The sequence below is a fragment of the Ischnura elegans genome, chromosome 2, assembly GCF_921293095.1.
Source record: "Ischnura elegans chromosome 2, ioIscEleg1.1, whole genome shotgun sequence".
Lineage (NCBI taxonomy): Eukaryota > Metazoa > Arthropoda > Insecta > Odonata > Coenagrionidae > Ischnura > Ischnura elegans.
In genome coordinates this window covers 12,170,006-12,223,068 of record NC_060247.1, presented here as the reverse complement: position 1 = coordinate 12,223,068, position 53,063 = coordinate 12,170,006, and the positions used below count along the sequence as shown (strand labels likewise).

General features: G+C 39.8%; 1 protein-coding gene across 1 annotated transcript; it reads left to right on the top strand.

Annotated features, from left to right (window-relative positions):
- Positions 1-1,376: 1,376 nt before the first annotated feature.
- On the top strand, positions 1,377-46,555 carry LOC124153382 (galactosylgalactosylxylosylprotein 3-beta-glucuronosyltransferase I). Its single transcript, XM_046526501.1, has 7 exons — positions 1,377-1,741; positions 1,874-1,980; positions 2,368-2,495; positions 10,718-10,877; positions 26,972-27,106; positions 38,859-39,155; positions 44,923-46,555. The coding sequence occupies exons 1-7, from the start codon at positions 1,612-1,614 to the stop codon at positions 45,019-45,021; spliced, it is 1,056 nt and encodes a 351-aa protein (XP_046382457.1). The 5' UTR covers positions 1,377-1,611; the 3' UTR covers positions 45,022-46,555.
- The last annotated feature ends 6,508 nt before the right edge of the window (positions 46,556-53,063 follow it).

Genomic DNA, 53,063 nt, shown 5'->3' with positions numbered 1-53,063 from the left:
TAACCTGGTACCCACGAACGGCCCATGAACGGAACGCCTTGTGCACAGCTACTGCACTGTTGGCCATGAACGCTTCCTGAACAGATTATTAAATTCAAAAGCCCAGCCCATTTCTTCCACTATTACTAAATGTAACATTTAATTAATGCTATTCATGACTCACTATTTTACATAAATGATAAGCATGAATTAAAAGAAACATAAATGAGTATATTATAAGGTAAGTCATTTAAAATTAGGGCTAATACATTCAAAAGTGTTATTAATTTCGTGTGAATGTTTATGCTGAATTATTGGTGTGTGCCTTTAAGAAGTACCTTTTGCCCAGGGCGCAATCCTCCTAAGGAAGGGCGAGAACTCACACTCAGTCCAAGAGTTGCAACCCCGCTAAAAGCCAGCCTTCAATCCGCCTCCGCGATCGTAGCCTGCATAATGCTTCTCGAGGGGACCCAAAGGTAAAGTGCCTTTTCTAATTTGTTCACAAAGCACAGCTTAAACCACTTCACTGTTTCCTGCACCCAAAGGCAAGAACTCACACGGCAAAGCCGAGTTCGACCCCCATCTCACGAGAGAGACCGAGGTGGACGCTACAGGGGGTTTAGTCCCCAAACCCCCCTCGCTGCGCCACTGCCACCGACACATGAGACCATTTTCTCTATAAATCTTTTTTGAAACTGACTCAGGGATTATGAAGGGACATCATGGTAAAATTAGCAGTGGCGGAACGCCTTTACTTCAACTTTTTTAATAAGTGAAATAAAACTCTGACAATGAGTGTTTTCTTATTACAGGTTATTATTTACATTTTATGAATTTTTTTCTTTTCGGTCACGAATTTTTTATTTTAGAAATGTTGAGATAACAGAATTGATAAAAGTTTTCTTATATGATTGATTATAATGTATTTTGGCTGACTATTATGTCTTCTATCAACCAGTGCCGGAAGGCCGTTCCGGCACTATGTGTTATGTTATGTTAAGAGTAATGTACGTTTGTCTGAACGCTAGCTAATGTTGATGTGGGTATAATTAATGATCATCTCCGCAAGCCAGTAACAGATGTGGTATGTATACAAATTTTGGGGAAGGAATTGAAAGCACTGGGAAAGAAAATTTTAACACCTACCTCTAGTACGAATTTATAAAGGTAGTTTAGAATTGTGGAATATTTAGACTTCTATAGAACTTACATCATGTACGTTTCACACGGATTCGGGATGAAATCGAAGATTGTGTCGGGTAGAGTGACCTGACTTAAGAATTCGTTCTCTTTGTGATCGTATCCAACCCTTTGCCCATTCATGTCGTATTCGTTTTCGCGCCCATTTCCAGTGCCATAAAATCCGTGCGCACGCATCGTATTTTCATCGCAATCGCAATGTGCGTTTCGTTCGTTCTTCTATTTGTTATGATATGGAAGTGATGGAAGGTTTTAAGAAGTAGATATCTCGAACTTGAGATGAATCGTGCAATTTGGAGAACCGATGACAGTGATGTTGAGAATTTCATGGCCAGCTTCAGTAAGGTCGTCTGACTTTCTCTGCTTACATCATTTGGAGAGACAACTCATCTTTCGGGACTGAGCCAAGTTCTTGGTTCTCGATGTATAGGGATGGTGGTTTCTGATCAGCATTCATTGTATTTATTTACGAAATTTAGCAATGAAGTAAAGATGAGGAAGAAACCAATAATTTTGATTTCACTTATGTTACTCGTCGTGCTTTGGCTGACAATTTCAATTGGTAATTACTTGCTGTGCCCATAAAAAACGGTGGAATCACAAAATATTGCATGTTTCTTACTGTCTCAACTCATTTCGTGGAGAATTCGAAGATTATCGCTAGTGGATATGAACGCGAAAAATTTATTTTCAGGTGGTGAATCCAGTCAAGTTTCGCGTGTCATGCCATCAAGTTTGCAGTACATATCATCACCCGAGGAGGAATCGTTGCGAAATGAAATTGGAATGCTTAAAGCTGAGGTGAATCCTTCAGTGCCGATTAGTGTATCGTTTTTAAAACACAAATTACATGACATACCTGTTGGAATTACAAGTTTTAATGTGGGTGGCCGGCATTGATTGTTTTTAGTTATTGTTTTATAAGAAAGTTTGATCAGATTTAAGAGAAGTAGCTGTCTTAAATAATTTATGCATTAGTATGAAATGAGATATTTAACAACACCTTTAAGTTTATTCGTAAATAATTCAGAGTTCTCCTACGTTTTTACCTCAATTCAGTAGTGAATGGAAATGATAACTTGATGAGGACAAAGGCCAAATTATAAAAGACGAAAATGATATTTTTTACGGTCAACCATTGTATGATATTTATAAGCATGTTTTTATAGTTTTGTTTTGTGTTTTCAGCTCGGCAATCTAAAAGTTCTCCTGAGAAATTGCGGCTTATTGAAAGAAAGTAATATCCGAGACATACCCACCATATATGCAGTCACTCCAACATATGCTCGGGCTGTGCAGAAAGCAGAACTCACAAGGTACTGGCAGTGAAATAAAATCTGAGCATTCAAAAATTTTAAGTTATGAATCTTATGCATATCCCCAAAATGAGTTAAGCAAAGTTCTATGCGATTTTGTGAAATTCTCCTGGATATTGCTTTTTCATTCAATATTTGTGACTTTTTGGCAATTCAAAGTTTCTCCTAAATTTTTTGGTGTCACTTAGCTTAAAACTAACGACAAATAAGGGGAAAAATTTCTAATCTCTAAGACAGAGTTAGACATTTTAAGTTATTTTTTAAAGGTATTGCTATAAAAGAATGACTATGTTATCTTTCAAATATACATTTTAATGTTTACATTATGTAAGGGGTTATAACTGTGGTCAGGTATTATGAAGTAACTAATCTGCATAGTGCCTGACCTCCTTTAAAATCAGCCACATAATGCCCAGCCAGAGCCAGATATAGTTTAATCAGTAGACCTGAAAGCTGGAACTCGGGTGATTCCTCACAAAAGTGGGGTCGCATGGAGTTCTATTGAGGTCAGGGGGGATGACAGAGTTGGTTCCCTATGGTGTAGGCTCCTTGGCTTATATTATCAATACCTAAACATGGCATCACGCCACAATCCCGCCCTATAGGCCTTGGTGGTAATCTCTCTAGTCCACCAAGCATTCACTATTTTGAGTGCCAAAGAATAAGATTCAGAGAAGAAGCTTTTGGGCACAGTGCAACTCAAGAATGGCCCCAGCCAAGTAATTGTCGTCATAAGGGTGGATGGGATACACTGACAACCATCCTCAGAGTGCCATGCCGCAAGGGAGGGGAATCAACTGAGACTGCATCACAACTTACAATCCCATGCATCGTAGGAGTATCGAAAAGAATAGCAAGGATGCTGAGGAAGCTTGATGAAGTCACAAGGTTTAATTGGGTGACCAAGATCCAAGATATTGTATGTATGTACAGTGGTGGAAAAAATTAACGCAAAGCTCGTTGGCATCTGAGAGCGGCCAGTTTAGGAGCTACTTGTCTTCCCAAATTTTGCCATCGTAATGCTCTCATACAACCGGGAGTTTTAAAAGCAATGTATCCTTTGTACCGGGGAAATAATCATACCCGTCACATTATGACAAGGCGCAAAAGATCCAGCTACGAATTCTTCGCTACATTCTCCGAAGTATGCTTCGCCCTCAACTCATCTACAATGGAATCTACTCTCGTCGGGACATCATTGGACACAGCCGACATATTGGGCATTGAGACTGCCTTAGAACCCAATAGTTCCAGTGGTGTAGTGGGTAAAGTATCATGCTTTGAACCAGAGGCTCCACGGATTAAGTCCCACTGACGGATGACTTGATGCTGCACACACACACTGTAAACATTTTTCTGATCTTAAAACTTTGCAATAGCTATCAATAGGTCCATAGGATGTTGCATGGCTATTGAATTCTTACGTGCTTATTTATTTGTTGAAATGCAACCACCATATTGCATAGCCATTTGTGCAGTTGGCTGTGGAGTGAATTTTGACTACCATTTCCGCTTCGTCCAACCCAGCTTCAAGGCCCCTAACATTAGCTCTATGTGCAATGTGTCATGGCCTACTACTCCTCCCTCATTTCGAGGGAAAATTCCTCAGAAGTTCTGCAGAGCTGAGCGAAGGCAGAACATCAAGCCGCCCAAACTCAGTAGTTCTCAATCGGGTAATTTTGGGTGTCTGCATATGTATTTATTATTATCAGAAACATTGAGCAAATGGTTAAGTTAACAGAGGTTAGACCTACCCTTAAATTTTCCAACAAAATGAGCATTACGCATGCATTTTAAAAATATTTCATCATTCACTCATTTTAAAAACATTTCAGCACTCCAGGTAAAATCTTTGCTAAATCTAAAATCCTCACCCTCCCTTCTTTGTATATCCTTACATGTGCCTGTTTTGTTAAAGCAAACCCTTCCCATTTTCTTCAAAACTCTACCTACCATGATCACCTCACCCGTTCTAGAAATAACATCCATTCAAACCAGTATTCCAGCTCTGCCTAAAAGGTCCCTACCACTCTGCCTCGATCCTTTACAATAAAGTTCCCAAAGAAATAAAAAATAGCAAATCACCTACCGAATTTAAAAAGAGACTAAAAATCCTCCTAGCTGAAAAATGCTATTACAGTATTAATGAATATCTGGAGGATGCATTATAAAGGAAATTTTCTAGATGGCAACTTGAATGCCTATATTTTTCCATACTTTCTGTTTGTATTTTTATAACCCTCTCGGCTCTATTTCTAATGTTTGTACATATGTATAGTGAAATAATTATCCTGAGAATTCCCAAGAACCTGGAAAATTTTAAATCGTGTATGTATGTTTGTATGTAATTATTCGTAAATCTCATATTGACTTTAGCCTTTGAGATGTTTAATTTGCCAATGGTGAAATAAATTTATTATTATTATTATGGAACTAGTGTTGTTTCGAAGTCATAGAAATATTGGACTGTTCGTGTTTTCCGCTATTTATTTAATCCCTACTTCGAACTTTTGATTACTTTTAGCACTCAATATAGGTTAAGGAATAGAATAAACCTCACAATCAATTACTCGAGGTAATTTCGAAATCAGAAATGTGGTTGTAAGACATTTATGTTAATTTACAAACTAACTTTTAAAAAAATGAAAATGATTTCTCATTACCTTTGCCTATCAATGAAGAAATTTTTTTCTTGTAATTACATGAATTACCATTCATTGCGACATCTTCATTTTATGGCCGAATTTCCAGTATTCTCTATTCATTGAAGAGGAGCGATAGAGTTTTTTTTACCATCCCGTGAATTATAGTGAGTGGTCGAATTTTCCCATTGTCTTAGCAAAAAATATATTTCCAGTAAGCCACGTAATGCTTACAAAAAATTTACCCCATATGCAGCAGACATCTTTTCACTTTCTTACGAAGGATTCACTCCCATGATTGTTGCATAATTGAAATGTGCATCAAAGATGGACTTCTGAAGCAGTCTACGTAGCAAAAGATAAGTACATAAATGAGTTTAATTGTGGACATTAAATATTTTACGGAAAACGATTCTGACACAAAAACGGAGTAGACAGGTAAATGACTGCATGGTACAGCATGTATGTTACAGAGAAGAGGAGAATTATGCAGGAATTGATAAAGAAAGCTAGCATCAAAGATCGGATTTGAACAAAAGAAATATTCACTAGAATTAGAAGAAATAAATTCGAGAATCGATTGATTATGCCTGAATGAGAAATTCACAAGGAAAAATATATCAGTCCGTAAGATGTATCAACTTGTAGCATGGAAATATTAATAATAGTTCGATTACCACGGAAACAAATTCTAGGTAAAAATTATTTCCTTCTATTTACTCAAAAATAGAGTCAAATTCCATTAATTCCTTTCCACCCACTCAAATTTCCGTAATCTTTCCAGTTTCCTAAATAACTTTTCAATAAGTGAAAATTATAATACTTTTCTGATTCTCATTTTAGGTCAGTTTATAAAATTGAAAAACATTTAACGCTTAGTTCAGATACATCTATTTTAATAAAGATCTAATTTTTAATTGATGTTGTTAATCAAATATGCGTTCATATGGATCATCTTTGTGATTAAAAATCAAGTTTTAAAGACATTTTGAAGTTCAAAAAACTCTATTTACTCCTCTCATTTCACTATGAAAGAAATCATTTACTGACCAAATTAATCAATTTCTTCGGATAACTACATGGAAGAAATTATTGAACCTTAAAATGGCCATGACATATTCTGTTACCTAAATCAATTTAGCTTCGCATTTCTTTTCAATTGCAGTATGTTACAAGTTGTTCCAATATAATCCTCAGGAAACTATTATTGGGGCTTAGAATATTGAGCAAAGCATTGCAATACTGAACTGAAAACAAACAACTGATTTCTCGGAGGTGGCTCAAAAAAGTGCTTTCATTCTGCTGCGAGGAACTCTATAGGAGTTCTCCCTTGAAGGGGAGAAGAAGCGTAGGCCGTGACACATCGCACATGCAGCTAATGGTTAGGGGCCTTGAAGCGGTGCTGGACGACGCGGAAATGGTAATCAAAATTCACTCCACAGTCAACTGCCCAAATGGCAATATGCAATATGATTTAAGGATTAATCACTGTCAACCCAAATAGAAATGTGTTTCTCTTAGAAATTGCAGGTGAGGAATGTGAGATTGAACATAGTGTGAAGTAGATGAGCTTATATTGGAGGAGGTAGTGCAGTTTTACTGTTTGAGCATCACATTTGAGGAAAACAGACACAGCATCAGAGATATTGGGAAGAGATTTTATCTCTGTTGGAGGCATTCATTATTAGAAAGAGCTATTTTGGGGATCATCACATAAAACTGTTTAGGAAAGGTTAGTTATGGAGTCTTAGAGAATGGAGAAAGAGTCAACCCTAAGGTATACCCGACGGCAGCACCACGTATGGCTACTAGCAGGCGAAGAAAATTCTTCACTTGTTTCTCTGAATTCAGACGGGTGTGCAGTGCCACGGTTTACTTTATTAGCAGCAAGAGTATCTGACTGAAATAAATACCACGTTTTTCTTGTTCATGCCGAGATTAATAGGTAGTTAAAGTTAATAGTAGCGTTAGTAGGTACAAACTAATGGAAAATTCCTCTCCCATGTTTACTTTTCTATTTTTAAAATCTAGTAGTCTACCAGAAAGGTTGACTCTTTCTGTCAATTTGTTTTGAACCATATATGGAGGAATTGATAAAATCTAGTAGTCTACCAAAAAGGTTGACTCTTTCTGTCATTTTGTTTTGATTACATACTGAGGAATAGGGTGGTTTCCTATTATTATTTGATTGCCTAAATCGAAAGATTATTACTCCTGGAGTACGCATTTCTCGCTCTTAGATTTTCGAATGACAATATCTATTTTTCGCGATTAAACGAAAAGTGAAAATTTTCAGGCGTGCGAAAACGCGACGGCTAAGTAGGAATGATGGGAAAAGTCAGTGTGAGGTATTTCTGGTTCCCGCTGCCGCCCTGTGAGGTGACCTTGAGGCGAGCCTTGAGTGCTGTCACGACGCACGCTACTAGCAGGTAGGAGAGTACCCTGCTAGCAGGTAGTGCTTGGCTTAAATATGGATTATTACTACCTTATCAAATGAAGGAAACTTTCCGACCTTAGACAATTTGAATAAGTGATTATTAAGACATGTTTCCCTGAGCTCTGTGACTCATGCATGCATTGGTAATCTCAGACGATGTAAAACTCCTATCCTCTCGTGTAGAAACTAGGTCCCTGTGACGTCATGTGGAGTGGAATTGCATGGGTGCCAATCTGGCCTTTTTCAAATGCGGTTAAAATTGACCATTGCCATTCGTCTAAACCGGGATTTCTAAAACCAAATAATTTGTATATTATGAAAACCCTTATGGTGGGTAATGAATCGCAATCAATGCATCACGTTTTCTTTGATGAAAGAAACTACCCTATTGATAAAATCTATTAGTCTACCAAAAAGGTTGACTCTTTCTGTCAATTTGTTTTGAACCATATATGGAGGAATTGACAAAATCTAGTAGTCTACCAAAAAGGTTTAAACTTTCTGTCGGTTTATCTTGTTTGCATTAATGTGGAATTACCTCTTTGTTTATAGTTGAGTGATTCTAAAAAGTTAAGTCTTTCACTCGGATTGATATAGAAATGTACTTTATGTCCCTACATACAATATCTTAATTAACATGTTTCTTTCAATGAAATGGTTTCTTATTCCTCTATAATCTTTCGTCCATTGCCCGCCATAGTTATATTATTGTTTGTGTGGTGTCCCTGAGTATTTGCAAGTAGTTCTTTAATTATCCGTTTTGGTGCTGCTGTCGGGTATACTGGATGGTTGACTCTTTCTCCATTCGGAACTACTTTTAGTTATGAGTCTGATTGGCAGTGTAGCTCATCATGGTGCAGAAACTGATGATGAGGAAAGAGGACAGCGGAAAACTAGAGGCGTTGAGTTTTGGGTGTGAAGTGGATGGAGAGGAAGAGGAATGGCCAAATGTTAGATGTGAGTGTGGAGAGGAAGCCTCTAGATGGAATGCAGTGTGTCTGGGTGGAGAAAAGTCCATAGGATGGGAATTTTAAAAAGCTTGTTTGAGGGAAGAGAGTTTGATAAGCATGGAAGGGAATAGGATACGTTTCTAGATGGAATGAAAAGATTCCTTGGAATTGAAGAGAGAAATTAAATTTGGGGATTAGGAAAGTTGTGGAGGTTGGCAAAATGCTCTATGTAGAATAGGTGTGTGTATCAATTCTACATCTCCCTATTCCCACTCTCCTTGCTTCCCGATCTGTCCACAGTTCATCATCCAATCCTCTTCCACCCATTTCTTTCTGTGCCCCACGAATCCAGCTTTCCCTGGGCCTGCCTCCCCTTCGTCTGCCCTCTATGTTCCACTGCAACGTTTGTTTGTTTTGGGAGTATTGTATTTCCCATTGTTTGAGCGTGCTCCTGCCACTTCCACTGCTCTGTTTTTATTTCATTTACCCTTGTGATACTTATATTAATTATTTCCCTTATCCTTAAATTCCTTATTTTCTTTTTTTTTTTGATTTGCCAGCTGCTCTTATCCATTCCTGTTTCAAAGTCCATTTCTGTGGTCGATAGTAGGTTTTCTGATTTTTCTGTTACTGGCCATACGTCACTGCTGTAAGTTACAGTTCTTTTCTCTGTTTGTCCGATTCCCATTTCTCTTTACTGATAGATGTTACGATTTTTTTTCTTTTTATCCTCTTTCAGTGATCTTAAACCCTTAAAGCTTTTTGCACTTCTTTATCCTTCAATATGTATATAAGTAATTGCATTTCTTTTCCCGTTTAGCATTATTTTTCTTTTTACTAATGTGCGTGCCTCTTTGTGTCCCACCTTGTCATTATCTGATTTCGTGGTGAGATATCTGTTGTATTTTTTCCCTTTTCCTTCTACGTACCTTTATGATAGAACCCTGGATCCAGTCATTTTGATTGGTTTTGAAAATAGTTTCACTGAAATTATCATAACTTCCAATCTGGTAAACTGAAATTTTGTGATGTTTAGTTTTTCAATCAGATTTCTTATTGCTCTAAATATTTGGTATTGATATTTTATTATTTATGAGTTATACTCATTGCCGCCTTCCACCCCAGAACCAGTCATTTCAACTAGGCAATATTCCTATCCAATTACTCAAAATGTGGGCTTTGAATTTTGGAATCTAATCTTCCAGGCAAAACTTATTAGTTTATTCAAAACCCATTTTTGTCTTTTCAATTTTTGCATGCTTTGCTCCTCAACTGGTAGGAATTTTTGTGCTTTTGTGGGTTCTCGTCATTGTAATATGTAAAAGCTTTTGTGCTATGGCCTATGGTGGTTCCTGGGGTTCTGGTGTTCAACAGTTTTTATCAAATTTGAGGAAACCTCAGGGGCAGTAGTGTAGTTGAAATTGATCAAAATAATGTAATTTGAAATCACATAATACTTTTTGAATGATATTTAGTCACGAAATACATCATACAATACACTTAGAAATTGTATTTCCAATATAAATGATAATTGTGGAAGTGTTTATTTTAATTGGAAATAAAAGAATAAAACTTTGTAAGGTTCACTTGTATATTTAAATGGGTTTCTCAGCATGGTTACATCCTCAGGTCTCTGCAACTACATTACGAAACCCGGGTCGTGCCCATTCAAATATACAAGTGAACCTTACAAAGTTTTGTTCTTTTATTTCCAACACGGAGAGGCTTCACGGAGTCAAGCCTGAAGTTATCAGTTATATGTGTATTTTAAACTTATTGTTTTCAAATACATGTATCATTTTTGGAATTACCGTATTTCTCCGAATATAGTCCCCCCCCCCTAATTCTGAGGCTTCAGCTTCGGGAAAATTTTAAGAAATGCGTTTGAGTATAGTCCCCCCTTCACTTTTACCACAGGCAGTTTTGGAAAAAAAAGGGGGACTATATTGAGACAAATACGGTACTTGAAATAGATTCTCATAGACTTGATGCTTTGTCCATTACTCAGTCAAAGTGGGTGCAACCTCTTGGCTGGGGCATTGGGAAATGTATTGGACTTGGGGTATTGTTGGTACATGGACTGTGGTTATTGCTTTTGAAAACTGTACTCATTCCAAAGATAACTCATTCCTTAAGTTTTTATATTGCACCACTATTGGTGTTATTGACTTGTGCTGTTGCTTAAATTTTTAGGCTCTCTCATACATTTCTTCTGGTTCCAAATTTCCACTGGATTATTGTGGAAGATGCAGATGAACAAACAGACTTGGTTAGTCGGTTGTTGTCAAGATCTGGCTTGAAATACACTCATCTTGTGGAACCAACACCAAAGGACTGGAAGATAAAGGAAAAGGTAGCTACCAAGTTTGAACTTGTAATAATGGGAACTTATGATGCAAAACAATGGAGTACATAATTTGCTTCTTAATTTAATATCTCAGGCAACTTTGGAGTGCAACATAGGGATAAATAGGCTGAAAAATGCTGCTGGGAAGGTGTATTCATTAGCTAAACACTCACTTTGGCATTCTTTATTTTATTGTAATTCAAGATCAACGGCCAACTGCTCTTTTTAGTACATTGTATACAAAAATAGTGGTATAATAAGTACATAGTATCATTGAAATTTAAACTAAGTTAATAATTAGCATTAAGAATAAGATTTCATATTCATTAAGGTGTGTCAGCAGTAAATACATAAATATCTGTGGATATAAAGCTCTCTTAAATGCTGATAAAGTATTTTCAGCACACTTATTTGCTGGTTATAAATTCCAATTTCGTCTTGGCGTATTTGCAGGAGAATGAAATATATAATTTTGCTGAGAAGTCTAATTTCTTAATTGCCAGGAGAAAAAGATAATTTTTTGCCTAGTTTATAATTTCCTCGATTATATGCTGTAGTTCTATTAGACTCTTTGTCTTCGTATTAGTGGCTTAAGTGTTGCTGTGAGATGTGACTCTAGTCAGTTTTATGTTGGCCTCATGTTCTCGGCTGTGGTGTCGTCTTAAGTGTCATCTTGTGAACATCAGTCTCAATTCTCAAAGGAGACTCACATCTCATTTCCCCAAAAGTAAATCTAGTTCTTTAGTAACTGATACCTTTTTACTATATACTTGCTGAATTGATAGATTCAAAAATTTTATGGCAATATTTAAAATTTTCAATTTATGTTAAATGGAACATCAAACTGCATGTAAAATCAAAATTCATTGATAATCAGTGCATACTAGGGCTATGACTTATTTGTAACCCCATGTTCCGGTGCTATAAATTGATGAACTTTTGTTCAGAACTAAAGAAAAAGACATTATTTCTATTTTGTTTTAAAAAAGGTCACCCCAACCCAAAAAAACTACTATTACCATAATAATATTACCATAAGGTGAAAAAATCATTTAGTAGCAGTTTTTTATTTAGATTAAAAATTAAATTATAATGATGCAATTTTATAACACTTATGTTTTAACACACATCTGTGCAGTGGCGTAGCGAGGGGGGAGGCCCGGGGGGTCTGGACCAATACAACCACCGAAATATAAAACACAATTGTACATCTTCATAAAAGATTGAAATTGAGGCAGTTGGCAAACAAAATATTGAAAAATCATGAATTTACAAAAGATTTATTTGACAAATGAAGTTATTTCGATTACAAAAAGTGTTAAAGGTAGTTAAAAAGCCTCTGCTTAGTACAACGTTTTTCAAAAATCCCCCCCCCCCCCCCCGAACATAATTCATGGCTACCCCACTGGATCTGCCCAACTGTTGGAGATTAATTTACAAGTTTTGAGTGGTGAGTCTTTTTTCTGGTAAAAGAATAAATGACAAAAGAGCAATTATTCCTCGGGAATTCCACCGGACATTCTTAAAGTAGGTATTTTCTGAAACTTTACTTTAAGAAATTTTCCAGTTTCTTCAAAAAAACTGAGAACTCGAGTTAAATGAGATAAAAATATTATATCATCATATCATCCTGCCGATTCAGTAATTGTTGAAATTCATTTTTAGCTGTTCATAATTATTTACCATTTCCGGGATAAATGGATCTTCAATTTTGGAAGATGTTTCTTATTCTCCAATTTCATTATCCATTACTAAGCGAAGAACTCGATCAAGAACATGATGCTGGCAGGCAATGAATTGTGGCTTTTCTTGTTTCTTTTCAGCAAACTCTGAATAACTAATGACAACTCCATTCTTTCTTCCTGTATTCACATTTGCTGTATTAGCAAACAATCATCTTTACACTTTTCCATGAATTTTTCCATTACTTTTGATTCTAATTTCCATTATTTTTTTAATTAAAATTTTTTCTAATTGTAACGTTTTCTTCATTTCTTCTTTTATTGTAATGGCTTCTTTAATAGTGGATCTGTAAATACCCGCATAATGAAGGCATATCCACATTAATCCCATCTTGAAATAGCTCTTTACAAACTCCTAATGCTTTGCTGGTTTTAAATTTAACGATGTTACTAATTTTGTTGCAGTTTTGATTTTGCTGCACTTATTCTTCTGGTGCTTGTGGATTCTTCTTGTTCGGACTCTTGATATTCACTATCAGTCTCTGATACTCAAGCTGACATTATTATTGCAGTTGCTGTTGAGGAAGTAGATACCAAAGGCATTTTTATTTCTTTGGATGGATGGATAGATTCATTACCTGCTGCCTTTTCAGTAGAATACCCTACTTTTCCTTTACTCTCAATCTGTGGATGACATTAATTTCTAACCTAACTGCACAGCCATTCACCATTATCTTTTGTTATGTCAAATACTTCACTCAAAGAATAGTATTTTCCTCGATTTACACATTCATCATAGGTTTTTGCACATGTTCTAGTTTTGATTGTACTTTTTTATTTGATAAAGTTTGGAAGTTTAATTTCTTTCGCCACAAAGTTGTAACTTCTTTCATTATCTCTTTCGCTTGCTCCTTCCTTCTTTTGATAGATGTTCCAAGGTTTACATAGCGGCCAAAAACTTGGATTTTCAGTGGTACCCTGCTGTTCTTTTCCAGTGACTGTTCTTCTAGGGGAACAGTTCTTCTTTTTCAATGTGAATCTTGAAATTGAGAAAGATTCTTTGCCCAGATCTTCTTGTTTCTTTCAATAGTAGTTCCACGGATCTTATGAGACATTGTAAGCGCGTGGTTTCTATTGGGTTGGCACTCCAGAGGAATTATTGAAATCAACTCATTTAGTGAAGGTATTTATTATCAATCACACACCGTGCGTCGCACACATGGCCTGCGGCCTTTACACATGAGTACTTTCCGCCGACTGCCCGCTGCCTTTTCCACACGTGGCCTGCGGCTTCCCGGAAGGTGCTGATGGCAGCATCACTCCCACGCACTCTCTATGCATGGGGATCAGAATAGCATTACCATCCGGTTTCACGTCTCTGCGAACTCAAGATGTTCCGCTTACAACTATACCCCCTCCAAAGTGAATTGTTGAATATCCCAAAACATAACAATTCAATACTAGAATACATGGAAACCATTAACATCACAATAAAACAAAGAAAGATGAAAAGTTACCCAATGATAGAAGACAGAAAGAAAAGAAAAAAAAATCTTAAAGCACTTAACAGAAAACCGTACAAGTTGAAATATATGAATCAATTCAAGTGGATCAATAGGTCCAGAGTTCAATCTTCGGCCGTGGCCTACACTTTCCTAGAATCACAAATTCCCACCTTCCCAAGCACTCGTCATCTTTGCACAGGAATCCCTTGGATTTTAAAAACCCTCTTGGCAATTCACCGTCCACGACCCCGCCCCACACTACTGATGCACTTCACACATTACACATTATCACTGTTAAGCTATACCCTTCATTTTTACAACCTTAAATCTAACATTGCATACCCATTATCTAGGGGTCCCCGCCCCCCATCACGTATCCTCCCCATAGCTCTGTCAAACAATTGACCTATTAATTTATACTCATTATTCATTCCTTCAAATCAAAATTAATTACCACCAACCAATCGTGTTCTATTAACCCCACATCTTGTCCACGATCAAATACCAAACCGTTTTTTTTTTTTTAATGGCACCAATTCTTGAGCCATTTCAAGTCCCGCTATCCCAGCGGCGACTAAAATGGCGAATACCAAGGTCATTGTTCTTGTTCGTCTTCCTCTAGAACCGTGGACAAGGGTCCTCGTGATCGGAGCGAATAGGAGTGTGAGGGTGCTGGAGCAGGGGACAGGGGAGGGGCTGCGATTCTCTCAGCTGTTCGCTGTCGGCTGCGGAGGGGGTAAGGGGACCGCCTTGGGAGGAGAGGGGAAGGCGGTGGAGGGGAGGCTGCTTCGTTCCGCTGGGAGGAGCTCTCATCTTGGTTGGGAGGGGGGGAAACCACTCCTTCTCCCTTCGCCGGCGCCTCGCCGTCTGGAGGGGTTGAGGGGGGGAAGTCAAACCCTTCCCCGCTATCCGTTCCCAGCTGGCTGGCTTCTGGAACGTCGGCGTATCCCCGCGGCTCCACAGATTCGAACTCTATGTCATTGCAAGGGGGTATAATTGGGGTTTGGGGAGGAAGGGGTGGATTCTTCCGGGGTCTTCCTCGGGGGCGAGCACGTCTCCTTCCTAGATCTGGGGGTGGAATAGAACCTGAATAAGGTTTCACACGATTCACATGCACCACAATTTTTCGAAATGGAAGCTCCAACTCTAAATTGCAATCGGACAAAACTCTTATCACTCGATACGGCCCTTCCCAGGGGCAATGAAACTTTTTCACTTGCCCTGGCTTCAAACACGGGTCGCGTAAATATACGTAGTCGCCCACCTCGTATCTGCGTTGTTTTCCCTTTGTTTTTACCCCCTCTGCTTGCGTCTTTTGTGCCCTCCGATTGTTTTCCTTGCAAACTTCCCACAACTTTGTTAGTCTCGCACACAATTCTTCCACAGCCGGGTGCTTGGACGGAACATTGTTCGCCGCTATGACTTCAAAGGGGGAGGCCATCGGAAATCCGAATATCACTTCGTGGGGGGAGTACTCTGTACTACGGTGCTTTTTAATATTATACACAGAGACTGCATAGTTTAATAAAGAATCCCAATTGTTGTTATTGTAATTCACGTAATGGCTCAGTATTTGGGCGATCGTGCGATGCACTCGCTCAACCCTCCCGTTCGCCTCCGGGTGATACGATGACGTGCGTAATCGCTTCACTTCGAGCAGTCTACACATCTCGCGGAACAAATCCGATTCAAAATTGGTTCCCTGATCGGTGAGGATCGTCTTTGGGACTCCGAATCGCAAAATCCAATTTCTAACAAGCGCCGCAGCCACCGTCTCCGCAGTTTGGTCGGCCATGGCCGTCATGACTACATACCGTGAGAAGTGATCCACAATTGTCAATATGAACCGGTTTCCTTTATCTGTTCGCGGCAAAGGGCCTACAATATCTAGCGCTAAGAACTCAAACGGCCGCGAGGCATAAGGCACTTCCTGCAAGGGGGCCTTAGAGCCTCCATACGGGCTTCTTCGATTGCACGCAATGCAGTGCTTGACGTGCTCCCTCCCGGCTCTTTCGATACCTGGCCACCAATATTGCGATACTAGTCGAGTCACCGTTGCTTCCCTACCTAAATGTCCCGCCATTATATGATCATGGCATTGCTTAAGTATTTCCTCCCTACAGCTTCTCGGCACCACAGTCCTATTCCCCCGTTTCGTTTTCCTAAACAACACGTTGTCGATTACCGCGAAATTTTTGTCTTCCCTCCACCCTCGGCACTCCTCATCACTCCCTTGCGCATCCGCGAAGTCTATCGCTCCCTCAGCGACCACGCCCCTCACCTTCCGGCTGAGCGTGTCGGCATTTAAATGCGCCTTCCCGGGCTTGTGCGCTACTTCGTAGTCGTACTCGCTTAACTTAAGTGTCCAACGCATTAGCCTGCTGCTTGGATCCTTGAGACCAAACAACCACTTAAGAGCAGCATGGTCAGTTACGATCAAGAATTTACGGCCGAACACGTAACACTTAAACTGTCGCACTGCCCACACGACAGCGAGGAGTTCCTTCTCTGTTGTAGTATAGTTTATTTCGGGGTTTTTCATTTGCCGAGACGCGTATGCCACGGGGTGTTCCTCGCCATCGATCACCTGCGATAACACGGCCCCTATTGCGAAATTACTCGCGTCCGTAGAGATGATGAAAGGTCGGTTGAAGTCGGGGTAAATTAATACCAGACTACTCGTCAACGATTCCTTTAAACTCTCCACAGCCTCGTCACACTCAGGCGTCCAATTAAAAGTAGTCCCTTTCCGCAGCAACGCCGTCAGTGGTCGGGCGAGGACGGCGTAGTTATCCACGAACCGGCGGTAATAGTTCGTAAGTCCTAAAAATGACTGAATTTCCTTTGCCGTTCTCGGGGTTGGGTAATCGCGCACCGCAGCAACTTTTTCTGGGTCGGGCCTGATCCCGTTGGCGCTGATAACATGGCCAAGGTACTTTACTTGTGGGAGGGCAAAGTGACACTTAGTCAATTTCAACGACAGGCCGGCCGCTTCCAACTTCTCGAATACCTTGCTTAGCCGTGAGGCGTGCGTGTCAATCGAATCGCTAAACACGATGACGTCGTCTAGATAAACTAAACATTCCGACGGCGTCATCCCCCGTAGCACTCCGTCCATCATCCGTTGGAATGTCGCGGGCGCGTTTCTAAGTCCAAATGGCATACGGACGTATTCGTAATGGCCGCTGTTTACGATAAAGGCGGCCTTCTCACGCGAGTCCGCGGCCATCGGAATCTGGTGATATCCGCTAGTGAGGTCGAGGGTCGTGAAGTACTTACATCCGCCTAAATATTCCAAAGTCTCTGTGATATTGGGAAGGGGGTAAACATCTGCTTTAGTTATAGCATTAAGGGCCCTAAAGTCTATGCAGAATCGATAATTTGGCTTGCCATCCAGTGACTTTTTCGGAACCACCACCACCGGAAACGCCCACGGGCTATTGCTAGGCCGGATGACCCCCCCGTCTAATTGCTCTTTCACGAAATTCTCTATCAGGGGCTTCAGGTGGTGCGGGGTCCTATAGGGTTTTTTATAAATCGGGCGGGCATCACCTGTCGGAATTTCGTGCTCCACTAGATGAGTGGCAGGGGGCCCGCCCGTTTGCGTAAACAAATTCTGAAATTTCTCAATCACTGGGGCTAGTACCTCTCGTTCCTCCCCTTTCAAGTGCCCCAACTTATCCCGAATGTCCCTTCCGAATTCCTTCACTTCCATTATCCCAACGCACTTTTCCTCCCATCCAGTAGTCCCCTCTTCGCGGCCCGTTTGAATGTCCTCACCCGAGTGCACCTCGCTAACTCTCGCGATTAATGTCCCCTTGTTTAGCGTAAGTGTATCAGGTCCAAAATTACTTACGTGTGTGGTGACGCTTCCCTCATCGCTCACCAAGCACACACACCTGGCCACCCAGCACTCCTCCTCCTCCAGGGCAGATTCCACCAGGCACTCCTGACCCGGCCGCCAAACTTCGGTGTCCAAGAAAATAGGCAGGAGTCGTACGCTCCTACCCGGAACGATTTCAGCGCGCAGGAGTCGAACCGGTACGTCAACTGCTCCATGGCGATGGTACGTCCTCGTGGGGTATCCTCGTGGTATCTTTTCGCCCCCTCTCCTCGCCGCGTCGGGGCGGAAAGGGAGATCACGGTCGGTCGCCGCCGCTAGCGCCGGGTCCACTACCGGTGACAGCGGGCTCCTCGTCGCCGCAAGAGCGGCCCCATCAGCCGGGGGCGATGACGGCCCGTCGGTCGGTCTCCTCCTTCCCCCTCTCTTCTTGCGCTGGGGCGAAACCACGCCCACTTTTCCTTCCATCCCGTCGGACGGGGCCCGCTGATAACAACCCACCGCGCCCATCGCCGCCTCCCTCCTAGTCGACGCACTCTCTCGCGCGTCGGCCAAATGAACTATTTTTCCATTCAATACCAACACTCCCCGAGTGAGATCAATCACTGCGCCGTTTTCTCTTAAAAAGTCCATCCCCCACAGTCCAGCATAGTCGCCCAGCGAGTCCACCACTTGCGCACGCAGCATCAGTGACATGCCGCCAACTCTCAAAGGGGCCACCACTTCGCCGTAATTTCGCATGTGCCCCCCCGAAATCCCTCGTATCCTAAAGGGTGAGAAAGTGGGGGTCAACTTGCCACTGCACTGTCTAGTCATTAGGGAAACTTGGGCTCCTGTGTCCACTAGCATAGGCCACACCCGTCCGTCCTTCTCCACTCGCACTACCAGTCCATTTGCCTCGCGGAGCGAGCAAACAGGTGTGATCGCCACCTCCTGGGGGGACCGCGTTTGGCGATTAACTCGGCCCCACCCTAGTTTAAATCCGGCTTTCTGTCGCTCGACGGCCGCGGAGTACTCTTGCAGTCCCTCGCAAAATGCCCCTGGCGGCCGCAGGCGAAGCAGGGCCCTCGGGGGCGGCTCGGACATAAGCGTGCGAAATGACCCTCCTTCCCGCACGAAAAACACGCCTTTGCCGTCGATGCAAAGACTTCCCTCTCCTCAACTGGCCTCTTTGCACGCCGTTCCACCTCCACGATGCGCGTGGCGTTCTCAATGGCGTCATCAAACGTCGCTGGCATCCTCAGTCGCGTTTGTCTACCCACCTCGCCAGAGAGACCGTTTAAGAAGGCATCCAATGCCCTCTGGTCGGCCTCTTCCCGGATGGCAGCCACCCTCTCCTCAGTGCCTTCGACAGAATAGGTCCGTACATTCGTTTCACGAACCCGATCCGCGAATTCCTGTATGGTCTCCCCCGTCTTCATCCGCAGAGTGGACATCAACTCCCGGTAGTACCGCCGGCTTTTACTTGACCTGTATCTCTCCTTCAGCAGTCCGGTAATCTCCGGATAAGTCAATGCCTCTCTGCCCTCAGCCTTGGCTCGGCAATACGTGTCCGCGGCCCCCTTTAGTCGCAGCCTAATCGCATGCTGTTTCTCCTCCTCCGTCCACTTACTCAGCAAGGCAGCCCTGTCGAACCGTTCGATAAAGGCATCCACATCCTCCGCTGGTCCGCCGCAGAAATTCTCAACCGAGGCTAAGAGGGCGAAATTCGGTTGTCTATCCGCGTAGTTCTCAGCGGTCGGGGCGAGGGGGTGCAAGGGTCTCTCGGCCTCCCGAGCCCTCATTCTCGCGTTCTCCTCCTGCAAGTCCTTTAACTGCGCAGTCAACGTGTCTAACGCGCGTTGGATATCCATTTCTTGGCCCGATATGCTAACTCTGCCCGTCATCCTCACTTACCTTCACTATAGACTTGATTCCTCTTTTTGTTGGAGGCCAACGTCCCACTTCTGACACCAGTTGTAAGCGCGTGGTTTCTATTGGGTTGGCACTCCAGAGGAATTATTGAAATCAACTCATTTAGTGAAGGTATTTATTATCAATCACACACCGTGCGTCGCACACATGGCCTGCGGCCTTTACACATGAGTACTTTCCGCCGACTGCCCGCTGCCTTTTCCACACGTGGCCTGCGGCTTCCCGGAAGGTGCTGATGGCAGCATCACTCCCACGCACTCTCTATGCATGGGGATCAGAATAGCATTACCATCCGGTTTCACGTCTCTGCGAACTCAAGATGTTCCGCTTACAACATTATGATTTAAAATTGCAGTGGGAGACTTGGAACAAATCGATAAGAAATTAAGAATAAGAATTAATAAGAAGATCGTAAGTATACAGTTGTACACTTAAAAATTGGAGAATGTTCTAGAACTTTCTGGACACTTCGATTAAGTAATATAAAATTTAATACTGTCATAGAAGACTTCAGAGAGTCTTACAAACATCCAGACTACTATAAAGAGTTCCATCATACAGATTGAGATCTTTGAAGAACGTTTGACAAGACTGTAGAAAGAACAGGGACGTACCTTGCATATGGCTGAAATTCTAATAAGAATTTTCTTGTCGGGGGTGACAATTTTTTTAAATAGAACAAAACTAAGACTTCTGACTGTTGTAATGTGAAAATTAATATTTTGTAGGGTTTTGCATTTTTACGTTCAAGGTGATGATGAATGTTTGTTTTGTTTTTTATTTACGTTGCCAATATGAAAAGTGATTGTTGTGCGGCCTTGGGATATAGAAGACGAATAAAATAGTTTTTTGTAACGAAGACGTAAAGAAGACTTTTTTTCGTTTTTGACAGATTATGAGACTTAAACACTAAGTGTTGATGCGAAGCGAAGTTTTCTTTTGATGGTGTGAACGGCGAATACGTTTGAGGTTAGAAGAAGTGAACCCCATAATTGTTCTTTGTAAGTTCGGAATCATCAAAAATGGCGGAAGAAAAGAAGACGTGTATCCCAATACTCGACAGCGATAATTACGATGTATGGGCTGTAAGAATTGAAGCTTTTTTAATGAAGAAAGATTGTTGGGAAGCGGTAAAAGGTTTCCATCCATACATAGCATTCGGCAGTGATGGAAACGAGATAGAAATGGAAGACGAAAGCCAACTCCCACCACAAGAGGTTAGGCGCCGTCAGCGACAAAATCAACAGGCCAGAGCCATTATCATTCAATACGTAGATGATTCATTTTTGGATGATATCGTGGGACTGGACCTAGCGAAGGATATGTGGGAGGCATTAAGAGACATGTGCACCACTTACGACGTGTTCCAGGAGATAATGTTCCTAAAGGAAATGGTAAATACCGAAAAAACGGAAGACCTTTCCATGATGGAGTACATGAGCAAGATCCAGAATTACAACCGTAAAATTACTAAGTGTGGCATTAATCTCCCCGGATAGAGCACTGGCTGCGTTCTACCTCATGGGTCTGCCTCGAGAAAAATATGCTGGGTTTATACGAAGTATTTACAGAACAAATGAAGGAGACATAACATCCAAATATGTTAAGTCCCAACTCCTGCTAGAAGAGAATGAAAAATGAGGCTTACGCGAAGACAGAAGAACACAAGGTTCTCAAGGTAAAGAAGAAGCCAAACAGACCTAAAGTAAGCAGTGAAAATAAATCACAAAATGCTCCAAAGAAACCTATTGGGAGGAGATACATTTGTTTCACATGTGGAAAGGAGGGGCATACTGCAAGATTTTGTCCTGCCATACAGAAGCAAGATGAAGAAGAGAAGAAGTCATCAGCATCAGTAGTATCAAGAGGCTATAAAGTACTCTGCATGCAAAGAAATCCAAACCATGCAAACAACGGCATATGGATACTGGATTCAGCAGCATCGGATCACATGAGCCCTAGGAAAGATTTGTTTGTTGATTTCAAACCCCTCTCTGGAGAAGTAACTGTGGGTGATGGTACATCACTAAAAATAGAAGGTCAAGGATTTCACAAATAAGAAAAGAAGCTGAAGAACATGAAGGTATGAAAGCATGTAAAATTGCAGCAACAACATGGCACAACCGTTTGGGACACCTGCACCATGAAGGGATGATGAAGATAGAACCATTGCGGAACTTAATGAGTAAGAAGACAGAAGAAGAATGTGAAGCATGTATACAGGGAAAGTTTAAGAGACTGAAATTTTCCTACAATGGAGAAAAAGACAGTAAGACTACATATGTCCTCCAAAGGGTCCACTCTGATGTCGTGGGGCCTATGCCCTGTGCCTCTTTGAGTGGCTGCAGATTTTTTGTCACTTTTATTGATGAATTTTCTCATTTCACTGTTGTAGTTCCCTTGAAGGCCAAAAGTGAAGTCACTGAGCAGTTCATAAAATATCAGAAAATGGTGGAAGTCACACATGGAACTAAAATACAGGAGTTCCAGAGTGATAACGGTGGGGAATACTCATCAAATGAATTCAAGAAGCACCTTGAGAAGAGTGGAGTCCTACATCGTCTCTCTGCACCATATGTCCCTCAGCAGAATGGTCTGGCCGAGCGGTACAACCAGACAATTTTGAATACCATCCGTGCTATGCTGCAACAATCTGGTATGCCAAAACATTTTTGGGCTGAGGCCCTAAAAACCGCATGTCATTTAAGAAATCATTGTCCATCAACAGCAATAGATTCTGAAATTCCACTAAAGAGGTGGCTTGGAAGAGAACTTGAAGAGAAGGATTTTCAGTACCTAAGGGTGTTTGGTTGTCAGGCTTGGTATCGAGTAGTCCATGGTGACAAGCTAGATGCCAGAGCAAAGGAAGCAGTGATGCTGGGGTACCCAGAGGGCACCAAAGGCTACAGATTGTGGGACCTCAATACAAGGAAAGTCATTATTAGTCGAGATGTCATATTCAATGAGACTGTGTTCCCATTCCATAGAAAGGTAAACAGTGAGAAAGGCGACCAGACAGAAGACACATCGAGTGAAGAAGAAGAAGTTGATGCAGCCCTCCAGACACATATGCCACAAGCCATAGCCCAGAGGCCAGGAGAGGAAAATGCAGAAATAGAGGCCCAGGTCCAGAATGAGGAACAAGAGCAGGAAAATCCTCAAGTCCTGAGGAGGTCAAATCGGCAGTGGGTGCCCAAAGGACCGTGTGAATGCTGCAACGTCACCCGTTCTGTCCTTGGAAAAGATGATGTCCCAACCAGTTACCGCCAAGCCATAGAAGGATCTCAAGCCGACAACTGGAGGTTAGCCATTGAAGAAGAATTACGGAACATCGAAGGCCAAGAGACCTGGGACATCATGAGAAGACGACCGGATATGAAAGTAGTGGGCTGTAAATGGGTTTTTGCTCTTAAAAAGAATAACGAAGGTAACATTGTAAGATTTAAGGCAAGACTTGTGGCTCAGGGTTTTACTCAAACATACGGTGTGAATTATCATGGCACTTCCAGGAAATCAGTTCGTCTGTTAGCCTATATTGCTGTGGAAAATAATTGGGAAATAGATCACCTAGACGTGGTGGGGGCTTATTTAAACAGCAAGATGGGTGAGACCATATATATGTCTGTTCCTGAAGGGGTGGATGTAAACAGAGATTATTTTGTTTGTAGGTTGAAAAAGAGCCTTTATGGTTTAAAACAGTCAGGGAGAAATTGGTATGAGTTTCTCAGTAAGATTTTGGTGGAGTTAGGGTTTGTGAAATGTATTAGTGACCCTTGTGTGTACTTAAGGAGCAATGTAATTGTTGGAACATATGTTGATGATTTCTTGATTATAGGTGATAAGGAAGAAGTAGGTGTGTTCAAAAATGAAATTGCATCCTTAATTCAGGTGAAGGACTTGGGTATGGTGAACACATTTTTGTCCATCCAATTCACCAGACCAAACAGGGGAACTGTCATTTTGAGTGAGAAGAAGTATGTCATGTCTTTTCTCAGAGATTTTTATATGTTAGAAGGTAAAGGTGTTTCTTGTCCACTACAAGCAGGTGCAAATTTTGAGAGTAAAGGAGGAGACATTTTTTGCAAGGAGAAATACCAGAGTGATATAGGCAGCTTGTTATACTTGAGTACCAATACTCGTCCAGATATTGCAAACGCAGTGTGCAAACTTAGTCAATGCTGTAGCAACCCCACTGTAACAAATTGGAATGGAGTTCAACATGTAATGAGATATTTAAAGAGTACATGTGATTATCAACTTGTTTTCAGGAAAGGTGAAGGTTTTTCATGCTATTGTGATTCAGATTGGGCAGGGGATAGAGATGATCGAAAGTCTGTCACTGGGTATGTTATCATGCTGGGAGGTGGAGCAATGATTTGGAAAAGTAGGAAGCAGAGAAGCATAGCCACCTCAAGCACGCATGCTGAGTATATTGCTATTTATGAATGTGTGTGTGAAATCCAGTGGATGAGGCCGTTTTTTTGTGAATTGAAGCAAAGCAGCCTCATTCCAAAGACCTGCACCATTTTTTGTGATAACCAAGGTGCCATATACATTGCCAATAATGACATAGTAAATGAGAGGAGTAAACATTTCGTGGTAAAATACAACTATGTCCGAGAGGCTGTGAAGGAGGGAGAGATTTCATTGAAATATGTGAAATCTGATAGTAACATTGCAGACTGTTTGACAAAGAGTTTGTCTGGACCTAAGACATTATTGTTTGCCAAAGAAATGGGAATAATTAAGTTGGAGTAAGAAACACACAACTAAAGTTACGAAGTTATGTATGATGTTTTTGTGTTTCTTTCCATCATCCTCGAACGAGGGGAGGTGTTGTAATGTGAAAATTAATATTTTGTAGGGTTTTGCATTTTTACGTTCAAGGTGATGATGAATGTTTGTTTTGTTTTTTATTTACGTTGCCAATATGAAAAGTGATTGTTGTGCGGCCTTGGGATATAGAAGACGAATAAAATAGTTTTTTGTAACGAAGACGTAAAGAAGACTTTTTTTCGTTTTTGACACTGACGTTATTTTTGGGAAAAAGTTCATCCTTTTGTGGCACAGGAAATCAAATTTTGTGCAAAAAGTAAAAGAGTCATAACCCTAGTGCATACACAAAAAATCTGTTGCTTAAAATTGATGGACAATATTGTCACGATGTTCCTTAAAATAAGTCCATTAGAGGTTATGAAATGTGAGTAAATGTTTGTGGTAAGGTAAGCAAAGAATGAAATTTTATGTTAAGAAATGATCTGGTTCACAAAATATGCAAAATAGTGAAACTAAGTAAAGTTGTTTATTTGACCGGCCACACGGTACATCATCCGCAACTTCACGGAGAAAAAACTTTTTCTATATTTGTGTCCTTAGCAGTTTGTATGCTGTCCGTGTTTTTATTATTTAACTTCTGGTCTGACGTTTGGATTGAGTCTGATACTTTTCCAGCAAACAATTTCATGGGGATTACAACTCAATAGAGTTGATTTGACTACATTCATATTTGGAATCGTAATGGGCATCAGCTGACATATTCTGCTACTAATTTTTCAATAAAGATAGAAATTTGAGCCTTTAATGATTTTGAACCTTAAATTAACCTTTGGAATGACTTGAAAATATTTTATTTTGAATATGGGCTGTCAAAAATTAGAAATTTTATCCTTTACAGGTTAATTATTTGTTTCCTTTTTTAGTGTGTTGGTATCATATGTATGACAATGCTCTTTCATTTTATATGATTTGTGTTGGAATCAGGCTATTAGGTGCAGAGAAAATGGTTTCATTATGCAATTAAATGTAGTAAGTGTTTCCTTACCTTAATTATGAGTTCTGACATCCACATCGTTGCTATAGTTGTTATTTCTTTAGTGTATATTGGTGACAAAGAAATACAATTACAAGTTATATCACCATTTACAAATATTGGACAAAGGAGCCCATTATTGATAGGCTCTCTTAATTTTTAATATTTGTGTGTGTTGAGCTGACAGTAAGCAGTGTCAAAATTGCATGGTTTAGGTGTGACTGAGATTAAAAAGAAGTTGAGAGAGGTGTGTATGGAATGTATAGGGTGTCATATTTTATTCCCAACTGTAGAAAAAGTGTAACTGCTGAGTAACTTGAGTTATGCCAGGATGGAAAAATGACATGATAGTTTTCTGAGGAAGTCTGCTCAATCCTGAACACTTGCTGCCTTTGAAGTAAGGGCTGAATGGTATGGAGCTGGTTGAAAAGTCGATGTGATTGTGTTGATGTATTTGCTGCCACACCACCGAAAACATAACATCGAAGTTGTATGAACATCAACAACCATGCCGTGGATCGGGGCAACCGACCCAGGTGGGGCTCGAACCTGCAACCTTCGGTTGGGCAGGCAAGAACTTCACCACGCTGCCACCGAGGTTGGTAATGGGGATGCCGGTATTTTTTTGCTTAAGCACACGGAAAATTAGAAGAATCCTTTCTTTATGCTATTCTGAACTTTGTCTTTATGTACAATGATTAGTGTTGTCATTTTAAAGTATTACGAGCGTGATGCGCCCTCTCCCAGCGGTCTTCCCCCGAACTTTTCAATGCAGGTCCACAGAGTAATAGGTGCGTTTCTAATTTTTAAATGTAGAGAAAAAAGGCAGGGTCTTATGTACAAATTTAATTGGAATGTTCATGTACAAATTGAGGTCAGAGGACCTCTTTAAACACAACATTGGAAGTAATTACGCTATCCTCTATTAAACGCACATGATGACTCATACTTACGTATCAACAGGAGACTTGAATGTGGAATCAGCCGTATTTTGATAAAAGTTATTTAAAGAATGCGAGATATTGTTGCAAATGAACAAATGTATCAGTTTGTGCGCCGTTAACGTCAGGAATATTTACGTTTTTTTTTTTTTTTTTTTTTTTTAATTATTTAAAAATCAATTTTAGGAAACAATAGCAATATTTAGGAAGTAAGATATGCTGTCGCATGTTCTCTGATAAATTCTGTGCATTTTGGTACCTCATTTGCAGAGTTTGGTTGCATATAAGTTGAGAAAAAGGTATCTATACAGTAGAAATAATATAGAGGATTGATGTGAGGTTATTGATTTTGTTGGGTGTTAGGCATAATAATTCAATTTTCGCTTTTACTTCTTTCTTATTTTGTAGGAACCAAACTGGAAGAAGCCACGGGGAGTGTTGCAGAGGAATGCAGCGCTCAGATGGATCAGGGATAATGTGGAGAGTGGAGTCCTGTACTTTGCTGATGATGACAATACATATAGCCTGGAGGTATTTGAAGAGGTAAATACTGATTTTCAATTTATTTCAAAATTCTTATTATTCCATTTCTTGTTTGATTTTTCTCGGAGAATTCATTAATGGAAACCTTAGGAACTGGTGAATTTTAACTTTCTTTCTTTGAGTAATATTTGTGAAATTCCATATGTGTGAACTACAAATTGATCACTTTAATATGAATTTAATGCTTTGTTGTGGAGTTGTACATAGTGCATCACCCAAAAATTCGGAATATTTCTCTTCTCAATAGCTTAAAAGTGTGATTTTAAATGTGGAAGAAAAAGCATACACGAACACCAAATTTTTTCCTCACTCCAAGTTCGAATGGAGCTGAGCTAAACATCCAAAGTTTCAAGTCAAGCTAAAGTACAACATCTCATATTTTTTCTGAGTTTTACTACTTAGTGAGTTACCAAGACAACTTCTTTCTCCTTGGAATTTGGGGCTTCTGGGTTTGAATCTTGGTCAAGGCACATGATATTTCCTGTGAGGGATTTTTGCACTTCATGTGCACTAATGGATGTCTTTACAAAGATATGCCGCTTGCTCTTCAATGGTTATTTCCTCCTTTGTTAATGTATACGGTGAACAGCCTACCATTCCAAGTTCTGGCTTTAGCATCAAGGCAGTGGCACTATGAACACAAACATGCTGTCTTGTGGCATTGTGTGTGTCTGGTGGCAGACACCACTGTGTCCTTTGTAAATACAACGAAACTCCTCAGAGGAAGAAAATGCCTCTGTAATGGAAGTGATGGAGCACGTGCTGTGAATTTGGGGTATCCAGGGTCAAATTCTAATCACGGGGAATCTTTTTTCCATCAGAATTTTTGCTTTTCATGTGCACTTTTGGGTGATTCAGTAATGTTACACTGCTGGCTCTTCCATAGTTCTTTATTTCCTTGGTTTCTTTGAATAGTATCATCTAACTTGGTATGTGAGTTAGTAACTCCTGCAAAAGAAATTATCCTTCTGGCTATAAAATTGATGTACGGGTGTGTGCCATGTGATGTAATTGGAGGTTGTCCCAACATTTTGTGATCCAAATGAGCAACACTTACTCATGAGGAATAATGTTACTTGGTGATGATGGCTTTAATTAATTTCAAACGAAAGAAGTGGAAGGGGTAGGAGAAGTGGGAGTAGGCAAGAAGGAGGAGTGGAAGAGGGAGGCGGAGAAATTTTGCCAGTGAGTAGATTCAATGCATTGCTTGTCTTCAATCGGGTGTCTTGAAAATTCTGTCTGTTGCTCTTGATATCAATGGCTTCATAGATGAGTTGCATATTGAAATTTCCCACCTTCGCAATAACTCTGAAATTATTGAAGTCGATTGTGTGCCTTGAGGCTTTATGTTCTGTTGCTGCTGACATGTCTGTTTACCCTAGTTGAATGGCCTGCTTAGGTTCTTGTAGTCGGGTTTTGACTCTGCATCCCATCTCCTTGATGTATTTTTTGCCTTGAGTTAGGAAGGGAATTTCCTAAACTCGTTTGACTTGTGGCTGTGTCCTGTCCATTGTATTTCGTGAGGGGGGTTTTACTTGGGCATTTGACTGGGCTACATCAGAAAGTTGGCTGTAGCAGACACACACTGTAACACAAAGCCGCAGAACACCACAACAATATCGAAGGAGATTGTGGAATTCTGTGTGTGAGGCTTGGAAACCATTGTCACAGAGATGTGGTTGAGGTCTGCTGATTGTGCATCAAGCATCCGAGCAGCTTCAGATTCATGTTTCTTGAACATACTTATGTTGGTGCAAGTGATTATGGGGACACGTTCTACGGACATTGTCATTAACCCTTAGAGTGTGGGAACGTTTTTCATACATTTTGCACGCTGACTGTGGCATTTACCTAGAATTTTTATTGCCACCTGGATATCTTGAACTTTGGCACTTTCCCTCACCATAACGATCGCTAAGGTCCTTAACTCTACTAGAGCAGCCCTCGTGGCCGGGGGTGTCTCCTGCACACGGGGGTCTCTTCTGCATTGGCTGGCAGCTAAAATTGTGGAACTCCCACAGCCCAAGGGTTAAGTTCACTGACAGTTGTCGGTAATGTCATCAGTAGCTACTGGCTTCATCCAAATGCATGTTAGAGGCAACCAACACTTTTTGAAGCAGCACTTTTTGGTGGCTGTTTGTACTTACCAGTCCTAGCTCACAATTATAAATCATAATCTCCAATGCTAGAGACTTTAAAGCACTCACACAGTATGTTTTCTTTAATATATATGACTCGCTGACCAAGCAAACGTCCTACTGCCCAGGCATTAATGATCAGTTGAGTTTCACCATTTATAAACCAAGACAGCTATACCAATTTTAATCATACTTGACTAGTTACCATAAAAATAAGGAGGAAAGTTCAAGAAAACTACAAAAATTGGTATTACAATGCCTTGTTAGGAAGACATTTTCTTTAATCATTTGATATACACTTTCGGGTTTATTCTCTTGATCCTTCTTCTGATATACAACAGTTTTTGTTTTGTTATCAGGTGCAAGAACAAATAAATTAGAAGGTTTACCCACATGTGATCTTGCCACGTATATGTAATTGGCCACAAGAAAAATATGGGTTTTCCAGATTCAGACCACAAACACACTATGAATGGCCTTGTGATTTGTTCAAGGTCATCACGAATCGAATGCAACATTTGTATATTGGAAATTGAATATTTTTAAACTCAAAGGGTATATCGGTTGGGATCATGGGAATCCTTGGAATGAGAACTTTCTCAATTTAGAATTTTCCTCTGAGTATAGTCACGTAAGTCACATTGATCATCAGTTTTTATTAGAGATGGGTCTAATAGCATTTTTCTTGAAATTCGAATTAATCGAATGCAAATACTTAAATTTTTTCCGAAAATCGAATGTGTTATAAAATTACTACGGAGGCAGTGATTAAATTCATGATTTGTTTCCGGGTTAATACCCCTTCGACTCATATTTTGCGGACGACAGTTTCAGGCACGCTCCAGCTCACATCTTCTGGTCCAAATGATCTGTACAGCTGCAATCCTTTATATATAAGGCTAGTCAGGTGCCCGAATTCCATTGTTGGAAGAGCTGTTTGAATGATGAAGCTGAAGGATAGCCGTCTTTCCAATGGAAGTTCTTTTCATGACTCGCTATTTCTATCACCTCCCTTATCACTCCCTTTTTTTTCGTCTTTCTGCGATTGCAGAGCATGCATGGTCGGAACCTGGGCTTGCCATACTATTCAAAGAATCAAAAATCATTGCCAGAGAGAATAAATATTTCCCTCGGCTGATAAGGGAGGCGATAGAAATAGCGAGTCATGAAAAGAACTTCAACAGGGAGGACGGCTATCCTTTAGCTTCATCATTCAAACGGCTCTTCCAACAATCGAATTCAAATCAACGGCAGCTTGACTAGCCTTATATATAAAAAGGATTGCAGCTGTACAGATCATTTGGACCCGAAGACGTGAGCTGGAACGCGCCCGAAACTGTCGTCTGCCAAAAATGAGTCGACGCGGTATTAACCTGGAAACTAATCATCTGTCGAATAGGTTCTTCAGTACTGAATACTGAATGTGTATTTTTTCACCAATTTTAAGTACAAATGAAAACAAAAGAAAAAAATGCTGAACACTTTGCAAGTCAACTTACTTCAATACGACTCCTAAATCCTGATGCAACTGCCACCCTCAATTACATAAAAATTGTGTGCGTGGAGCACCGCAATTCTTTTGTTTTTTAGTGTATGCATGTTCAAGGTTATATTAATAGTAATACTTTATTGCGTTCATTGCAAAAATTAATGGAGTAAAGAATAGGGTAGTTTCCCTCATCAAAGAAAACGAAGGGCATTGAACGGGATTTGTTACCCACCATTACTGTACTCATAATATACAAATTATTTGGTTTTAGAAATCCCAGTTTAGACGAATGGTAATGGTCAATTTTATCCTCATTTGAAAAAGGCCAAATTGGCCCCCATGCGATGCCACTCCACGTGACGTCACAGGGACCTAGTTTCTATACGAGAAGATAGGACTGTTACATCGTCTGAGATTACCAATGCATGCATGAGGCACAGAGCTCAGGGAAACATGTTTTAACAATCACCTATTAAATCTGCCTATGGTCGGATAGTTTCCTTCGTTTGATAAGGTATTAATAATCCTTATTAAAGCCAGGGGTTACTTAGTAGTAGGGTACTCTGCTACCTGCTAGCAGCCATCGTAGCGGCGCACATATCGTCGCCCCAAGGTCACCTCACTTGCGGCAGCGGGAACCAGAACAACGTCACATGGTGTTTTCCCACAATTCATACTTAGCCGTCACGTTTTTGCGCACTTGAAAATTTTCACTTTTTATTAAATCGCGAAAATAGATATCGTAATTAAAAAATCCGCCAGTAAAAAATTAAGATAAATGGTTCAAAATGGTGATTTTTATGGTCTTCTGAGGGATATTTTATTAATCCTCACATTAGTCTATAAGCAATATTAATCCAATTAAGTAAAATAGATTAAACTTAAAAATTTCTGTGAGCTCTTGGGGGGTTTTATCCCCCAAAACCCCCCCTGCACCACTGAAAAGCTGTGTTGCTGATTGCCACGACTTGAGTTTTTTGTAAAAAATTGCATGATACTACCTCACGGACCCTACTCACCAGATCTTGCACGTTTTGAGTTCCTTTTGTTCAACTGGATGAAAATGGTGATGAAAGGGAAATGTTTTGGCTATATTATGAAGGTGTAAAGAAAATCGAAAGAGGCATCAGAAACAACGAATACCAAAGGTGTTTTGTGCAGTGGAAAAAATGTTTTACCCAATGTAACAGTGTAAATTAAGAGTACTTCAAAGGTGACTAACGTTTGTGAGACAAAAAATGAAATCTTGAATTTTTTAAAATTGTGACTGGTTATTTTTGGGCACCCCTCGTATCAATCTAATTTGCTTAATTCTATCCTCTCCTTCCAAGTCAGCCAAAAATCTGATCAGCCCTCCCCTATTTTTTATATTTATTGGAATCTTAACTTATTTAACATGACAAAATCGGCCAGATATTATGAGACGGTTAATGGGACTCGGAAATTATGGAGTGGTCTTAAATTTTTGCAAAAAGGCTCATAGCCTAGTTGAGAAGTCACAAATCAATAAATAACTTCATGATGTTATGACGAATGCCATGACAAACTGCTTAAAGAATTTTCCCCTATCATACAATGTACATACTTGATCATTACTATTGACTTGCCTTGTAAAATTGAAGGTTAATAAATTTATTATTATTATTATTATGCATAATTTCGTGTTAGCCACTCTTCAGAAAAAATTGAAAAGGTGAGGGAATTCATTTGTCTGTAAAGTCATGTAGTTTCAGAGAGGAAGGAAAAAATATAATTGGAAAAATAATTTTTGGTACAAAAGTCAAATGGTGACTTGAATGCATGCACATATTTACTTTTTCTCATACACTTGGGTTTATTGTAGAGATGTGCGAATAGTATCCGCGAATACTCGAATACCTCGAATACTAGAAAGTATTCGATATTCGAGGTTTCGAATAGTTATGCGAAAAGTACCGCCTCGAATACCTCGAATACTTTGAATTTCGCGTCATACACTGTCGCACACACGTCGTTGGTAGTTGACTCGGAAAAATGTAGAGAACTGTAGTCATTTAGTGCTCGCAGCGCCGTGATACTCACGTTGTCGAATTACATCAAATTGGTGGATTTTAGCGGTGAAAAGAGTTCGTCGAGGGGAACCGAAAATGGTCGGGTGAAAAAATCCGAAAATCCCCAATTCCCCCCACCAGGAGAACCTCCGTACCGTGGGATAGCAACCTTAGGCATTTCCCACGATCCGCTATCCCCCTCCATTCAGCACTCGCCTCACCCCCTCTGACGCTTTCCTCTTCTCCGAAATCAAACAAAAGGTCCCAGCTCGCGCAGGGATCGCATTACGAAGACCCTCGCTTCGAAAAAAATATCGAGTTACGAGAACAATAAAAACGTGCTTCACGCCCTCCCCCCTTTTCTCACCCACTGACCTTTCTCTGGCTACCTGCTTCGAAGTTCCCCATTTCTGGAGGTCAACTGCTGCGTGAGTACCGTGGGATACTTACATTAGCGCATTTCCCAAGATGCGGTATCCCTCTCCATTCAGCACTCTCTCCCCCCTCTGAGGCTTTCCTCTTCTTCGAAATAAAAAAAAGGTCACAGCTCGCGCAGGGATCATATTACGAAGACCTTAGCTTCGAAAAAATACCAAGTTACACGAGAACAATAGAAACGTGTTTCGGGCCCTCCCTTTTCTCCCCCACTGGCCTTTTTTTTCCTACCAGCTTCGAAGTTCCCCATTTCTGTGGAGGTCAACCGCTGCATGAGTCATCTATTAGCACAAAAGGTGTCTAAGAATGACTTTCGTCAATTGATGTCACACCTTTATTGAATTGAAATATTAGTAACGTGCGCGTAATTTCAAAACGAATAAGACCAAACACGACGTATTTCTGAGTTTATTTAAGCATTTTACGCAAAGAAATAAATGTCAAAATACGACGGAGACTTAGCATTCTGGCGAAACTCGATATGAGCAGCAGAGCTTCTCAGAAGTTGATGCGGTATTTTTTTCCGAAAACATATATCAAGTTTCAATTTATGAATAGTGCTATAAATCTTTATTGTTACAGTCCCAGACAAAGGGATATTTTCTCAGAATATTTGGTTTCTCCCTGATAGCAATTCCAATTCATCTTCTTATCTCGTGAGAATTCCCAAAGATGGACTGAAAATAATTGAAGAAAATCCGGTGGAAAAGAGCTTGTATTTTGCAAAATGCCTCAGATTGTCAGCTAGCACTTGGCAGCAGGAGTGGGGGTAAAGCGATGTTAGTTGAATTAATTATATGCCAAATTGTTTCCATAAAATTAAAATATTCATTAATCAGCTAAATTCCTGTTTGAATCATTTAAAGGAAATCAAAATTACTCCCCAAAATCTTGTGTTACCTGCTGCATAGGCAACCGAGTCAAACATTCCAGCATTCATCATTTAGTATTCGAGGTATTCGAGATTCGAGGTATTCGAATATTCGAGCAATGATTTAATATTCGAATTCGATATTCGAATTCGAGAAATCTGCTATTCGACCCATCTCTAGTTTATTGTTAGTCTTTGAGCATCCAGTATGCTGACAATAGCCATTGTGAGATGTCTATGTGGTCATGCTGTCATTATGTTACTACAGAGACAATTTGAATTCACTTGTCAATGAGCAGGACATTGGTTTCTTCTTGAGGTTATGAACTTTTCATAAAATTAATGCAACGTTTGCTGGTTTGTCCAGTGTTATGGTATTCAGAGTTTTTTGTCATTAAATTCACTTAATGATGATTCTTAATGATGATGATGATGATCATTTTTTATCATCTATTTTTATATTTTGTAGAATAAATAATTGAATCAGTCTGGAAAATTATGAGTGCAGTTTGGCCAACTCAGGGAATTTCAGTTTTACATTTGAGTGTCCATCCTAAATTTGAGTGACCTCCAATGGCATTGATATTATAAATATCAGTGTGCTCTGGTTTCCCTGCCATGAATAGGTATGCATTACGATTTTGATTCTTTGTGGAGACTCTAAAGGAAATTTTTCAACTGTTACATATTGATAGGTAAATATATGGTTCTGTACGTGTCTTTTCACTAAATGCATGGAGCTGGTATTGTGGATGTAGATCTCAGGAAAGTTATCTCGTTGTGTTGAACTCAATGTTCCTGCTACATATGTTCTGACCATACCACCCAACTAAGGACACCAACTTTGTTAGGGCCGATAGTTGTAGGATATGAGTAGGGTTGTTGCCTGATGAAAACAGTTTGATCCATTGTTTCAATTGTCATTCCAAACACCAACCTCCCCGACCCTTTATTGTGGTATCGTAGTGGTCAGCTGAATTTTGACACAGACTGAAATCACTTCAACCACATATTAAGATTAAGAAAGCCTCCAAATGAAACACTAACCAAACATCATTGGGTGATATATCCTACTACATATTATTCTTTAGCTTTGTTGGGATGGCTGATATGGTTTATTTTTATGGACTTTTAGAAGAGCTGGCCTCAACAGGGATGGGGGCCAGTTGGGAAAAGTTCCCTCCTCCCTAGGTTTTGCTGCTGTAATCTAATAATTAAATTATCAGGCCTTATAGCTTTACCCAAATTCCAGCTAGATATCTCAAGGTCTAATAAACATAAGAAAAGACTTAGAGCGAATAAAATCTTAAAACTTCATTAAATAAAAATGCCTATCAATTTTGGTTCAAAATTTTATCATGTAAAGTCTTATTTTTTCATAAGGAATAAAAATTTTCTCAGGTAAAAAATGGCTTTCAATATATTTGGTATATCATTTCATGTTGAAAAATGTTTTATCAGCAAGTTTTAAAGCATAAATGCAAGTAAAAAGCTATAAATTGAAAAATATTTGCATGCATGTATTGCGACGCCTTACCTGCTAAAACTAATAAACTCGGGTGCCAGGTCTACCAGACCACTTATTTTCTTGTCAAGGCCGCCTCCGACCGTAACCCACCCAGGTAACTGCAGTGGTGACGAATGCCAGGATTCAAGATAGGTGACTCAGGACAAAAGCAAAACAAAAAAAAAGTTTCCCCACTCTGGCTCAAGGTGTTCATTTAAATAAATTCCCAAATTTGCATAAACAGAGAAAAGGTCAGCAACACACAATAGCACCTGATACATACATTAATCGAGGCTCATTCACCTCACTTGAAAACTTGGGCAAAACTATGATTAATAAAACTCCACACAAAATAATTGATTGTTTAAACTGAAATAAATATATATATACCTCAAGACACGCACGAAAAGCAACCCCAACGAACCGTTAAACATGCTAATTGAACGTCAAGATACATACCTTCACATTTGAAATACAAAATTGAGAGATGAACACTTGTGGTGAGCACCTGCCTTCACTTTCTCAGTGCCTTGACCCCACACTAGAGAGCTATTAGGGAGAACCATCCCCGCTGAAGTCCGAGATCCAAGAGAAGGATCCAAGAAGATCCGATATCGGTGAACACTGCACGACCTGCCGTGCTCGCAGTTCTCGTCTTCATCCTTTCCGCACATGCGCCGACCAAGACTTCATGCTTGTTGCGTGTCTGCTCTCTTGATGGCCCGCTTCCGACGTGCCAGCTTTCAACCGACGGGCCCAGCTGACTTACTTGCTGGCAGGCGGAGTTGCGGGAGGCTTAAACTGGCCAGATCTCAGCCTTCTCCATCAAGCAGCGTAACCACTCTCTGTCCCTCTCTCTCTTCTCTCTCTCTCTCTTCTCTCTCTCTCTCTCAGGGTAATGGGGAGGAGGAAGATACGTGGCTTGATTCCCTCCCCCAATTTAAATCACAATGCTAATTAAAATAAAAGATAATCATTAATCATAGTTTCTTAGAGTACTAAAATATTTATAGAAAAATAACAGACAGGCAGCTAGAAAATACTTCCGGGAAAAAACTTAACAATAAAAATAAATACAGCTTTTACTAAACAATTACAAATACCCTTGTGCTCTTTGACATTGGACTTCCCCTCTCAAGTGCCAATCGCACCGTACGCCGTTACTGTATTAAGTGGAAAATCTTTTCAAGATTACATAAACAAATTTCAAACCTATGGTCATTTTAATGAACTTTGTAGAAAAATGTATGAACCTCCTTTCAAGGTAGGTGTTTAAAAATTTTTTCAAAACAGCTGCTTTTGTTATGTTCACTCTTTTTTTTCATAAAAGCAGGTTGTCTCCTTTGAGCGCCTGGTGTTTCGATAGTTTTAGTTTTGATAACTTACAGGTTTTATGTAAGGAAGAGATCTATTTGTAACTGTTTACAGAAAACAAATCGTTTGTGGCTATATAATTAAAGAATATGTTTAACTACATCAGGCTTCACATTAGGGATGTTATTTATACACATAATTATATTCATACTTTTTTGCTAAACTTTTATATAGATATAACATATATTTTATCATTAAGTGGCATCATCAGGTACATTATTAAAGAAGTTGTTTTGTACTAACAAATCTCTGTTAATTGAAAATGGATTTGTACGTTCATGTGCTGTGAAATTTAGGCATTGCAGGTCTTAGAAATTTAGATTAAATACTAATGTCATGGCTAATATCATTTGCTATTAATATGCATGTTTTGGGAAGAGTATTGTCAGCTCAGCTGTGGGAGAGTGTATAGAAAAGACCAGGGTGGTTGCTACCAACTTGGCAAGTCTAGCCGGTCATGATTCATGTGCTGCTATAGTTCTGTGAACCACAGTGCTCATTGTGGCGTCTCTGTTCAGCTCCGGTAAGCTTTCCCTTTTATGTTGCTTTGCTTTGATCTCCCATGTGAGGTGAAGAGAAATCGATGTCCATCAATGAAAATATAAATATCAACCTGTCTTGGATTAACTACTTAAATACTCTTACATCTGTACCTGGAATGAGTACTTCACACAATGCTTCAATAGATTTTCAATTGAGGCATTGATTTCATAGTTAGTTTGTGTTGTTTTCAACAACTCCTTTAATTTTAGTTTTGTAAACGATTTGTTTTCTGCTAACAGTTAGGAATAGATATAGCGTCCATGTATTAAAACTGCAAGTTATGATAAAAAACTGGAGGAAAACTAAGTGCTCAAAGTTGGGCAACATGATTTTATGCACAAAAAAGGTGCTTTTGATAGAAAAATTTGAGACAGAATATACAGCAGACTCCCGATTATCCAGCTGCGGTTAATCTGGGTTGTGGATTATCCGTGCATGATTATCACTCTCGCTCAATTTTTTCCGTGATCTTTAAAAAAATAATAAAATCGGACGCAAAATCATTGGAATTAATGCGAGGATACACTGGGAGTATTATTTACGTTGAAATCCCCTTCGTAAAACGGAAGCGATCGTGCGCTAGCTGCAATCACGGGAGCACCGTGTTCCTGTTTTCCAAGCCTCACGGTGTGCGACAGCACTCTGATCATGGATACACATCCTGCAGGAGTTGCAAACCAGACAACTTGTGCGAGAGGCGACTACGTGGCGTGTTGCCTGACAGTGTAGTTCCCGATGTTGAGCAGTGGTTTTGAAGCATTCGTGCAAACCATTTTTCTGTTTACGTGATCACACAGCCACAGATGTGTGGTTTTCAAAACCAGGCCTTAGATGGAGCATTAATAATACGAGTAAAACCATGTTATCGCCGCTAAAAAGATTGCGAACTGGCAAAGAAAGCTCTCAATAAGTCTGGGAAGCACTCAAAAATAACATCATAACTGCATAAATAATAACATATACTTTGTTTTACGTAAATTATGATCATTACAAGACATTAAAGTGAAAGTTTGGGTTATCCGTGTCTTCCGATCATTCGTGCCGTCTCTCATTATCAGCCCGCATAATCTGGAGTGTACTGTACTACAGTTCGTATAATTTTTTAAAGAATATGATCTGAAGTAGTAATAAACTTTCTCCTATGCTTTATATAGCATTGCAATTGTTTTTTTTTTAAAGATCCTCTAACTCTTGTCTTGCTTTTCTTGACTGACAGTAGGTATTTTCTCAAAATCATAAAAGCAAAAGTGTAATTCATAATATTCAGCTGTGGTGGCTTTTGACTTGTCTTGGAGTTGAGGTGCTGGATGGACAAACTTTGGAATGGTTCAGCTCCATGTGTAAGTTTTTCACTTTTGTTACTAGATGCGGAGCACGAGAGGGGTGAGCGTATGGCCCGTGGGGCTGGTTGGGGGACTGATGGTGGAGAAGCCCTTGTTGGACAAAGACGGCCATGTCAAAGGCTTCAACAGTGCGTGGAAGCCTGAAAGACCGTTTCCAATCGACATGGCAGGATTTGCTATCAACATCAAGCTGTTATTGGAGCATCCAAGGAGTGAATTCTCATTAGAAGTGCCTGGGGGATTTCAGGAGTCGGAGTTACTTCGTCAACTGATACCATCCGCTAGGGAGTTGGAGCCTCGGGCATTGAATTGCACTAGGGTAATTATTAGTCATATTTTTTTATTATCAGCCTTTTTTCATAGCTTTTATACCCTTAAATCACCAGATTTTCAGTAGAGTGACCACACTAAACATGCCATCAACAGAAATTCGCCATCAAAAACCTCCAATTAAGTTGTCCACATGATGCAGTTAACTTTCTGAGCCATGGCACTACTAATACAAGGTAGGTTGTTGTGAATTTAGTGATGGCATCATTGGAGTGTATTTAAAATTTTGTATCAACAGGTGCATATTAACCCTTTCGCTACCAACAGCAAAAATATGCGGCAGGACGTTTCTTGATCTGGAAGATGAAAGCTGCCAATTTTCGTAGGAGATTTTCCTACACAGGCGAAGAAATGTCGAAAGCATATGTTTCCTTGCTCTCCCCGTTATTTTAAGACAGTCCCGGGTTCGTAAAGTCTTAGGTTTGGGACCCAACAAAGCAGGACTTAGGCTGTACCCTCGAAATCCGGGAGCAGGTACCCGGACCCCTCGCCCTATATTATCCCTCGTTGTGGTTAGGGACCACGGTCATACAGTGGTTCATGCAGTCAGTTTTTGAAATAAATATTTGTTCCTTTATCTAAAAGTATAAACTAAGAATCGAATTCTTTGTCTTTTGAGCAGTGTTGACAATTTTTAAACGAAATTACCAAAAATATTAACTGCCGGCCTCAGTGGCAGTGGGCTAAAGCCCTTACCTGCCAAACCGAAGGTCGTGGGTTCGAATACCGCCTGGATAGGTGGTCCCAATCCAGGGTATGGATGTTTTTGTCGTGCTTTGTTAATGTTGGAGCCCCTGTTGTAAAGAATATTTATTTGCTGTTTATGGGGAATCAGGAAATTTAAAAAATTATATCTCGATGTCAGTATAAACGTCAACATGGAAATTGTTGATTCATTAAATGCATTAATATTGACGGTAGAGCTTCATTCAAAATTTGTCAATTCTCAGAATAAAACGAGAAATTCAATTGAAAGTCTTCAATTTACGTGCAAGCAACAATTATCCATATAGCTAATTCATATAAACAAAGCATGAGTTGACAGCAAACCAATGCCGCTGGTAGGGTTATAAACCGCGAAAGGAAGGAGCCCAACTACCATCGAAGTCCGAGATAATAGGGAGTCCCTGCTAGGAAGGATCGAAAAAGGTTGGTGTTGAGAGTGTGTGATTATCCGCAAGACTCTTATTAACGAATGTCCTGCAAAAACCTACTCCGTGCAAATTATGTAGATGCTGAACTGCAATTTTTGCAAAGGAGAAATTAACATGAATCATTGTATTGCAGCACTATTAAGAAGTTAGCAAAGCTTGAATAATTGAAAGCTACAAAGCTTTTACACTTACTGCTGTGAGAGATACCATAATTACATCCTCATCAGAAACACAATGTATCTCAAATACATACTCACTAGCCAGCAACTACGTGCACTAATAAAAAGCTTACATACTTTTTAATTTGTTCCCATTAGCCAAATTATAATCCACTGGTGACGAGGTAAACATCAAATCTCAGCAATCGATGCAAATGCAAAAATCAATCAATACTGTAAACAACTCTTGGTTCGAATATCTTGAATTTCAATTATGTACGACATTGCCATGGATTGTTAATTTTTGCGGTTAATTAGTATTTCTCTCCCTCAAAGTGGGTGAAAGTCTACCCTTACCAGTCAAATATTTATCGTATATGTTATGTATCTGAGCATTCATCCACAGTTTCTGTGCCAATCCTCAAGTTGTCCATGTATATCTTTGATGAAAGACATACGGGTGTGTGCTGCACGATGTATCGGAATATCCCCGACATTCTGTGACCGACTGCTGGTCACTTCTTCAAGGGAATGGTGCTGGAGTTTGGTTCTGCTGCCTTTTTATTTCAGGTGGGCGGATGAGGTGAGGTGAGGAGTGAGGAAGGCAGCAGATCCAAACTCCTGCACCATTCCCTTGAAGAAGTGACCAGCAGTTGGTCACAAAACGTCGGGGCAATTCCAATATATTACGCGGCATACACCCATATGTCTGTCTTTAATCACCATGAGCCGCAAAAGCTTTAATCAAGACTCATATATCTTTGTTTATTTGTTTACATTTTTGTTTACCTTTTGAACAAATTGCACTCGAGTGACATTTGAGTGCAGAATGGGTCTCATTTAGGTCACGGGAACGACCTACTTTTTATTAGTGGTTCCATGGACTGAGTTAATTTGGGAGATGAGAGGTTTAACCCTTTCCTGCCGGCACCTACGATTGGAAAACGTTTTCCCTGCTATGAGTAGCATGAGAATATTTTAAACCTCTCTGTATGGAGCTCGTTTTTGGGTTGGAGTTACCCTGGTATTTTCGTCCCTCAGATTTGGGGCCATGCTCAAGTCCATCCCTTACCCCAGCCGCTGGACTACACCCTCTAACCCTATCATAGCCCAAATCCATGGTCAACTCATTTCGTTACCAGTGTGGTTTTCAACTGAAGATTGTATTTGATTTTCAATAATTTACTTTTCTAAAAGAATCACATATTTTTTTTTAAGAATTATGGAATTTTAAATGGATTTCTAGTGTTAATAACAACAAAGTTAGTAAATGAAAGGTAATAGGAGGCTATAAGTGTGGAAGTCCATTATTTTTAATGCCAAAATTTCATTTAACAATCACTTATGCTGAGAAGAAAATGAAGAATTCATTTCAAAGCATAAAAAAACTGTAGTATGTAACAAAATATATCATTGAAAAAACTATTGACAATATAACCACTTTGCAATGGATGAGGGTGAGGATGATCATAAATGAGTGGGAAGGTCGGGCTTAATTGCATGGGGAATGGCCCTAAGGACTCGCTAAGCTGGGTCTCAGGCCAGGTCTGAATGCATCCGACAATTGCTACCTCAGCGGTCACTTCCCTCCCCTCGCATCGGCCAGAGCTGACGTCCGGTTGTTTGCATTGAAAAATCGGCAACAGCTATACCCGGCGTCATTTGTTCTGCATATGAAAATTCCCGCCGGCTCCACCTGACATCTGGCACGAAAGGGTTAAAATGCAATTATTTTTTATAGGGAATGAAAACACGAATTGAAAGAAGATTTAATGTTATTGTTGTGTATTTTTTATTTCAAATTATCATTTTGTATATTTATGTAAATACACAATGCCATAAGTGTAAGCATAGATTAATATAAAGTGACAGAAAGGGTAGAAAAAGAGAGATAGGAAAACATAACAGAAAAAGGATGTGGGTAATGGTGCTTTGGCAGATGGTAAAAGCTGAAATGGTTAGCAGAGGGTAGAAATGCATCCTGCAAAGACTATGGTGCTGTGGTAGATGGAAAAAGCCAGAATCAGTGGGTAAAAATGAGTCCTCAAAGCAAGAACCTTTTGCTTGCCAAGCAAATGCTATACCAGTTGCACTATGGAGACACTTGGATTCACCATTCACGAGATATTGGCCAAACAGTGTGTTTTATTATCTTGGACCCACCAGTGTGTCCTATTAATGGCTTTAAGGCAGCTCACCACTCACCAGCAAGAGACTGATAAGACAGGGACACAAGAAGGAAAGCAAAGAACTACACATGGCCATGCCGAGCCCAAGTGAAATAAGCCGTTGTGGCTTATACAGTGGCGGAAAAAATTAACGCAAAGCTCGTTGGCATCTGAGAGCGACCAGTTCAGGAACTACAGTGCAACCTCAATATAACGACACCCCACGGTGCACTAATAAACACTTGCTATAGCGAATTGTCGCTTTACCGGAGGTGGAGCAAATAATAGCCAATATACCTGTTGCGAACAGATATAAAGGAACAGGAGTGGTGCAGCGACAGATAAACATCTATCCGATAAACGGAAGCATAAATCCAGACGAAAGGCGATGTTTTTTTGCATCACTAAATTTCCTTACTCAAATAACGACTAACTATTCAAACAATTTATCAGCGCCGCACTGAATAAAAATCATGCAAAGCATTGTTTCGTCAATCATTATATTTATCGAACGACAGTTTACCACATAAATTTGAGACTGAGCACTCCATTAACTTCATTTCTAACAGATCGCTAGCAATTACAGAGGTTAAGGAGTCTTGATGAAAGTCTTCCGGCGGTGAAACCCTCGCTATGGCGAGAGCCAACACCGAAAGGGTCTCGTAAAAACGAATTTTTTAATACGCTTATTATAGGGTCAATTGATGGTGCATCGGCTATCTCTTGTAATAGCGGGGGTGTCGCTATAGCCCGTACTCGCTTTAACGAGGTTCCACTGTACTTGTCTTCCAAAATTTTGCCCTCGTAATGCTCTCATACAACCGGGAGTTTTAAAAGCAATATATATATATATATATAAGCAATATATAAACTACCAAGTAGGAAGTTGCCCTCTTGACATACCAATGCTACTCAAAGGCTGCTGATTGACTTAAATGTAGTAATCCTGCCAAGCTTAGTACCAGTTTCAATCAAACTATCAGAACATTTCGCAATGAAACTGTATGTAAATTCCCCAATTTTACAAATTACATATGTGAAAATTGACTTATCTGTATTTTCTCTAAAAGTAAAGGTGAACTGGTTGTAAAAAATCTCCTTGGGATACCGCGTGGGTAAGACTAAATAAGAGTGCCGATGTTTCGGGTACCGACTCGCTACCCATGCTCATGGCTACTGACAGAAAATTTGAACTGACCGTTGAAGCTCAGCATTAGGAGGTGCCGGATTGGTCGAGTCCCAATTGTTGTCGCGGAGGACCGTGGACCAGCGTAGACATAGGTCAGGCAAGCATAATTCTTTTAAGAGTTCTATTCCAAGAGCTGTTGATCGAATATCTGGTGTCTCTATTGACATTTTTATTCTCAAGTCTTATTTCAATTGCCTCTTTAGTTAAACGATCCCAAAATTGATTTGATCGCCATAAAACTCCGGTTTCATCCTACCTTATTTTATGGTCCTCATCCAGGCTATGTTCGACTATGGCTGATTTTTCCAGTAGACCAAGTCGGAAATGCCTCTGATGCTCTTTGAGACGAGTAGATATTGTTCGCCCAGTCTCCCCCACGCAGACATTACCACACTCACAGGGGATTTTATAAACTCCAGGAGTCATAAGGCCAATCGGATCTTTTGCACAAATGAGGCGGTCTCTTAAACTTGGCATAGGTCGATAGGACTTAGTGAACTGGCTGTTTACTAACTTCACCTGATGTGGAGCCATCACTGATGTATGTTGATGACAATTGATAAAATTTCATTCATTCTTGTTTGTGGTGGTAATTTTTTTGAGATATCAAACAATAACCTAACTGTAGTGAGAGTGTGGGCTTACTTTGTGTGAGATATTATAGCCGATGTGTTCACATGTGTGGCAGCAATTGTTTAGTTTATATATCTTGGGTGGTGATGCATTATATCAAGGAGTTGTCAGTTTAATTTTATTGCTGCAGCAGAATAATTCCTGTACAAATATGTAGAAATATTCCTGCAGAGAATCAATTGGAAGAGTATTTAATTAGCAGTAAACATTTTTTTAAATTATGCATTGGACATTCTAACCAAACTGCTTAAAGTGTATGTAAAATGCTTAAGATGCATATACTCCATAAAATTAGGCTGTGCACACGTCTGGGAATCCTTGAAACCTCTCCATAATGGTAGGACAGGATTGGCAAATTCTTTTTGTTAGGACTGTCGCGTGCATGGGTTGATGGCTTTGGATGAATAATCTGGTTTTATTATAAATAGAAATGTATGCTTCTTTCTTGTTTTAGGTTTATGTATGGCATACTAGAACAGAAGCACCAAAGATGAGAGAGGAGATCATCTTAAGAAAGCGGGGAACGCCATCAGATCTAGGAATGGAAGTATGAAATAAGGTTGTTAGATGTATTGGTACTGCCATTTGTCTCCTTCAAGCATTGAGATTGGATGCTCTCTCAGTGATTAACAATTTCAAAATGTTATTCTCATCATCATTGCTCCAATCTCTTTCCCATGCATTGCAATCATCATTATTTCCTGTGAACACTTTTCAAATTGTACTTAATTTTGGTGCTTTCAAACATCGTAGCCCTCATTAAGGTTTTACTTAATGATTTTGCTTTTTACTTCTCTTTTACATTTATCATTAAACACAATGAAATTTATTTCATAATTCTGTAAGAATTTGGATAATTTTCATGTACTTTGATATTCTCCACTGGATTTTATCAGACCAAGGCTTGGAGAGTTTTCCTTGGAGAATTTTTTCTGTAGGTAAGCATGTTACTTCAAATGATAAAGGTGTTCAGAGAGGATTATGTGTCGGACACTCAGTGAAATTCAGATTTATTAAGTTAACTCTGTTGTACTGATTTGCCATACTCCCACATCATATTGAAGGCAGCTATCTTGCCTCGGTCTTGCTATCTATCTTGAGAGTTACATTATGGTTTTATTTGTATAGTATTTAGTTAGCAATAGGTGTTAAGGTGACGTTGTATCATTTTAACATGACATCTTGAAATCCATATCAGTTTGAACTCTTCTAATTAATATCAAACACAACTTACAAACTCTGGTTTGCAGAAAATACAGGACCCAGGAAACCAAGCCAGAATTTTTTGTAGTAATTCTTCATCAATGAAGCAGTTACGATCTGTATTGCATCTTGTATTTTTGATTGGTTTGTTAAAACCACAATTCACAGTAATTAGAAGGTTTTTGGTGTTTTATAGCAAGGAGCATGATTGCAGCAAGAATGATTTGTTGATATTTGAAAATGCTAAGACCTTCACTGTAAAGGTTGCTGTCCGTGTTATTTTTTCTATTTTTCAGTATATTTTTACAAAGAAAATGCATTAATAGGAACCACTTAATGTGGTTTCTTGAATAGTGAACATATAATTTTTTATAATTGAGGATTGACTCACAAAGTAAGCATTGAAACTCAATATAATTTGTTATCAGCAACAAGAAGGTTGTATATACAAATATATACATGGATGGACAAAGATAGCAAGTGAGACTTGTGTTGGTTGATGGCAGCTTCTGTACATCAACCAAAAGTTATTATGCTTGCCGCTGAGGAGGTTGAACGATTTTGCTGTTGAATTTTTTGTGTGGCTGCACAGTTTCATCATGTTTGAGATGTCAAAAGAACAATGTCATCATGTTAGAAAGTGGAATCGTGTGCAAATGTGCCTTGTTTAGTGCAAAGGGTGCGCTCGTTTCAGACTCACTGAAAATGTTGTGAATGTGAGAACCGAGCTCTAGATTGAGTTGAACATGAATGTATAATTGAGTTATTCATGACAGTCAATATTGCCATTGAATGTCACAAAAAAATTCACTTTTTTCCAACCTTTGAAAAGACTGTTATTCATAACATTTTTAAGAGAACATTAAATTAAGTGTTCAAACAAGTGGCTTCTAGCATCATTGAAAATGTTGAACCTGTTAGAGTTACTTTCATTTTGAGTTGTATGTTCCGTCCGTATATGATCTTTTTCTCTCCCAGCATACAAGTGAATACTCTCTGGATTTTTACCGGTCTTGGCCCTTCATTGTGGCCAAATAAAGGTGGTACGGTTGGAATCCCCGTTTAAATGGCTCAGGAGTGTTGAAACCAGTTGGTTAGTAAAATCAGCGTGGCAGAGTACAGTCAATTTTCTGTGCCCTGATCTTCAACAAAATGACAACCTAAGTTGTCTGCATAATAATACATCATTATCGGGGCTGAAGATTGTGATCCGTGTGTGCTGATCCATCAGCTAAAATGGACTATACATAAAAGTATGTATGTTTAACACATTCAGTGCGGAGTACGTCAATTGACATGATCCCGCCCAAGCCGAGATACGGAGCACGTCAATGGACGTGCTCTGCCGGTCGGGGCCTTTCTCCGCCTCCGTTCATGACTAATATCCACTTCCGAGTCTTCCGATTGTGTGCATGGCCTTCAGCAAGCTTCCCTCTTTCGAGCCGTGTGTGCCATTTGTAAAGAGCAGTACAGTAAAACCTCAATGTAGTGAACCTCTTTACATCATAAACCTCCATACTTCATACCACCCCTACGGTCCCGTCAGATTTACATGTAAATTTATAGGCTAGCCTATTTGTAGTGAACGTCTCCACTTATCCTCTTAAAACCTCCACTTATCATACCAAGGAGACACCCCTGAGACATCCTTACTACCTCTGCAAATCGTACTGAGTCAACCAGAGACCATTAATGCAGCCGCAATCATGTACATGGGATGACATTTTCAGCGATAAATGTTTCACGCTTATTATTTTTCTTATACACCTCTAAATATGCTGTAATTTTCACATTAACCATTAGTTATGGCCATTTTTTTCCATATGAGAGCATACCTGACAGAAAATAAGAAAATAGATATCCAACTATTCTAATCATTTTAAGCGACTGTTGAATTTAGAGAGATCACATCGTTTTCTCTTGAATCATGGTAAAGATCACATGATTGTTTTCGCTTTGTGTTATCATTAAATAATAAACATATGTGCACTACTGCATGCATGTTTATATAAACGCATAAATATAATGGTTTAAAAGACAGTAGTGCCTTCCCTGTCCAAAGGATATGAAAAAATGGTGCATATCACTAAAACCTCTCTATAGTGAACCTCCATACATCAACTGCCGAAATTTTGGTCCCGTCCATTACAATCTAAGGAGGTTTAACTGTATTTGAACGGAAGTCATGGCACGGAAACCTCCCTCTATTTTTCTTTCTTATTTTATTGGCCGAATTTGACGACTTTAATGTAAATCAGGCCTGCATTAAATGTGTTAAACTCCTGTAATAGGTAAAAATTTTCCCCCGGAAATTTCAGTTGTGTTGCGGATATAGCTCTCATATCATACTTTCCAAATCACTTATTTATGATAATGGCTAGGAATTTTTTCTCCAACTTTGAAGCTTAAAATACGGGTTTGTATCTTGCATGCTTTGTCTTTTACAGGAGCTTATATTATAAGTGCCCGACGGTCTTCCCACTCGACATTATTCAGCCCTGAACACAGGACACGAGTCAAGCGTGAAAACATTGGCCGCAATGGAGCACTTAGCCATATCAAAATCCTGTCAAAAGTTCCTGTAATATTTTTCTCTGTAGGTGGGAGTGGTGAAGGCGATTTAGAAGCCTGAGAATACCCTAAGCGATTTCAGCGAAATAACTGTAATGTAAATGTGCTTAGTCACCGACTTTATTCTCCTGAGAAAAAAGCAAACTGCAAACAAAAGCAGCCATAATTTTTTTGCAGGTGGTTGCATTGAAGTGTTTTGTGGTGTGGTTGACTGGAATTGACCTTGTGGCATTGACACATACGCAAATGACTAAGGGATCGAAGGACCAAAATACCCTATTTATTTATTTTAGTAATGCTTATAAATAGCATTTTTGCCTATTTAGAGTAATGCATTTTACTGCAAACATGAAATATAAATGTAGGCAAACTATGAAAATGAAGAGCACAGGATAAAAATATTAAAGAACACGATTACAAGGCACGTGGATAGGTAGGTGGGGAAAGTGTTTAATTTTTTGACAGGGGAAGGGGACTTTGATAAGTGTGGCATTTTTTAGTGTTCCCCCCCCCCAAAAATTTCTGGTACCCCCCCCCCCCCCCCCCAGAAATTCCTTCGAACTTCCTCGAACTTCCTCCGAACTTATCCGCAGAACTTCTCCCGCCAAGAACTTTTCGCGCTAAGGTTTTTTCGCGCAAAGGGTCCCTGTAGCAAAGTGTCCTGTCTCGGAAAATCCTGTCTCTGAAAATCCTGTCTCTGAAAACCCTGCCTCTGGAAACAGCCTCTGAAACAGCCTCCGAAACAGCCTCCGAACCAGCCCCGAACCAGCCTACCTGCAATGCAAGACTTATATAGGACTACTGCGGAGAAATACTTCTCCTTGGCAAGCAAGGGGAAATCGGTGCTAAGGCCTTAGTATTGCACTTGGAGTGAGAAGTTTTACCATTGTCCTATCACAATTCTCTCTCCCTCCAACACCTCACCCCAGTATCTCCCTCCCCTCCATGTGTTCCAATGAACTGATTCCTCTGATGTCTCCAACCCAGAAGTTGAGGGGAAAATTCTGGGTGCTGTGCGGTTGTCTCAAAACCAGGGAAGGCTGATTTTGTGGAGCGGCCGTGCTATGCAGAGTGGCGCCGTAGTTGAATTCGCCTGCCTACCCCTCCACTCCCTGGAAGAATCCCTCCCCTCTCATCCTGTCTTGTCCTGCTTAGGCAAGGCCCTCTTTTGATCGTGACCTGCTGGGAGACACATGTCTAGTGAGACATGAGATTTTTTAGAGCAATTTTTCTGCTGGTATTTAGCTGGTAATGTTTCCTTTGGGATCATGAATTTACTATCATTGTTTTCTGTAATACTTCTGATTTTTTGAATACTCTACTTTGAATAGATATCGTACGGTAATAACTCGTAAATTGTTTTTGGCTACCTTTTTCTTGTGAGCTGTTTTTCTTGTTTGTGGAGTCTTACCCTGATCCAGCATGTGACCGACGGTTGGAGTATTTTCCATTGTCTGGACTTACGTGAAAAATCAACCAGATTTTACGACGTAACGTCACATAAGTGAGTTTAGGGCAGAAAAAATGGGGTTGTATTATCCGGCAATGAATTCAGTGGGGAGGAAAGGTGGTGATGGAGTGAGTTCTTAACGAGAGATAGTCTAGGGATAGGCATACGTAGTACGGAATGCGTACATGTGGATTGACTGAGGACTCTGAGATTAATAGAGGAAAGGAAATCAGAATAGCCAATGTCTGAGTTTAAAATTTGTAAATAAATTTTTAATCTGTTTCAATAGGGAAGTGCACTAGTGTTTCAAATGCACCAAACACATTTTTTAAATTAGAGTTCAGAATAACATAATGTCGTAAAACCACAGTTTAAATCCTAATAGTGAATACTTTATTCGAGATGACCGTCTGAAATATGGAAAAATTCAAAGGCCGCGAAAACGGGTGTCCATGTTGAATATTGGCCGTGACGTCACAAGGCAGTAGCAGAAGGCAGCTTCTACACCGTTTAGTTCTACCACTATTATTGCATAGAAAAATTACAGAATTTAAGGGTATCCGTTTTTTGCTGTCATAAAATATCTTCAGAATATATATGTGGCTGCTTCTCTTTTGAGTAAACGACTTCATCATTGCGTAATATATTAATATTCATTTACGTGTCATCTTCAAGTTTGGAAAGAGTAGTACGAATAGCACATTGAATCTTTAATAAATGGATGATGGCATTTATTTTTCGCTGGGTATATTTTGACACAATGCCGTTTATCATGCCAAAACGTTTTTTGTAAGAACCGAGTCAAACTAATAAACCTATTTCAGACGTTTGCTGCAAGACTTATTTGTTGCGTATGTATTCACGCCCGCGCCGGCCGGAACGTTCGCCCTTCGCAACTAGAATCATGGGATGTTAGCCTTATTTCCGAGCTGGCTGGTTGTTACAATGGTTCGCTGTCCAGGATGGGTTCAAGAAAAGATAATCTTGGTTGGGAGAAGGAAAATTCCAACGATTTATAAATGGTATACCAAACTTTGATGTATTTATGGTTACTGAATTTTTGAATAAGGAGGACAGGTTCAACGCTCCATAGAAATGCGAGACGTTAAGGCTAACAAGGGGAGACCGCGTACCTTGCTGCATCTTTTTCAATTAGGGCGTTGGTTAGGCTGTAATTAATTAATTTTCATGCGTTGCTTTTTACAAGTTATATATATAAATCCAAAATGTCCACTATTTCCCAATGGGTCGGTTGGGGTAGTGGTATCGTGCACGATTCTAAGGCTAGATCTCACCCGAAAGACCATGGTTCAAGATTGCGTCATGGCATTATTTTTTGTTGTCTTCATTGTGATTATACGGCATCAAGTTTATCATTAATTATAATTGCAGCAATCATTGACATGAGACAATTTTTTTATCATCATTATGGCGTTTAGGTATTTTAGCAGTGTCATTACAAACGCAGAGATACGATGACTACAAGGGTTGGTGTGCGCTAAAATGTTAATTTTTTCTTTGCTTATACTGACCAACTTCCACATTAAAAATGAAAACCACTCTTGCAAGAGCACATACCATTAAAGGCTCGCGGCAAGCAACAATATGCGTACAGGCATAATTAATAAGAACACAAAGCGAATATAAAATGCCATATCACTCGAACACTTGTAATTCACATTACTCCAAAGGGAGTTTACTTACTCAGTACATACCTCAGTACCTTGTACTCAGTACCTACCAGTTTACCTCAGTAGCAGTGCTAAAAGAATCATTCTGAAATATAATTTCAACTAACAAATAGGATGAAATAAAAGTTGATAACCCTGGACCGGGCGCGCTGGCGTATAAAATACGTCAATCTTTGAAAACCGAGGATTTCGACATTGTACGTACATTCTGGGCTATAATGGTCTCGTGTATTCTTACAATGTACTTTGACTGCCTATATTGCGAGTTTTCAAAGTTCGAGGTATTGTAGCTAATTTTTTGGATCAGCAAGATGAACCCGTCACCAGTGGAGTACAAATTACGCCGCGCGACCTGCCGTGTACCTTTATATCTGTATCACCTATAAATGTACTAATTTCAACAAATAAAGATTAACTTTAACAAAAATCGTTTGTTATCATATATGCACATATCATGGGCAAAGTACGCATTTTTCCCGGTCGTGTAAAAAAACAGTCGCGCCATAATTCTTTAACCAAACTACTTTCAGTTTATAAATTACGTAGGTCTACGCGGAAGATGCTATATTTTGACTCAACACACTTTCTGATGTGACTGAGGTACCTATTAAGTAAATTATTATAATATAAATATCAATTTGATCTTACAATACCTTCAAATGATCTTCAAAACAGAATATCATCGATAGGTAAGAGTCAGGAGCAGCCTTGAACCATTTATTCCGTATAGCTTGTGCTTAATGCACGGGAATGAATATCTTCTCCAGGCTTTTGTTTCGACGTCGAGATGAAATTTGGAACAAAAAATCATTTATAATTCTATTTTGAATTCATGTTTTCGGTACTAGACGACATTTTTAGGAAGCAAACTCCACCGATTCCCGGAAACTCTCGCCGCGCTAAAGAAGGCGACGGAATTCAGCGATACTCCACTGGTGACTACTGCCTTGTGACGTCACATCTCAATCAAGATGGAGGCACTGTGTTTCAGCGCAACATGAAATTTTCCGACTTTCAAAACGTTTTAAATGCATACCCCAGATGCAGAAAATAAAAGTGACTATACTAATGTTTCTTTTTTAGGCTAAACTTTCAAATTCAGCAATAAAAAAAATTAGTGCACTTCCCTATTCTTTGATGCAATGTTTGTTAGAGAAGATAGGATGGAGCTAGTAGCCGATTGGAGGGAGCTGCGATGGACCATATGGGGGAGCAATTCCCTGTGATTGGAAGGATAAGTGCTGTGAAGTATGATTTAAGAGCTTGAGGATTGGTTATTTCTGTGTAGTGGTAGAGGAGACCTAATGGAGCTTTTCTCTTGATTGAGTGAATGTGATCCAAGAACTTAAGTTTACTGTCAGTTAAGACACCTACTTATATCTTTCTCAGCCAAAACAAGTTGAAGAGTCTCAGAATTAATGGAATAGTGAAATGTAATAGGGGATCTTTTAAGAGAAATGGAATTGCATTACCTGGAATTCAAGTTGAGCTTCCAAATATTGCACCATTTTGCAGTAAAATGTAAGATACTGTGAAGCATTTTGCAATCCAATCTAGTGTGAATTTATGTGAATATTTTACGGTGGTAGGCATAGTGTAGAGAATTAGCTTGGGAGGGAGGCAAAAGTGTGGCCATTTGTGAGAAGGCTAAATAATGGTAGCCCGTGGACCCTGCCTTGA

Bases quoted from the DNA above. Each gene is read 5' to 3' on its own strand.
- LOC124153382 (XM_046526501.1), top strand. From the start codon at position 1,612: ATGGTGGTTTCTGATCAGCATTCATTGTATTTATTTACGAAATTTAGC. The intron at 1,981-2,367 runs GTGAATCCTTCA...TTGTGTTTTCAG, and splicing joins TTGGAATGCTTAAAGCTGAG to CTCGGCAATCTAAAAGTTCT. The intron at 27,107-38,858 runs GTAAATACTGAT...TTTTGTTACTAG, and splicing joins GCCTGGAGGTATTTGAAGAG to ATGCGGAGCACGAGAGGGGT.